General features: G+C 43.4%; 2 protein-coding genes and 1 long non-coding RNA gene across 3 annotated transcripts; 1 reads left to right on the forward strand and 2 right to left on the reverse strand.

The window, feature by feature from the left end:
* Window positions 1-12,037: 12,037 nt before the first annotated feature.
* Window positions 12,038-12,658, reverse strand: LOC118731734 (diphosphoinositol polyphosphate phosphohydrolase 3-alpha-like). The gene has a single exon (XM_036460510.2). It carries the CDS (start codon window positions 12,622-12,624, stop codon window positions 12,142-12,144), a length of 483 nt encoding a protein of 160 aa, XP_036316403.1. The 5' UTR covers window positions 12,625-12,658; the 3' UTR covers window positions 12,038-12,141.
* Window positions 12,659-19,054: 6,396 nt separating this feature from the next.
* On the forward strand, window positions 19,055-35,796 carry LOC123651059. The gene is made up of 3 exons (XR_006739522.1): window positions 19,055-19,441; window positions 20,484-20,568; window positions 35,584-35,796. It is a non-coding gene; the product is annotated as an uncharacterized LOC123651059 (long non-coding RNA).
* A 29,436-nt stretch (window positions 35,797-65,232) lies between these two features.
* On the reverse strand, window positions 65,233-69,383 carry BMP15 (bone morphogenetic protein 15). The gene is made up of 2 exons (XM_036460512.2): window positions 69,014-69,383; window positions 65,233-67,290 (listed from the first exon to the last, which is right to left on the reverse strand). Exons 1-2 carry the CDS (start codon window positions 69,336-69,338, stop codon window positions 66,431-66,433), a joined length of 1,185 nt encoding a protein of 394 aa, XP_036316405.1. The 5' UTR covers window positions 69,339-69,383; the 3' UTR covers window positions 65,233-66,430.
* Between the last annotated feature and the right edge of the window lie 2,706 nt (window positions 69,384-72,089).

Here is a 72,089-nt window from a genome sequence, read left to right on the forward strand (position 1 = left end):
GTCACCCACAAAAACCTGCACTGCCCCCCTCCCTAAGCCAGCTGCTTATATTGTGTAGGAGGACAAATATTATGTGGGGAAGTAGGCAAAAGGTATGCCAAATGGACACTTTACATTTCCGGAGCTTTGCAAAGGCTGGGGAGGGGGGCGTCTGCAAAGGGCTGGCGGCTCTGGTTTCTGCAACAAGGTTGTTAATCTTCCCCTGCGAACAGACAGCTCCCTGTTTGGGGAGGGTGGGCTGTGTTTCCAGGAGAACTCCCCGGTCTCACCAGGTTAGAATGTGCTTTCTTTAATCAGAACAAAACAAGCACAGTTAACAGAGCAGGATTAATACTTCTTACAATCATAGCTGGCCCCCAGCATCCTATGTCTGCCCCTACGTAGGACTTGGCAAGGAACGAACAGTTGTGGGTGCTATGGACCCCAGTGGCCTGAACTGACAAGTCACTATGGGTCACTCCCCCGCCCCCCAGAGCTGCAACAAGATCCCACACCTGGTGTCCTGTACCACTAGACCTGGGGTCACAGCACGTTCCAGCATACCCCCACCCAGGAAGGTCTTTCTTTACTGAAATCAGACCACAAAGTCCGGAAGAAGTGACAGTTTCTTCAAATGCACAGACACCTCTGCAAGACTGCGAGGATCACAAAGAATCAGGGATACATGACACCCCCAAAGGAACGCAGTACACCTCCAGGAACTGGCCATGACGAAATGGAGATGCAGGAAGTACCCCCACAGAAGTCTATAATAATAAAAGCATAATCTGCAAATGGACTGAACAACCGGACAGCAGAACAACCGTCCCGACGACCTTCCGGATGACCACACACTGGTGCCAGGCCAGCTAATGCAGGTATGATGCGATTGGTTGGGGGGGGGGGGGCTGCCACTGCCCCATGATTGCCCCGCAGAGGGAGGCATCCCTCTGCTGGGTGACCCATCTGGGGGCCCTGTGATCGCCCCACAGAGGGAGGCCCAGGCTGGCCAAGCAATTGCACCCCATGACTGTTGCCTGCAGTGGGAGACAACTGGTGGTGGGTGGTGGGCAACGCTGCACAGATGGCAAGCAGGGGCAGCAGCAGGGCCAGGCCAGGGCCAGGTGCCGGCAGCTGGGGGAGGAAAAGCCTGGATAGGCCCTGATTGCTGGCTAGCCCTAGGGGCCCTACCCAAGGGGTCCCGGATTGCAAGAGGGTGCAAGCCGGGCTGAGGGACACCCCCCACCTGTTCACGAATTTTGTGCACCAGGCCTTTAGTTCAAAATAATTGTTTTATAGATGCTTAGAGAGCTGCAAGAGAATACAGATAGGCAATTGTAAACATCAGGAAAACAATACAAGAACAAAATGAGTTCACCTGCATCTTAGGCTCATAGACGCTTTGTCCTTCTTCAAAGTCATCACTAACCCCTGCTTCTGATGTCCCATTTTTTTAGACTTTGACCCCCATCTCCATTTTGTAAGGACTCTCCAGTGACTTTTGAGTTTCAATTATTGTACTTTTGGGCTGCCAAGTTTTATTTGGTTCCTTTAAAAAATAATTTCTATTTATTGATATTTTCTATTAGATGAAACATTGTCATGATACCTTCCTAGAATTCATTAAACATGGTTTCCTTTAGTTCTCTGAATATATTCATAACAGACATTTTATAAGCTTTAGCCTCCTCAAAGGCAGCTTATATTATCTATTATCTGTTTTGGTCCTGTGTATAAGTCCCCTTTCCTGTTTCTTTGCATAGTCTATTTTTTTTCCTTGAAAAGTGTACATTTTAGGTAGTGGGGGCCACCAGAAATAAACATGCTTTAGGCTGGGCTCTCTTTGATGATCTCTTTCACTGAACTCTGTACACACACACACACACACACACACACACACACACACACAGAGAGAGAGAGGCTCAGTGCATGGATTCGTGAACTGGTGGGGTCCTTTGGCCTGGCCTGCGGAGATTGGGCTGAAACCTGCAGTCCAATATCCCCTGAGGGGTCCTGGATTGCGAGAGGGCACAGGCCAGGCCAAGGGGTCCCACTGGTGCACGAATCTGCATCGAGCCTCTAGTATGCATATAAGATAGTTGGTTAATCTCTTACCACCCTCCTCCCTCTCCTGTACCCTCCCCCTCCTACCCTCTGAGATTCATTAGTTTGTTCCATTTCCATGCCTGTGCATTGAGTCTGCCACCTGGTGGTCAGTGTGTGCCATAGCTACCATTTGAACAGTCGAATGGTTGGACACATAGCATATTAGCCTTTTATATATATATAAATATATATATATATATATATATATGTATTATTTTTTATTGAATTCAGAGAGGGAGCAGTGAGAGAGGTAGAAATATCAACAATGAGAGAGAACCATTGATCAGCTGCCTCCTGCACGCCCCACACTGGGGATTGAGCCTGCGACCCAGGCATGTACCCTGACTGGGAATCCAGCCATGACCTCCTGGTTCATAGGTTGACACTCAACCATTGAGCCACACCTGTGGGCTGAACTCCCTTTTATTTTATTTTTTATTTTATTTTATTTTATTTTCATTGAACTCCCTTTTAGATTCCAGGCTGATCAATCTCTATTGGTCTCACACTCTAATTGTTAACTGAGTGCTCTGTTTTAGAAAGTGCCCAGGGCCTTAAATTCTTCCATGCTCTCATCCAAATAATGTCAGTGCCCTCAGGCAGGGCCAGAGACACTGGCTTGCCCTCCTCACCCAGGGCAGAACCTCTTTTCCATGGAATGGGAGTTGGTGTTGAAATTGTGAGCTGGTGTCAGCTACTTGGCTTCCACTGCTTGCCCAGTATATTTTCCACAGCAGATGTAGGGATAAACACACATTAAATAAAAAATTAAAAAAAGGAAAAAGAAATTTCCCATGGCACACCCCTCCCGTTTCTTAAAGCATACACTTTTGAAAACATTTGATTGTGAATTCTCGCTATCAAACAGAGACTGCCCCCGTGGCTCTAGCAGAGCCTAACACTAAACACCAAGAATTGCAGGGAAGAAATATTGGTTATTTTATTGATGAAAGGTGGTCTTCAGGAGAACAGGAAGCTAATAAATGCTCAAAAGCCTGAACTCCTTGATGGTGTGCAGGTTACAGATTACATAGGGCAACATCACAAGACACCCTGGGTGAGGGGTTCTGGGTTGTGCTGGGAGCTGTTTGGTTGGAGGAAAGGTAGGGGCTATCAATCCTTCCTGTGTGTCTTGAGGACAGGTCCTCCTGGTGTCTGAGGACATTCCCAGGTCTGTTCCCGTGTCCCTCTGTGAGCCAAGGGAGTCATTCTGCCTCAGAGCTCAGGAGCTGGACCATAGCTCAGGTCGAGATGTTATCTTCAGCTGCCCCAGGTCCAGATCTTGTGATCATTAGTCAGCTCTGAGCTCTTGTCTTCTGCTGCCTTGTGGGCTGCTGATTATGGGGGGGAGGTAGGCTAGGTCTCTGAGGGATATTTATATGATTGCATGTAAATCTTTTAAAAATCTAAGTAAGCCTTTGGACAGTTTTACAACCTAGGAAAGTCTTTCTCAAGGATTTGGGAGCCATCTCTTTGAAATATAAATATCAAGGAAGATGAAGATAGCACCCCTATCTCTTCATCTCCTTGGGAATTGAACTTTGGTGTCTGGTTCCAAATTATAACCACCCACTTGCCATAAAAACACCAGTTTTATGATCCTTTTAGATAAAGGCAATTAGCAGGGACAAATGGCCACTTCAAGTACCAGGTGAATTAAAGATAAACTATATGTGATAAATGGTGCTATTAAGTGCTCTTACTTGAGGACTAGTCACTGTTTACCTTGAGAACATGCATGGAAGGGACTGTGTCTGCCTGGGTAAGATTTTTTTCTGTCTTGGCAATTTCTTTAGCAGATCGCCTGTATACATATCACAGTGTAATATCTATGCAATCATAAAACTGTTTTCTTTCTCTTTTAATGTTGTGGCGAGGCTTCGGGTTGTCAGTAGCTTTTGTTTGTTATTACTTTTTTCCCCGCCTGGCGGGATGGGAACTGCCACTGGACTGCAGATTCTGCAACCGGAAGCTAGAGCAGGCAGGAGCTGCCATTCGGCTGCTCTGATGTGAAATCTGCTGGGTTGGTCTTCTGCAGCATGGAGAGGCATTTAGTGAGACATGTGTACGGTCCAGCCTGTGGCCTATTCTGGAGAAGATGCCATGTGCTTGAGAGGAACGTATGTTTTGTTGTCTGGTGGAGTGGTCTTTACATGTATGGTAGTCTAATTGTTTTATAGTGTTGTTGCCTTGTTGCTACTAGTAACCTGGAACTACCAGACCCCTCTTAATTGCTCACTATTCAGATGCCAGTTGTTATCAACAATGCCCTTCCGCATGCATGCTACAGGTTATTTTCCAAATCAGTTCAGTCCCTTCAGGCAAAGCTGCTGAGTTTAGTTCGTTCTTATGGCCTGCCTCTTTAAGCAGGCAGAGTCTCCAGACAATTGTATCTGAACTGAGGGGTACAGTAGGTCACATGGCCCGCAATAACACCCCACCGGGCACTGGAGGGAGATGGTAGCCCCTGGTTGTTTCAGCTTGCTTGTCTCCATGTAGAAAGTTCACCCTACAAATGGACTGGGGCACCCCCTTATTGGCTCAGGGCCTCACTACTTTTGGCTTGAGAGAGAAACATCGATCATGCCCCAGGCTTGCCTGGAATAGTGCTTCTGCAACATGTGACTGAAGGAATAAGAGACAGGGCGGCCTTCTCCTCCTAGGGTGAAAGTATGGCCCTAGACTAGATACTGAGGGGACAGGGAACCCCTCATCTTCTCATGCACATCCATATCTGGAATAGAGCTTGTCACATGGAGCTGGGAGAGGCGCAACGGTTTATAACCCAAATGAACACAGATTCTCACTAGTTTTATTTTATTTTTATTTTTAAAATATATTTTATTGATTTTTTTTTACAGAGAGGGAGAGGGATAGAAAGTTAGAAACATCGATGCTTGAGAGAGAAACATCCATCAACTGCCTCTTGCACCCCCCGCCCCCACTAGGGATGTGCCCACAACCAAGGTACATGCCCTTGACCAGAATCAAACCCGGGACCCTTCAGTTCGCAGGCCGCTCTATCCACTGAGCCAAACCGGTTTCGGCAGATTCTCACTAGTTCTAGGTATTTAGTAGATTTTCTTGAACAAATGTTTGTGCATTTGCTATATGCCCTAATGATAATTTCTGCGGACTTTAAATGTGTGCACACGTGTGTGCATGTACATATAATTGTCACCAATTAAATGGTGTTTCACTGAGGAGTCAGCCTGTGTTAGGGAACTATTAGTCTAGCAATGGAATCTAGGGGAGATCTTACATGTGCAGTAGTTATAAACTGTGTTCTTTGGATTACATGTACCTCACATAATCTCGTATTCTTCAGTAAAACTCATGAAAAGTTGTGGCCTTAGCCTGACTTTGCCAGGTGGCTCAGCTGGTTGGAGTGTCATCTCCGTACAACAAAAGTTTGCAGGTTTGATTGCCCATCAGGACACATACCTAGGTTTTGGGTTCGATCCTGGGTGGGGGCACATGTAGGAGGCCACTGATCCATGTTTCTCTCTATCCCTTCCTTTCTCTACACAACAAACAAACAAAAAACAAAACAACAACCAATAGTCATATCCTTGGATGAGAATTTAAGAAAAAGACTCAAAAGTTATGGCCTGGTCTCTGGTGTGCAGTAGGAAATAAAAAAAGATAAGAGCTTGCCGAAACCAGTTTGGCTCAGTGGATAGAGAGTTGGCCTGCGGACTGCAAGGTCCTGGGTTCGATTCCGGTCAAGGGCACGTACCTTGGTTGTGGGCACATTCCCAGTAGGGGGTGTGCAGGAGGCGGCTGATCGATGTTTCTCTCTCAAGCATCGATGTTTCTAGCTCTCTATCCCTCTCCCTTCCTCTTTGTAAAAAATAAATAAAAGATTTAAAATAAAATAAAAGACGAGAGCCCATTTTGGGATTAAAAGGTAGGAGAAGGGAAACAGAATTCTATTCCCCAAGTCCAAAGTGGTGGCCTCCTTGTTTTCCATTTGAAAACCTCTGTGCGGGGAGAGCGGTGCCTTCAGGAGGTAGGAGGCTGCGGAAAGGAAGTAACAGGGTAGCTTGCCGAGGCTCCAGACAGAGTGAATTTGCCTTTCTGGTAAACAAGATCATAGGAGGCCTACTTTTTGCCAATATATTGCAATTATGTTATTTATTAAACAGCACCCCCTCCAAGATGATGCCACACCCCACCCCACCAGCATCAGTGCTTGGTGAATAGCAAGTTTGTATGGAAATTAGGGGGACAAAAAACAGGCCCTGACCGGTGTGGCTCAGTGGATAGAGCACATGTGTCAAACACAAGGCCCGCGGGCCAAATCCGTCCCTCCAGGCCTTGCAATGTGGCCCGCACCACGCTGTCATCACTGCACTCCGCTGCGTTTCCATCACAATGACAGTTTATGACTGTTCAGTAAACCATTCGGCCCGCGATTTAGGCTGGATTTTAGATTTTGGCCCCTTCTCTGATTGAGTTCGACACCCCTAGGATAGAGCATTGGCCTGCGGAATGAAGGGTCCCGGGTTCGATTTTGGTCAAGGGCATGTACCTTGGTTGCAGGCACATCCCCAGTAGGAGGTGTGCGGGAGGCAGCTGATCGATGATTCTCTCTCATCGATGTTTCTAACTCTGTATCCCTTTCCCTTCCTCTCTGTAAACAATCAATAAAATATATTTTTTAAGAAAACAGGCCAATTGTGCCCTGCATCAGGAATTGGTGAGCAGAGAGCTTGATCTGGATTTCAGACTGAACTCTTGTGCCATGCCTGCTGCCCCTGTGCAGAGTAGAAGTAGCACAAATTCTGTAATAAATCTGAGCATTACCCTAAAAAATTCTGAGTAACAGAAAGGTGCCTGCGTGGTATGGACTTAACAATAAAAGGGGCCATGGATTTTAGAAATAGTCTAGTGCTGTGGTCGGTAAACTGCGGCTCATGAGCCACATGAGGCTCTTTGGCCCCTTGAGTGTGGCTCTTCTACAAAATACTACAGCCTGGGCGAGTCTATTTTGAAGAAGTGGCGTTAGAAGAAGTTGAAGTTTAAAAAACGTGGCTCTCCAAAGAAATTTCAATCGTTGTACTGTTGATACTTGGCTCTGTTGACTAATGAGTTTGCCGACCACTGGCCTAGTGGAAGGGGCTCATTTGTGCTAGTCATGTTTGATTACACATATTTATACTTCAAAATGAAAAAAAGGCTGTAATACACACACATATATAGACTGTCTCAAAAACATATTCATATTCTACAGTTGATAGCTCAATTTTGAAAATGTATTTTTATTTTTTAAAATATATTTTATTGATTTTTTTAGAGAGAGGAAGAGAGAGGGATAGAGAGTTAGAAACATCGATGAGAGAGAGTCACCAATCAGCTGCCTCTCGCACACCCCCTATTGGGGATGTGCCTGCAATCAAGATACATGCCCTTGATCGGAATCGAACTTGGGACCTTTCAGTCCACAGGCCGACGCTCTATCCACTGAGCCAAACCGATCTCGGCTGAAATGTATTTTTTAAAACTGCTTTTATACTTATTCAAAGTATATACATTTTGGGGGACATCCAAAATATTTTAATTTTCAAACTTGGTTATTCTGTGTAGGGGGGATCATGTATTATTTATCTATTTTTATTTTTGTGGAAATTTTCTTTGAGATGAATTAATTTTATAATCAGGAAAAAACTGAATGTTATTTTACAATTGCAGAATGAGGAGTTATTGTCTCATCTGGAACCTAAGCTTATGTCTACCACTGGGGTTCCAAGTTTTCTGGTCATCCTTAGCATACTCATGGGGCTAAAGTCTTTTTGCATTTGGAACTAGACCTTCAAAGGGGGGGTGGGAATCACACTAAGCAAAGAGCAAGTCTGCCATTATGTTTAGCTCAGAAACAAAACTTAGGTTTTAGAAGGGGAGGTGTCTGACTAGATTGTGGATTTATCTTCTATTTTTCAAATATGTTTTTATTGATTTCAGAGAGAGGAAGGGAGAGGGTGAGGAAAAAAAAATCAATGATGAGAGAGAATCATTGATTGGCTGCCTCCTGCACGCCCCCTACGATGGATCAAGCCCCCAACCCTGGCATGTGCACTGATGGGGAATTGAATACACCATCCTGGTTCATGAATTGATGCTCAACCACTGAGCCACACTGGCCAGGCCTGTGGATTTATCTTCTGACCATCCTTTCCCACTTACATCTCAGGGATGGAGGGGGCCTGTAAGTAAACACTGAAGACTGAAGAAATTTTTTTCATGTTTTTATTATGGAAACTTTCAGACATCTACAAAAGTAGAGAGAATAGCATAATGAACTCTTAAATAGCCATCAAACAGCATCAACAATTATCAACTTATTGCCAATTCTGTTTCATCTATACACTCACCCCACCCTCAGGTTATTTGGAATCAAATACCAGTAGTGTCTTTTTATCTGTAAAATTTACAGAACACTTCTTTAAAGGGATTAAAAAAAACAAAACACACAACTGCAGTACCATTTACACCTACAACCCCCCCCCCCAATAATTTGGGGAGATGTGTTTAATTTTAAATTCTGCAAGAATTGGGGGGAATGATCAGTCTATTTCACTGGTACCATGAAGAAGGGTATAACACTAAAATCTTTCCCCCATGTAAATGCTCTCTAATGCCAAAAAATAAAAAGCCACTCTGGGGCCATTGCGAAGCTGGGGAAGACTGCTGACATGAACCCCATGGCAAAACTCCATAAAATTCCCTCTAGACATTTTTGTCCATTTCTTAAAGTTGCTTTCCTCAAAGCAGCTGACCCAAGTCCTCTCCTAAATCCCCTCTGTTCCCCACTCACAGAAGTTCCCCACCTTTTCCAAGTGACAAGGATTTAGCTGTCTCTGTCCTCTGCATTCTCCTATGCAAAAACCAGGTGGAATGGAGGGCTAGCAGTGTGTACTGGAAAAGGGGATAAAAACTATGGCCAACTGAATCAGTAAAATAAACCGAGGCAAACGAAGAGGCCTCATTCACTTGGGAACTGCCTACTGTATACTGCTCTGGCATCAAATAATACAGTTTAATGAATTTTTCAAATGAGAAAACCTCTTTTCTTCAAAGAGATGTTACGATGACATGAAAGAATTGGTCAGGACATTGCAAAAACATCCAATTTAGCACTTGTATATCATTGTAAAATTTATGTTTATAAAAGCTCACAATATTAGCTTGTGGTTGTTGCATTTACTTTTATAGTTTTTCGAGCAAGTGATGTTTTTTGGAATCAACTTTTCAGCAAATTAGCAACAGTACAAAAACAGTCTACAAATTGTTGTCCTAAGTGATGGGGGTCATCTTAAAACTGTGCTAGCCACTGTGTGGTGTGACATAGAAATATGAGAAATAATTCCCTGTCCTTCAACATCTTACAACTGCCTCAAAAAGTTTCCCAAACACCTGATTACAGAAAAGCCATATGCAAGGTGCCTGGCCAGCATATACACTCCACAAGCACCACAGTGGAAGGGAATGTTTTGCCCTATGACATATAAATTATATCCAAAAACCTTCAGTGTCATCAACCAGATTTCAAGTAATGTCTCAGATGCAAACTATGCGGAGAGAAAGGAACAGTGGTCGGTCCTTGCTCTCAAGGATATCATAGTCTAATCGAGAAGGCAGAAACATCAAGAAAGCACAACAAAAGGCTATTGGTGCTGAATTCAGAGCATGTTCACACACACAGTACAATAACCGAGGCAAGAGGAGTCGGTAGAATAGCCGGGGAAGGGCTGTCCCAAGATGGATCAGGAAACCCAGATGCGCTGTCTCCTTGGAAACGTGGAAGTGGTTAACTGCGCTTGACGATGCCGTAGAGCTATGCTTCACATTGATGATTCTTTGAAAGCAATCCCGAAGATCTTGCTGGTCACCTGGAAAAAGAAAACAACACACAATTAGCAGGCTTATGCTAATTGAACAATTCCTCCAAAGGACCCATTTATAAGGGACCTATCACTGCACCGCTCACTTCGCATTTGGAAAGTCCTCAGAGAGTTATCAATGCAGATGCAAGGTGGATCTGAATAAGCAACTAAGGGAATTTCAGGTCACTATGTATTTTAAAATATATATATATTTTACTGATTTTTTCCACAGAGAGGAAGGAAGAGGGACAGAGAGCCAGAAACGTCCATGAAAGAGAAACATAGATCAGCTGCGTCCTGTGCACCCCCTACTGGGTATGTGCCCTCAACCAATGTACATGCCCTTGACCGGAATCGAACCCAGGACCCTTCAGTCCACAGACTGACGCTCCACCCACCGAGCCAAACCAGTTTCGGCCAGTATGTATTAATGAAACAAAAAGAAGTCAAGAAAGAAGTGATATTAGTTTTGCAAAAGGGGGATGGTCCTCTAAGACAAACACTCCTAAATTCCATGTTCTAGGTTTATGAAAGTAATTCAGGCTGTTTCCCACCCAAGTTTGCCATATAGCCCTGACCAGACGGCTCATTGATTGGAGCACCGTTCTATATATCAAATCAAGTTTTTCATTATCCCCAATTTTACATTAAAAAACACACACAACTGAGCCCTAAACTGTAGCTCAGTGGATAGGCCTGTAGACAGAAGAATCCTGGGTTGGTTGTGGTCAAGGGCACATACCTCTGTTGCAGGCCCGTCCCATGTGCTCTCTAACACCCAAATTTCTCTGTCTTTCCTCCTCTCTTCAACTCTCTCTAAAAATCAATGGGAAAATATTCTCAGGTGGGGAATTAATAATAACAATAATCATAATCATAAAGCTGAGCATCAGATAGTTAAATAACTTGACTGAACTAACAGAGTGAGCAAGAACTGGAACCAGTTTTGAACCCCAGGTCTGTCTGCCTTCCAAGCCCCAGTGTAGTTTCTACACATCCAGCTCTCCCTCGTGTTTTACTTCATGTTCCCACTCCTCAGAGTGCTGTTTGCCCGCACACACAGGAGGCCTGCTAACCGCAGTACCAACAGCTTCCCGGGATGCATGCCCAGGGGAATAGGGTGGTTCAGGAGAGACCCAGGGATCTCAGCTGGGAGTCAGGAGGCCAAGCCAGCATCCAGGCCAATGGGAGGGTTTTTCATTCAGCGGCCACGGGGACTGCGTGTGACAGACACACGCTTGTTCTAAACGACTGAGCCAGATCGCTCAGGTGTCCCTCCACCCTGACAGTCTGGGACAGCTGACCTGCAGAGAGGGACCTCACTCAGCTGGGTGTCCTCCCCGCTCCCATGGCTGGTTACCCACAGCCGGACGTCTGCCTGGACCGCTGCCTGGATCCCGCTCCACTCAAACATGTGCAGCAGCTTTCTTTCCCGAGCTGCTTGTGAGAAAGCCAGGGCCATGCCCAGGGCGTGAGGCAGGGCTGGGGGCTGGAAGGGAGCTCGCTGCACACCCCTGTGACCAGTTTCCCCAGGAGGGCCCTGGGTGCGCTTGGCTGACCCTCCCCAGAAACACCTGCTCTCCGGGCTCAGGTGAGCCTGCACTGGGGCCGCTGGGGAACGGCCACCGCGAGCAAGCGGTCAGCACTGCAGCTGGGAGCGGTGTTTGCAGATCAGATGCTGTCCCTCCACATGGAGACGCTTCTGAAAGGGGCGAGGGGATCCCGTTATTCCCGGAGGGAAAGGCATTGTCGCGCGCGACAAGAGCACAAGCAGCCCAAGTTCTGAAACATCTTTTAATGCAAACTGCCCTGGACAGCGGGTCGGGCTGCCCGGGGCTGACACTGCGAAGGAGGACACGACGCGGGGAGGAGGCGCGCGAGACGCCGGACACCCGGGCGGACGGACCGAACGCCTTTGCCCGAACCCGGGCCGGGCCCAGGCCGGGCCCACGGCCCACACGCGCCCCCGGGCCCCGGGCCGGCGGGCGCTAAGGCACCTTCGGACGCCCCTGCGCGCCGGCCAGCGGCTCCGGCTCCTGCAAACGGCGGCGCGTCCGCCCGCGGCCGGCAAGCGGGACAGGGAAGCGGCGGGAGCGGCTGCGGAGACAAAGGGCCCCGGGCGCGGGGCGCGGGGCGCGGGGCGCGGGGCAGGGCGGGGGCGCGGTACATACTAGGGGCCGCTGCCGGGCGCCGGGCCCCCGTTGGCGGCGGGCGCGCCCAGCTTCAGAGTCTGCAGGTACTCGGCGTGCACCGGCTTGTGGCCCTGCAGGACCTTGATGGCATCGTCGACTTTGAACCACTCGCGCTTCCGGCCGATGCTCACCGCGTCCTCCCAGTCCTCCAGCACCTCGGTGACGGTGAGCACGAACACGTAGGTGCGGTGCTTGGGCGCCTGGCGCTGCTCGAAGACGCCCAGCAGCCGGCCCAGCTTGCCGCGCACGCCCGCCTCCTCATACACCTCGCGCACGGCCGCGCCGCTCGGCTCCTCCTCGGGCTCCATGCCCCCGCCCGGCACGATCCAGCGGTCCGGGTAGCGGCTGCTGCTCACCAGCAGCACCTCGTCCTCGCGCTCGCTGCGGAAGCACAGGCACGCCGCCCTCTTCTTGAAGCCTTCGGGGTCGTACGTGCGCGTCTGGTTCGGCTTGCACTTCATCCTCCAGGGTGCCGCCGCCGTGCTCCGCGGGCCGCCGCCGCTGCGCTCCGCTGCCGCTGCCGCTGCCGCTGCCGCTGCCGCTGCCGCTGCCGCTGCCGCTGAGGACGGGCTCCGGGCGAGGGCGGCGGGAAGGAGCGGAGGCGAGTGAGCGGGAGGCGGGCGACGCCGCAGCCCCGACCCGGAGCCTGGACCGGCGGGGGCGGGGCGGGGGCGGCGCGGACGTCAGCCGGGCGGCCCGCCCTCCGCGCCGGGTCCGAGCGCTCACGCTGCGTGGCCGGCGCCGCGCTCCGCTCCGCACGCAGCCCCGCGGCCCCCGCGCGCCCCTCCGCGCCGCCCGCCCGGTGCAGGGAGGCGAGCGGCTCCGCGTGCTCGTGCGCGTCCCTCCCGCGTGCGCGGCCCCGCGGGGCGGGGGGCGGGGGGCGGGGGGCGGGAGCGGGGGTCTCGGCTCCCGCAGCTGCGCCGGGCCCAGTGCGCAGGCGCCCGCCCCTCTGGCGGGACTCGCCTTCGCGCGGGTGAGGCCCCCAGTGGACCAGCGGGCGCCAGCCCTGCACGTGCACATGCCCACCCGCCCGGACACTCACGGGCCGTGGTGCTCCCGCAGCGGAGCCAAGTGCATCCTCCCCATCGCCCATGGGACCCGCACCTGCTCCCTGGTACCCAGCAGGCAGGGGTGTCAGAGCCATTGGCCTCCCCACCAGGTCTCACCTGAGCTCTGCTGAGTCATGGCGGGCAGTCCATTGCTCTGGCAGGTTCATCCCCTGCCAGCTTCTTGGCACAGCCTACAGCTGGACGGTTTCCTGTCCCCTCCGCTGGTCCTGGGGTCTCCATCAGTAAGCCCCTCGCCTCCTTGCATTTGGTCACGTGCCCCAACAGGGAGCACCGCCCCACGACACCCCCAGGAGCTCCAGACTCCACGCCCCCCACCCTCCTCTCTCTCCTGGGTAAGTGCAGGTGGAGGGTTGGCAAACGGGCCTGAGGGAACCCCTCACAGTCTACACTGTGATTTTTAGAGGCCTCCTGGCACTGGGCTGCAGCAAGGCCACTGGGTGCTCTGGCTGCTCTGGCTGCCCATCCCATCCTCTAGGCCCAGCACCCCCACACACACCCCCCAGCCAGAAATTCAACCACCAAAGCTTTCCCTCCCTGCTCAGTTTCTGTGTTGTTTTCCTGCTCTAGGAGCAGCAGGAGCCTCATGGAGGAGCCTCTGATGTCCCTCAGCCATGGCCATATTGCAACTTCGTGCCTCTGTGTCTCCCCCTCACCCAGAGACACTGCTGCCACCGGGCAGGTAAGATCCTCCACACCTCAGCCTCCAATGGGATAATTCCTTATTCCAGCGGAAACTGGCTGAGATGTAAATGGAAAGTACCTTGTTTCCCCGAAAATAAGACATCCTCCGAAAATAAGACCTAGGGCAACTTTGGGAGAAAAAATTAATATAAGACACTGTCTTATTTTCCGGGAAACAGGGTAGTTATGAAACATACAGTCCAATATTTAAACAAGTTAGTTCAGCTCCCCAGGGTCTGACCGCCCCATTGATACCCAGAATAGCTCATAAACTGATGCTGTTCATTGCAACACACATCGGCAATACCTGGAGCATACAGTGATACACAGGTATGGGTGTGTATGAGGAAAATGATTAAATGGAGACAAAGAGAATGACTTCCACCAACAAAGACACACCCGGTACTGACCATGTTTTTGTGATCAGGAACAGATGTAGGAATGAAACACCGTGATTAAAAACAAATGAGGAAAATAGGTTTTAGCAAGCTGTCTCCCTCAGTGTGCCCATGCTCACACGTACATACGTGATGTGAAACCCCTAGGAAAAATACCCTTTACAATCAGGATCTAGGCAAACATCTGTTATCACAAGATCATTAATGTTGTTTTAGTGTTCCTTCCAGTGTAATGAGATTGTAATAAAAGAGACTATCGTTTTGGTTAAGAAGGCAAAGTTGTCATTATTTACAGATGATATGGATATGTTCTTGGAAAACACCCAAGAAGTGGTGTCTATATAAATTCCTTTAAATAGTAGAATGAAATCGTAATATTTAAAATACAAGGTCTTCCATGTATGTCAGCAATGACCATGTAAATTTGGAATGGGGAACCCTGGCCGGTGTGGCTCATGTGGTTGGGCATCATCCCTGCAGTGAACGTTTGCCATTCAGTTCCCAGGCAGGGCATGCGCCAGGGTTGCAGGCTCAACCCCGGGTAGCATACAGGAGGCAGCTGACTGCATTGATGCACATCTCCCTCTCCCTCTCCCTCTTTCTCTATAAATCAATAAAAATATTTGTAACTTTAGAATGGGGAATGGCATTCACAGAAACAATATCAACCACCCAAAAATAGACTTTACCATAGGGTCCTAAAAATAGGGGTAGGACATTGTAGTAGAAAATGATAAATGTGTACTCAGCTTTGAGCGATGATTTGAATACATCTGAAGGACCTGTAGCTGAGGCGGGAGACAGGAAGGATGTCCAGGCTGAGGAGTGGTCCCACCAGGCCCCAGCCACATCACAAGATTACTTTGCAATACCAGGTCCCATATGTTGTCTCACCAGAGGGGCTTTTTTCTACTTTTTTTCTGTTACTTTCCCGTCAGATTATGCCCCTGCAATATGCCCCTGCCTGGGGGAACGCCTATTGGAAGGGAGAGGAACAGCAGCAGCATTATAATATGGAAAGAAGCGGGCTGGATTCCTACTGGCAAAGGCATGCAGAGCATGTTACTGGGTAAAGAGCCACAGCTTACAGGTTTAGCACAAGGCCCAGGAAAATTTGAAGTTAGTTTTTTGTCCTCAGAATTTCATACACCAAGTCTACCACCCGCCCATTAGAATGTCAGGGAAGATGGCTGTGACTTTTTCCAAAGAGGGGCTAACATCATTTCTGAGAGACTACCTTCCACCACTCCTGCGGGCTTGTCCAGCTTAGTGTTTCTCCAGTGACACTCAAGGCCATTAGAGGAACCGCTGTAATAGTAACATGTTACAGTAAGAACTGTGATTTGAGCCTGCGTCCCCTCCCACATCGTCCTTGGCCTGGGAGCTGGAACTCCCTTTGTCCCTGGGACAAAGGCAATTGTGAAGCTAGCTGAGAATTAACAGTGCTTGCCCTCCTCACTCCTCAAACAGGATGACAAAAATATGAAGAAGCTGGGCCTAGGTGGGTGACCAGAGGCCCATGGCCGAGCATGCCCTTCACCCAGCTGGCTGAACCAAAGGCCAGAATGTGAGGGAGGCCATCCTAGAGCCTGAGCCGTCCCCAGCAGAGCCAGTTAGCGGACAGGGCTCTGACCACAGGAGCATGAGGAGGCTCCTGAGAGAGAACTGCAGAAGGAGCACTCCGCTGAGCACAGCTACCATTGCTGAGCCGCAGAAATGTGAGGGCTAGCATCAGCTGTTGTTTCAAGTCGCTAAATGGGGGAGGGGGATGTTTGTTATGCATCCAAAGCTAGCTGATACAGCTGTTCACTGCCACCCACCTAGATCCAGCAGGAATAATGAGAGGGAACATCTTTAGAGTAGAAAGGTCACCTCTGCTCGAAGAGGTTGACATGGGACTCTCCCTGGAGTCCGAAGGAGAGGGATGAGGCTGACAGGAAATAGTTGTATGAATAGTCTATGTGCCGGCCCCGTGTTGAGCACTGTGTCCTTTCTAACTGACAGGCAATGGAATCTTAAGGAGGCCGTTTTATTTGCATCTCGTGGAAGAGATGCTTAGAGTTTGCAGTTCCGTGCGTCTTCATGGCTCTCCAGCTGTGCAGTCACAGTATCGCCAGTCTTGTCAAAAGGAGTATTTCCATCGGGAGCTATGTTTTGTGTGACATTCTTTGATGACAGTCAGAGTTGAGTACTTGGGTAAGGTGTTCATTTGTTCAGAGCCACTGAGTTCAAAGAAAGTTACTTTCCCATGTGGACGTTCTTCTCTTGCACAATATAGTGGAAGGAACGCCTGAATGCCTCTCTCTCTCTCAGCAATTATGTGTGTCATCTTGAGATGTTACTTAACAGCTCCAGGTTCAGTTCCCTGTGAGCAGGAAGTGGAAAGAGTGATACAAAAAAGAAGATGCTCCATTTTGCCCTGACTCGCAGCACTGATCGTAATTTATTGACGGTCTGCATCATTTTATGCACTAAATATGTCTTTACCCACAAACGTGGATAATGAGTATCAGGACCCCCCTGAAGCAGATTAAGAATCAGGCTGAGATGGTTAAGTCAGTAAGGCAGTAAGTGATGGAGCTGAGATGGTCACCGTGGTTTGCCTGACCCCAAAGCCATCCTCTCGCATCCACTGGGACATATGTCCCACCTGTTCGGAGCCGCTGAGGTGCACCTGCATGTCATGGCTTTGGTACAGCTCCTGCTCTCCCATTGTTCCTCCCAGGACATCGGGCTCCCAGGAGGGCATCGCTCCATGCCCTGGTCTAAAGGTAAGAGGATCTGCCCCGAGACCAACAAGGTTGGGATGCGTATTTCTGCATTTCTTTCTGAGGGGGAAGGAGCAGGCAGATCGGACAGTGTGTGTCACTGGAAGCATCGCCGTGGGAATGGACAGAGAGAGAGGGCGTGACAGAGGCACGTGGATCAGAGAGGACATTGTCATTGCAGCTCCTCCTTGTTCCTGAGCGATGGAAAGGGAAAGAAGAGGGACTGTGGGGAGCTCTGTGCTATCATTTCATGTGGGGAGGTGGGCAGGGAAGTCTTTCAAACCCCCTCCACATTCCCCAGACTCTTTGTTCTTTCTGTGCAGTGTTCCTCCTGAGCCACACAAGTGCCTTCGTACTGGGTCATACTGGGTAACCCAGGAGACACTTGTCAAAGACAGCAAATGGAACACAATATACCTCCCAGTTTTCTCCTGGATTAATCGATGAATCTCAGGGTGAATACCGGATATCTAATGTTGTGATTATATGAGTAAGTAGTGGCCCAGTTCATGAAATTTGTGCACATTAAAAGAGGTCTAATTAGAGGAAATATTTTAATATTACTATTTGCCCTTTCTCTAAAATAGAAGTGTCAGAGATGAAAGGAAATTAATTAATGCATATAAAATCTTCCTCCTGTCAGGGTCTGGGTCACACCATGTGATCCAGAGTCAAGTCCTCACCCACCGGAGGCGCCTCAAAGTTGCAGGAGAACCAGACCAAGCCAGCCCCACCCCCACTGGGCGAGATCCAGACACAGTGGGCCCCACCCCCGGCAGGCCCCTTGGGGGCGCAGCCTCAGGCCCCCAGTCCAGCCCCGCTGGGTCGGGGGCACAGCCTCAGGCCCTCTGGCCCTGTGCTGGGCGGGGGTCATGGCCTGAGGTCCATAGGCCTGGCATCCAGGGCGGGCGGAGTGGCCTGCAGTCCCCCAGCCTGGCACTGGGGCAGGGGGCACGCCTTGAGGTCCCCCATCAAGCCCCACTGGGCCGGGGGCATGGCCTGAGGTTTCCCTGGCTTGCACCAGGGTAGGGGGTACAGCCTGAGTTCCCCTCGACCGGTGCTGGGGTGGGGGGTCAGGGGCGAGCAGCCTGAGGTCCCGCAGCCTGGGCTGGGCCGGGGTGGGGGTGCGCCTTGAGGTCCCCTATCAAGCCCCGCTGGGTAGGGACACAGCCTGAGATCCCTTGTCAAGTCCCACTGTGCGGGAGGGGGGGTGCCCTAAAGGCCCCTGTCAAGCCCCACCGGGCTGGGGGGGTGCGGAGGCTCAGGCCCCTACCCCAGCCCAGTGCCTCACAGCCTCAGGTCCCTGCGGATGGCCCAGTAAGGCTCCTTATGGGACTCTGCCTCCGCTCTGGGCACAGCCATCTTGTGTTGTGGAAACCTCGCCTCTGCTGTGGGCACAGACATCTTTTTTTTGGTGTGATGCCAATTTGCATATTCCCTCTTCATTAGACAGGATGGCACCGGAGCCATTCCATGGTGTGGACACAAAGATGGAGGGGTGTCTGGTCCGGGGAGGGAGGATGTGTAGCCCTCTCTCTCAGAGGCAGCAGGCGCTGATTCCTCGTTCGCTCCCTCAGGGCCCTGACTGCGGGGGCCTCTTTTCCCTGACGCCGTGCCCTCGGGATTTCTAATTCAGCACCGAAACCCTGCCTGGTGCTGCTCGGGTCCTCATCAGGGTGAAGGGAAACCCTCACACAGCTCCTCAGCCTGGGCCCTGCTTCCTCTTTGCCTTTGTGGGCACGCTTGTCCCCTCACCACTCACCCCCACTCACCCGGCCCTGCAGTCCGGCTCTTGTCAGCCTGGCTGCCTCCTCAGCACCTTTGCTCCAGCTCATCCCTCTGTGGAAGGCTCCTCACTCCATTGGCCTGACTAATGTGCCCCCGCCATGAAGGCCTGGTCAGCCTTCCCCTGCTCTCAGAGGCTGCCCAGCCACCATATTTTATATTGCTCAGTGCGGGCATCCTCCACCTCCCCCCACCCCCATGTTCCCCATCCCCTTTACCTTGGCCTACATTGTCCGTTTGGCATGCCACTCGCCAGCGAGCTGACTGTGTTCTTTCCTCCTCTGTTCCGGCATTGCTTATCTCCCGCCTCCCCCGGAGCCCCGGCTTGAAGAGAAGCGCCCTGATCTTAGCCATCATTGTCCCTTGTCCGCTGCTATCTCCACAGCCCGGAACGTTGCTGAGCACACACGGAGGCGGCCCGACAGTATCTGTGGATGTGAGGAAGCGTCCGTCTCCCCCGCTGCATTGCGACAGCCTTGAGGACAGGTCAAGGCCCTTGTTCCTTGTCTCTGTCAACCCTCTTCCAGGACACTTTCTGATGCGCCTGGACAGGCCCCGCAGAGTGTTTGTGGGACGGTGAGTGACAGTAAGAGAGAAAACGGCCCTGCTTCCACACCAGTGTTTTCTCTGTCAGCACCAGGCGTGTGCCCGCTGCCCTGCACACTCTGCTGGTCAGCTGGGAGGCTTTTTTAAATGCTCACCTGAGGATATGTTTTTATTGATTTTAGAGAGAGGAGATGAGAGAGAGAGAGAAACATGTACGTGAGAGAGAACCATGGATCAGTTGCCTCCTGTCTGCGTTCTGATCAGGGATCACACCTGCCACCCGGGTATGTGCCCTGGCAGGGAGTTGAAGCTGCCGCCTTTCCGTGCACAGGACGCAGCTCCAGCCCAACGAGGACACCGGCCAGGGCAGCTGGGACATATTTCAGAGCCGGAATGTGAACCGCTGGCTGCAGATCCCTCCTCAGGACCTTGGCTCCAGCCAGTCCATCTGCCTGGAATGCTGTTCCCTCACCTCTCCCTCCACCTCAGAGGGCCTGTTCTGGCCTCCGGGATTGGGGCGAGCTCTTTGAGGGTGCAGGTCCCAGTGTGGTTGTAGAGCGATCCTGGAGTCAGCACTGCTCTTCCTACGCACGTGGCTTAGAGTGAGACATTCATCACTATTTTAATCTGTGCAGGACATGTGCCACTCTGGTGTTCACATCTGCTATGTATTGTATGTTGTGTACATGGCAGCATCACTGAGAATAAACTGCATTTATATACTTAAACACAATGAAAGCCAAACAATGGAGTGAAGTACTTGAAATAAAGGTTGATATTAATGTTAAGTAATAGTCCACGTAATGATGGGCACCTGCTCTGGGCACTTCATCATCTTCTTTCATTTAATCCTAATAAAAACCCTCACAGGAAAGAGTTCCCTTTTTATGAGGGAGAACGTTGGGATCCATGACATTATCTAAGCTTCCCAGGATCTGACAGCTGGTGGGCAGCCACCTGAGGTGGGAACTCTGGGCTCCTGGATGCCAGCACTCTGCCAGGACTGAGTGTGGCCACAGCCGATCGCTTGCCCCCAGCAGCCCTGTCTTACCATCCCTTTCTTTTCTCACAGACACAGCCGTCCGACATTGCCATCCCACCTCCCGGCGTTCTAGAAGCTCTTCATCCCAGCGATCTCCCAGCCCCTCTGGACAAAGGTTGGTGTACTGCCCTGATGTCCGTGCCATTGGAAGGTGGCTCCCCAGAGTCCTTGTGGACGCCTGCAGTCATTGCTGCTTCTGTCTCCTGGGCGCCTCGCCATGAGTGTGCATCTGAGGAGGGTCCTTGGCTGCAGAGCTGGTTTCTCGTTCTTGGCAGCGTGCCCTTCCTTCCCGGAGAGAGGAACGCAGCCCAGGGGGACATAGCTTACTTATCAGGACACGGTGCCCCCACAGGCCCAGGCACCATGGGACCTGCTCCCTCAGGGGCAGAACAGGTTTCCCAGGGTCACCAGCTGTCACACACATTCCACAGCCCCTCAGGGAGAGACAGCCAGGCACGTACTGGGGACGTTTGCTCTGAGAAGTGGGGGCAGGCAGTATTCTTGCCTTGTTGCTTGGGGCGAGCGTTCTAATGGTGCAGCTACTTACAAAGGAATCCTGTCTGTGTGGTTTTGTCTGATTCTTGAGCTGCAACATCAGAAGAGACGAGGATAAACATCTATGAGAGCCGACTGTGTTTTAGGGATTGACATATAATTTCCCCAAAATTCCTATGGCATACGTGCCCCTGTTCCAGGTTCCCAGGGGGAAACGAAGGCTCAGGGGGCAGGTAGCTTGGTCCTGGCCACACAGCCAGGAGGTCGCACAGATGGGACTCAGAAGAACTACTGTCACAATGATTTCATGTATTGGTCAACATACCCCACATTAAAAAATAGGAAAGATCATGCTTTTGACAATACCAATGCAAATATAAAAATTCCATTCCTTTACTATATCAGTATTCTATTTTTACAGCTTTAGTCACAATTCTTTCCCTGACATAAAGTACTCAGCTGATAATGACATTAGAGTTGGGGTGGCATGTACAGATAGGCAGGTGCATGGCTGAGTCCTGGGAGGAGCTGCTGTAAGCCACGGTGTGTGCTGAAAGCTGTGTGCTGTGGAAGCACGTGGACACATGGACCAGAGTGCTACCCTCCAGCACCTCGCGTCTAGAAGGGTTTCCATGGCCCCCGACACGGAGCAGCCACACAGGCAGTGCCTCCAGGAACACAGGCACTGTCCTGCCGCCAGGCTGGTTTGCTGTCCACGATTCCATATGACATACATGAACCCCACACACCTTCAGCAACAGCTCTGTGTGTTCTGCAGGGAACTTCACACAGGACGTGCAGACAGCACGCACAACATATTCTAGTCTCTAAGTGTCTCCGAGGGAAGCTAACACAAGACTGGACTGTAATTATGAATTACAAGTCTCCGCAGGGCACACTTGCCTGCAAGAGCGGGAACGAGGAGACACAGAAGTGGAGGGGAGAGAAGAGAGGCAACAGGGGCAGGGGCAGATCAGGGGAACCTTGTGTCTCCGAACATGCGTGGCTGTCCCTGGAAATTCCCTTGTTTGCGGCTCACAGACTTGATCTCATATTCCTGAGTAGTTATGATTTTCACCAAAACAGTTAATGGTGAAAATCATAGCTACAGAATTTCTGGTCTTGTATTCATCAGTTTTTAAATGATTTTTTTGGCACCATCACTGTATTTGCAAAGACCAGTGGAATTTCCACAGTTCTCCCAGGAGGAGAACAGTGCAGACAATGGAGAGATCGTTGAAAAGGCCTACACGGATCCTGAAGCCAGGAAGTCAGCCGTGCCTGGGCACTGGGAGCTGCTGAGTATAGCGGGCTGGGTGTAGCAAGAAATTCTCCCTGTCCAGGCACCGTAGCAGGCTCCAGGGTTAGAGGGTCCTTCAAGGTGACCCAGCTGTCTGCGTGCTGAAATTCAGCAGGTGGATCTTAACCCCAGTGGTATGTAAAGATTTCTCAAATTTGTGTATCAAGGGGGTGTCTTATTTTCTCCCTTTCTCTCTCCCTCCGACCCCCCCTCGAACCCCCCTCCAACAAACTCAGCTAGGATATAGGGTATAGGAGCCAGTCTGTCTGACTCTAAAGCCTCAAAGAATGTCTGTGCCATCAGCCCCTTTGCAGAATGATTTATTTCCATGTAACTCAGAGCCACTACCTGCAATCCCCTGACTGCTTGCCCGCTGCTCTCCACAGAGAACCTTGGAACGGAAGTCTCTCATCTAAAGGTCAGGGACAGCATGGGCAGCCCCAGCGTCCAGCCTGCGCACTGACTGAGCCGCCCCGCCTTCCCAGGAAATGGCCTGCTGCTGCTGTCCCACTTCCAGCCTTGGTCCTGCCCCGCTATGGCAGGTAGTCTTCCCTGCCCGCCATCCAGAGCTCTCTGCAAGGAGCCTCCCACAGTTCCTATTGTAACTGGCACCTCAGAGCCACATGTGGTTGTGCTGGGCCTGCAATGACCCCCCTCCTGTCCAGCAGGTTGTTGAACCACAGAGAATTGCCTTCCCACCACAGATCCAATACACCGATCGCGGAAAGGTCAGCTTTCTGTTGCTGCATAGCCAATGGCCACCCATTTGGCGGCTGAAACCACGCATTTCCTCTTTCACAGCCTCCGGGGGCCAGAGGTGGGGCGTGGATCCTGGGAGTTCTCTGTAGTGTCTCCTGAGGCTGAAATCCAGGCGTCAGTGTGGTGGGGTCTTACCTGGGGGCTCTGGGGAAGCTGTCTCCCCGCTCATTGAGGTGGTCAGCAGGTGCAGCTCCTGTGGTGGCAGGACAGACCCCACGTCCTTGTGGGTGTGGGGGCGTGGGGAGCTGCCCTCAGATTCCAGAGGCGGCCTGTGTTCCTGTGATGTGGTTCCTCCATTTGCACGGAAGCAGAGATCTCCTGTGCTCCCGACCTCCCTGCTTCTCCTGCTGCTGCTGCTGCTGCTGCTGCTGCTGCTGGACAGAGCGGACTGTCTGCTGTTAAATGGCCGCTTGTTAGGTTAGGCTCTTGGGGATAATCCAGGATAATCTCCCCGTTTAAGGCCTACAGTCTAGCAACCTTAATCACACCTACAGAATCCCTTTAGCCACGTAAGCTAACACACACATGCAGGTGACAGCTCATCCTGTCCAGTCCTGGGATTGTGCTGGGAAATATCCGGAGCCAGTGTTAGAATTCCACCTGCCACAGCCTTTGATAGCTGCCAGTTAATTATTTATGAAAACCCGGTGTTGTGACCCTGGTTGTCTGTCCTCCTGTGAACACACTGCCCCCTCTCTATTGACGCACATCCTGTCATCATAGAGTTTTACTTCAACAGGCTTGTTCCTTCTCAAGTGTATTAGTCCAGGTTCCCTCCCTCCCTCCCTGCTGTCTCTTAGGGCCATTTATCCTCCCCGTGGAAGCAAAGAAGCCTCCTGTAGAGCGTGGTGTGCACTCACTGTCCTCAGTTCCTCTCCTCACATGCTCTCTGATTCATACTTCAATCAAGCTTGTGCAGCTTCTATTGATTTGAAGCTGTTCTGCTCAAGGTAGCAATGACAATATTTCTACGTCAGATGCCTCTCTCACAACCCTCTCCCTAATGGCCCAATCATAATTTTTGCACAGAGCTGATCACTCCCTGCACCTAGAAGTACCTCTCTTGTGTATTACTCGGGGTCCTTTAGAGAAACAAAATTGATGGGATATATACACAGGAAGGGAGTTATTCTAGGAAGTGGCTCGTGCAGTTGTGGAGACTGAGAAGTCCCCGGAGCTGGTGATGTCTCCAAGCTGGAGTCCCAGGAAAGCCCGTGGTGTAAGCTCAAGTTCCAGAGAACCAGAGAAACCAATGATGTAGTTTCCATTTGGAGTCCGAATACCAGAGAATTGTAATGCAGAAGGCAGAATATCCATGCCTCAGCTCAGTACTTTATACAGGAAGGGCTACATTCTTCCACCTTTTCATTCTATTCAGACTCTCAAGGGATTGGTTGTTGACCACCCACCCTGGGGAGGGCAAACTGCTTCAGTGAGTCCATGGATTCCAATGTTAATTTCACCAAAGACACACCTTGAAATAAGGTTTAGGCTAACGTTTGGCAACCCCATGGTCCAGTCAAGTTGCCAGGCCATATACACGCCTGAGCTCCAGGACAAAACTTTTCTGGTTGTTCTCTGACCTTATCTCAATTTCTCAGTGTTTGCGGTAGGTTCACCTTTCCTTGTGACCTCTTGGAATCGTTGTGCCTTAGAACTCAATCCTTGGTCCTCTTTTCTACCTACACTCTTCCTCCTGGTAAGCTCATCCAATATTGTGGCCTTATATGCCATCTCTACCCTCTTCTCTCTCCAGATTAGTTTTGCAGTATAAATGCCAGAGTCTGTTGTAAGTCCACATGGATGTCTAATTGATATTTCAATTTTAACTATGAAAAGAAATTTCCTCATTTCATCCCCCTCACTTCATCCATTTATTTCTTCCTCATCTTAGTTAACATTGACATTGATATTGACATTACCATTAACATTATGCTTGTAAGTGCTCACTTAAAAACACTAGGGTCAATCTTTGCATGAATCCATCCAGAAATCCTGCTCTGTCCACATTCTAAATGTTTTGAGAATGTGAACAATTTTGCCATCTCTCCTGCTACCACTTGACTCTAATCCACTATAATTTCTTACCTGGATTGTTGCAATAACATCCTTACTGATTTACCTTCCTGTAACTTTATCTTAATGTTTAGCCTCATCACAGCAAGCAGGGGTGTACTTTGAAAGCCTAAGCCAAATGATGCCTCCTCTGAAATTGCTCTTCATCTCTTCAAATAACATCATTTTATTCAACATTGTTTTGTTAAAGTGTTGATGAGATGTCATAGGAACTTATATATTGTTTAAACCAATGGTAAACAGACTGTGGTAAGATTGGTTTCATAATAGGTCATTTCATTTAAAGTCACAGAAACAATTGGTGACATTAAGTGAGGGCTTACTGTAGATTAAAAGGTTGGATAGTAAATGTTAAGTATTAGGATTAAAGCACAAGTCTGTATAATTTCAAAGACCTTGCTCTTATGTCTAAGTTTATGGTTTCTAGAGTGGCACTCAGGCAATTGGTAACAACCAAGATGACTTTAGAGCTACACAAAGTTGAGAAGAGCAGTTATAAAGATTAAATGATATAACATTTACAGAGTGCTTAGTAAAAGGAAAATCAATGAAGTTTATTATTTATATTTCATTCTTAGCTTTTAAACTTTTAATTTTAACAATATTTTTGAATTAATTTTTAAAAACAGTGTTGCACATAATGCATTTTTGTATTTTCAGTAATTACAGAAAGTTTTAACTGATCTTCTTTGAGAAAAAGACGATACATGATGAATTAAATTGCCAAGAAATACTTTTGTATTATAAACCCCACAGTCATATTACAGGCATGATTGAAGTGATATTGGAAATGCTAAATGAGGTTTTGTAATAAGAATTTTGCTAGATACTAGGTGGAGCTTCCAAAACTTTTTGTTAATGAGACTCTCCCTGAAAGCCTCAAAGTTGCCTAGGAGTTTGCTTGGAATCTGACCTCTAAATTTATCAAATGGTGCCTACAAAATAGCATCCCCTATATCAGGTCCCTTTGGGAAGTGAGTATTTTTTCTGTCTGTGGTTTCTATAAATTTCTTTAGCAAAATACTCAGATATTCCCACCATATTTCCAGAAGAATTCCTCTGAATATGTACTAATAAATGCCAATGAAACATGTTCTGCCATAATCATGGATTTCACAATCTTGTGTTACAGGCAGATACATAATAAAAAAGGAACTGTACACTTTGAAGTATAAATCTGTACAGACTACCATGTGAGTCCAAAGGAGGGACACAGGTAATGTGGCCGAGAGAGATGGACAGAGGACTGTCCCCAAATGTCCGGTAAGTGTAAACAATGTGTTTTTGAAGTCCTTACTTGGGTTATATGACCTTTGGGCCAGTGAGTGCTCTCTGATGTGCTAATAGTAACTTTGAACACCACCACCCCTGGGGCATTTTGTTTTTCTGAGGTTAGGGTAGTTTGTGTGGTTCCTGTCCTTTGCCTCTCTACCTAACTTTTGGCGGGCCAACGTTTGTACTTACTGGTTGTGACTGACTGAGCACATCATTTTAAACTAAATGGCCTTGGCAGATCCCTTTGCCCCAGCTCTGCTGTTGTCTCTGGGTCTGCGTCATCTCTGTGATATATCACAACAAGAAAAGGAAGGTGCAAAGCCATATACAGTGTTTTCTACCACTTTTGTATTAAAAATGGGGGTAGGGGGTGGCGGTGTGGCTAAGTGGTGGAGCATTGACCTATGAACCAGGAGATTCCAGTTCAATTGCCGGTCAGGGCACATGCCCAGAGTTTCAGGGTCCATCCCCAGTGGTATGTGTGTCTGTCTCTCTGTGTGTGTGTGTGTGTGTGCCCCCGCGCGCGTGCAGGAGGCAGCAGATCAATAATTTTCTCTCATCATTGATGCTTCTCTCTCTCCTTTCCCTTCCTCTCTGAAATCAATAAAAAATACTTTTTTAAAATAGCGGGGGAAGGAAGTATATATGTCCATCCTTGTGTATATATAAAATACCTCTGGGATGATACATAAGTTATCCAATAACGGTTGTTACCTGCTTGTGGGGAAGGTAAATGGGAGATGGGAGATGAGAGTTTGGGAAATCATTTGGCATCTATCCTAGGTAACTTCTTGAATTCTAAACCATGATGTGGTATTGTTTGATCTTTTAAACTAAAGATCAAAATGAGATAATTTCCTGAGGGTTGAATTGTGAGGGCTTTGAACCCTGCCCCCAAACCTCAGATCCAGATTGAAGCACAAACAGACACATGACCTTGCCGCAATTTGACCACCATCTCCAGAAAAATCTTATCTTTGTGTTGGATTGCCCTGTGGAGGCAAAAACCAGAATTACAGGATCTTCTGAGAGTGAGAGAGGGAAGTTAGGAAAGGGCCTGATTTATCTGGAAGTGGAGTTAAGGGACCCCTAGTGGAGTGTTTAAAACAGGCCCTAGCTTCCTGATATTTCACATCCAAGTACTTCAAAATGCATCTTTAGAAATTAAAGGTATTTTCTTAGAAAAATCCATCATGATAGTCAACAAAATTCCATAATGCCATCCCAAACCTACACCTATATAAATGTGCACAATTGCCTCCAAAATGTCTTTTTACAGTTAATAGGCGCAAACATTTCTCAGTGTAGTGTTGGCAACAGATGAGACCTCCACCTTTTGTTTTTGCTTTTCATTGTATTTCTAGTGCCAGTCACAAGGTATGGCTTCATGTATTGTGACATGTTTCCCTTGGATGGTGTCATCATTATTATGTGACATCTGCCCAGGAAGTAGTGAAGATGTAATCCAACAGTTTTAAAAATAGGTTTTTATTGATTTTTTTTTTTTTTAGCATGAAAGGAAGGGAGAGGGACAGAGAGACAGAAATATCAATGAGAGAAATAGCATTAATCGGCTGCTTCCTGTACCCACCCCTCTGTGACTAAGCCCACAACCCACGTATGTGCTCTGACCAGGAATCAAGCCCATGATTTCCTGGTTCGTGGTTTGACGCTCAACTGCTAACCCACACCAGCTGAGCCAATATGTTTAATTATAGTTATTTTAAAGGGAATATAAAGGAATTAATGAAAACAAGAGGGGGAGTAAGTAAATGATTGTTGAAGGTAACTGATAGGTATAAGGGGTTTTGTTATATATTATTTTCCCTATTTTTTTGAAATGTTTAATAAAAAGTATAACAGCATACCCTATGAAGAATGGAGTACAGTTATAGAACACAGTTATAGGATAATTTTTCAATGATTTTATCTTTTCTGGATAGTAACTTTCATAAATATACTAGAACAAAATACATTGGCTTTTAATTCATAAGAACATAAAAGATCAACTGAAGGATTTGTATGCATGCATATAAGCACAACCAATAAATGCAAGACACTGGGATGGTGGGGGGGGGGGCGAGGGCAAGTGCTGGGGGGTAGGGTGGCGGGGGGGAGGTCAATAGGGAAAAAAGGAGACTAATGTACTATTATTTGTAATACCTTGAACAATAAATAAAAGAACAAACATATCACAGTCTAAAAATAAAGGGAAAACTGTATTTGTGATGTAGGTCATTCTTGATTAAGAAATCCTTTAAAGACTATGCAACATGTGACATTGGTTTGAAAATATCTCACTTTTAAAAACTATTGTAAGGACAAAGAAAGGAATCCATATAGGTACTGAGTGTGAGATTATAATATTGGGATATTGTTAATTTTTACACTTGTGATAATAGTATGATGATTTTTTGTTGAGGAAAAGTGTTCTTTTATTAAAGAGAAACATACTAAAACATAGGGTGTCCCAAAAACTTATACACACTTTGAATAATTATTAATTCCAGTGTTTCTTTTCAGATTTAACCCATTGGAATTAATAACTGAAGTGTGTATACATTTTTGGGACACTGTATTTCAGAGGAAATTGAAAGGTTAGCTATAATTATTTGCTTTTAAATACTTTAAAAAGATATACTAGTAAATATGGTAAAATTAACAGGACTGAAATCTAGGTGATAGAGTCAGAAATGATGGTGGTGGTAAAGCAGTTAGTCAGTCTCTCTGAATCTCCACTTAAAAACACACAGAACAATTTGATAGAAAAACCAAAAATTACTGTCAACAACATTTGCAATAAAGCATGATGACAAGATATTCTGACATTCCTTAAAATACACGTGGTGGAGACAAACCACCAACACCCACAGGACCTGTGGGCATCTGTGTGACAATAAAAGGAGGAAATAATGTTACAGCATCTGAATACCCTAGGACAGAAGAACAACAAATAACCAGCAGATATGCAGAGGAAAATATAGCAGGCCAATTTGAGAATAGCAGTTGACAATGATAATGGTTTTCCCCCTCTCCAAACTGCTAGAGTAGTTTAAACCCTAAGCCTGTGGTGTGTTTAGATATCCAAGCTAAAAAAGGCTTGACTATAGTTTTGGCCAATATTTCCTACTATGATTAATTTCAAGTTTCCAACATGATGACACTGCAATCAGACTTGAGAAAAAAAATGTGAAATATAACACTATAATATTTCTACCATACAAACACAACAAGAGCATAATGGTAAAATGTTTATTTTGTTCTTTAGATTTCACATGTAAGTGAAATCATATGGTATTTGTCTTTCTCTGACTAATTTTTCCTAGCGAAATACTCTCTAGGCATGCCCATGCTGCCACAAATGGTAAGATTTCATTCTTTTTATGAAAGAATCATATTCCATTATATATATATATACCAGAGCTTTATATCCACTCATCTGTTAATGGGTACTTGCGTTGCTTCCATATCTTGGCTATTCTAAAAAACACTGCTATGAACACAGGACTGCATATGTTCTTTTGAGTTAGTGTTTTAGATTTTTTGGATATATTCCCAGAAGTGGGAAGACTGGGTCATAAGGCAGTTCCATTTTTAACACTTTGAGGACTCTCCATACTGTTCTCCACAGTGGCTGCATCAGTCTGCATTCTCACCAGCAGTGCACGAGGGTTCCCTTTTCTCCATGTCCCCACCAACACTGGTTGTTGATTTATTGAACATAACCATTCTAATGGGTGTGAGGTGATATCTCATTGTGGTTTTAATTTGCATTTCTCTAATGATTAGTGATATTGGGCATCTTTTTATATGTCTATTGGTCATCTGTATGTCCTCTTTGGAGAAGTTTCTATTCAGGTCCAATTTTTTAATTGAATTATTTGGTTTTTGTTTTTGCATTGAGTAGTATACATTCTTTATAATTTTTAAATATATATTTTTATTGATTTCAGAGAGGAAAGGAGAGGGAGAGAGAGAAACATACACGCCCCACACTGGGGATTGAGCCCACAACCTGGGCATGTGCCCTTGACTATGAGATCCTTCAGTCCACAGGCTGATGCTCTATCCACTGAGCAAAACCAAAAAGGGCATTCTTTTTTGAAAAAAAAATATATATATTATTGATTGTTTACAGAGAGGAAGAGAAAGGGACAGAATCAGAATCATGGATGAGAGAGAAATATCAATCAGCTGCCTCCTGCACACGCCCTACTGGGGATGTGCCTGCAACCAAGATACATACCCTTGACTGGAATCAAACTTGGGACCCTTGAGTCTGCAGGCTGACACTCTATCCACTGAGCCAAACCGACCAGGGCCAAAAATGGCATTCTTTATAAATTTTTTATATTAACCCTTGATCACATGTACCATTGGTGAGTATCTTCTTCCATTCTGTGGATGGCCTTTTCATTTCATTGATGGTTTTCTTTGCTGTGCAAGAACTTTTTAGTTTGGTTTAGTCCCATTTGTTTATATTTTCTTTTCTTTCCCTTGCCCAAGGAGATATATCAGAACAAATATTGCAGAGAGAAATGTTAGAGATTTTACTGCTATGTTTTCTTTTAGATTTTTTAATGGTTTCCAGTCTTCAATTTAAGTCTTTAATCCATTTTGAGTTTATTCTTATTTATGGTGTAAGAAGGTGATCTAGTTTAATTTTTTGAATGTATCTGTCCAATTTTTCCAATACCATTTATTGAATTGATTGTCTTTACTCCATTGTATGTTCTTGCCTCCTTTGTCAAATATTGATGATGTAGGCATGCTTTATTCTGTTCCTTTGATCTATATGTTTTTACTCAGTACTATACTATTTTGATTATTATGTTCTTGTAGTATAGTTTGATATCAGATGTTGTGATACTTCCAACTTTGTCTTCTTTCTTTCAATATTACTGAGGCTATTCAGGTTTTTGTGTGGCTCCATGTAAATTTTTGGATGAGTTTTTTTTAGTTCTGTGAAATATGCCATTGGTATTTTGATAGGAATTGCACTGAATCTATAGATGGTAATGATGCTAATTATTCTTATCCATGAACAGAGTATATACTTCCCTGTAGTTGTATCTTCTTCCATTTCTTTCTTCAGTGCTTTATAATTTTCTGAGCACAGGTCTTTTACTTCCTTGTTAAATTTATTCCGAGGTATTTTTTGGATGCAATTGTAAATAGGATTGTTTTTTAGTTTTCCTTTCTGATAGTTCCTTATTGATGCATAAAAATAAAAATGATTTCTGAATATTCATTTTGTATCCTGCTACTTAACTGAATTCATAACTTTAAGAATTTGTTCAAGTACAATAGTACTAATAATCACTTTTCTTCCTGGTAATTGCTTGTGCTATATTTGGTTGATATATTCTGTCCTGATTCTTTTAAATATATATATATATATTGCAGAAAGGAAAGGAGGGAGGGATGGAGGAAGGGAGAGAAAGAGAAACAACAATGATGAGAATCATTGATTGGCTGCCTCCTGCATGTCCCCTACCAGGGATCAAGCCTGCAACCTGGGCATGTGCCCACAACTGGAATCAAACACAGGACCCTTCAGTCCACAGGCTGATGCTCTATCCACTGAGCCAAACCAGCTTGGGCTGTCCTGATTCTTATATGCTGCTCTATAGCCATTGCCACATTAAATGATCCTACATGCTAGCAACAAAAGAAGCAGGAAAAATTAATCCTCATCCAACTATAGACACCATTCTCCAAACAAATTCCTGCTGATCAAAATCTTGAGAGTGGTAAAATATGGACATAATGGATAAATATTCTGAGGCTTATGTTGTCTGTCCTTGGCTAAAGGGAAGTGGTATTGAGAAAGACCAAAGCAGCCCTGACATCCAGGAGTTGGGTCTAATAATACCAGCTAAGCCTTGTTGTTGCTAGGAGCTGCTTGGCACTCATTGCAAGGCCTTAGTGTTCTCTCATTGAATTATTTCTTAGAACATCAATAGCAGACAAGGCCACCTTGTTAGCATAATGGATCAAAACAAAAATAAGACCACTCAGTGGTCATGCCTGAATACAGACAAAAACACGAATATTGTCCACATTGCAAAAATGATCAAACATCCCTCTGTACTGGTTAATATGAGTAATGCTTCTTTACTAATTACAGTTTTAGCTTCATCTACTGTTCTTTCCTTCTATTTAAGGTTTACTGAGACACCCAATCATAGAAATCTCCCTGCTTCCCGACGACATCCAAACCAGAGCAAAATCTGCTTCCCTCCCTGAGTGCTTTCTGAAATCATCCAAACACCAAACCATTAATCCCTTTTATCATCATCCTCTTACTGAGATGTTCTCTGGTTCTATCATCTTATTTTCCCTCACTACAGTGAACAACAAACCCAATATTTTAACCATAGATGTGTTCTTGTTGGTCTTCGACTAACGAAAATTAATACTTTATGTATTTTCTAGCAGAAAAATCCAGGAACACAGTCTAAGAATGTCCCTCCACTTTGTTAATGCTCTCAAAACCTAAGTACTTCCCTCAGAATTAACAATTAGGTGTGCCTGATCGAGAAATTTTCATGTTTAACACATATGGGGCAATAACTATTGTCTTCTTAGTCTATCTTGATTTTTTCTTATAAAATTTTCTCAGAGATCATTCTATAATATTAGACCAAGTTTACCTCATTGTTAAAATTAGCAAGCATGATTGCTGCCTGATTTGAAAAATATCTGCTCCACAGATCTTCCATACTATGTTTGCATACACCTACATTTAGCTATTCCCTTATTATGCATTTTTCACAATCACCAATAATATTCTAGTAATTATTTATGCCTTGGTTTGCCCTGATTTGTTATCCTAAGATGATCATGAAGAAGAATAGCATTTTAAATTCTAAAAAACTTTCCCAATTGTTCTGTGTCAAGCTCTTTCTCAGAGTGTAATCAACACTACATACCATGCCCATCTCTGATGAAAAAAAAAAAAAAAGAATCTGAGTGGTGAAAAATTCCATTTCATTGTTCATCAAATTTTCTTCCACTTGAGATGAATATGCTCATATTTTTACTGGAACTTATTAAGTAATTTGAGGGTTTGAGAGAATAACGCTTGCAAGCATACTTTAGCACAGTGGTAGTCACAGTAAGTAACTGTACTTAAATAATGGGATCTATTTACAGCTATCTGGCTGAGAGCTGGCACTTAATGCCAGGCCCTGCTCTAAGTGATCTCTCTGTGCTCAAGATATTTCATTGTTCTTGCACTTATTTTTAAAAGCTACTGAACATTTACTGTGTGGCAGTCAGGCACCATTTTAGGTGATAGTCAAGTAGCAGAAAACAAGATTCTTCTTGTCATGCTGATAAAACTCTAGGATAGAAAATAAACAAGTTATCAAATAATCAACATCATGATCATCATTAGAATTGCTATATGTGCCAAGGTTAATATGGAAGGAAGCAGCCTGATATGTTCCTTTAAATCTGTGGTCTGCCAACTGCGGCTCTCGAGCCACATGCGGCTCTTTGGCCCCTTGAGTGTGGCTCTTCTACAAAATACCACGGCCTGGGTGAGTCTATTTTGAAGAAGTGGCGTTAGAAAAAGTTTAAGTTTAAAAAATGTGGCTCTCAAAAGAAATTTCAATCGTTGTACTGTTGATGTTTGGCTCTGTTGACTAATGAGTTTGCCAACCACTGCTCTAAATATATAGCAATGTAAAGGGTGTGCAATAGACAAATAAAACAAGAATGGCAGAAAGTGAATGGCTATTGAAGCTTAGTGATAGAGTTGTATTATAGTTCTCTTTAATTTTTATGTGATTGAACTGTCTATAATACAAATTTAAAATTCAAGCATAGGAGCATATCCTTAAGAGGTGGATTGCAGCCATAGGAGAGCTTTTCAATATTCTGGAGTGCAATTTTTAAACTTCTCTATGATGAAAATATGCTACCAAATTGTGTCTGTGAGGGATGATATTCTCCATTAAGAGAGATTAAAAAGACCTATATGACATGTAAACACTAGTTTAAAAACAAACAAACACACACCTCACATAAAAATTATTTTGGGGAAATCCAACAATTGTGGATATGGACTGTGTGAGAGATTGTTATTAGGGTATTTATTGCTAATTTATTTTATGTAGTAGTTGGTAATTTTTTGAGGAAAATTTCCCTTTATTAAAGAAATGAACACAAAATTATTAAGAGCAAAGTAGAAGAATGTAATTTAATTTAAAATACTTAAGCAATAAAGGATAGGTGAAGCAAATATGGTAAAACTAACAAGACTGAAATTTAGGTGATGGAGATTTTGGGAATATGATATTGGTAGGTTTTCCTTCAAGTAACTAGTTTATTTCTGGCGCAAAACAGGCACATTGTTAATATTGTTCTGATCTTCCTCCTCCTCCTCCTTCTGGCATGTTATAGATGAAGCTACTTTCCAATTAATGAATATTCCAGAAACTCAAGTTTAATGATAAACATAATTACGAAGGTGAATCTACAGCCAGAAAATTATGTAAACCACTTGCAATTTTTTTTTGCATTAGTTTCTGTATAGTATAATGTATGACAATGTTTTCTGCTATTAGTACAGATAATTGAGACAATCTTTCATTTTAACTGCCATGTGCTCAGAGCATTTTCCAGACACACAACTTCAAAGAAAAATGTCTTCTCTATTTTTCAGGTGAAGTATTTCTTTTTTTAGTTGAACTAAAGGGTAGCTTCAATTCTAGTCTCACGCTCACATATAAGCTCTGACTAACTGTTCTTTCTTAAAATTGTTTCAATTACAGTTGATGTTCAATATTATATAATACATTTATATAACTTATGAGGTGATCCTCCATAAGTCTAGTACTCATCTGATACCATAGATAGTTATTACAATACTAGATGCCCGATGCATGAAGATTTGTGCAGAATGGGCCTTCCTTACCCTGGCTGCCCAGAGGCCTGGAGTGGCTGGACATTGCGAAATGCCTGCATCATTGCCATGGTAATGATGCAAGCATCCCACCCCCCGCCACTGGGCACCTGTGTATGCAAATTAACCTGCCATTTTTGGTGGGTTAAATTGCATAGTCATTCCTGATTGGCTGGTGGGCGTTGAGAAGGTATGGTCAATTTGGACCTTTCTCTTTTATTAGTAGAGATTATTGACTATATTTTACATGCTGTATTTTATATCTCTGTAACTGTCAATTTGTACTTAATCTCTTTATTTTTTTCACCAAGCATCCCCATCCCAGCATTTTGATATTCTGAATTGCTACAAAAAACCATTGACAATATTTAAAGGAAAAAAACCAAAAAAACCCAAACACCTACATAACAAAGTATTCCTGTGGACTCTAAAAGACAAGCAGATGGACACCAAGAATCACACGATCTATCTGTATACGGGTCTTATCTGTACAAGAATAAAGCTTTGAGCTATTTTCCACTCTGTATTGGTCTGGTTCAATGCCTCATGCTCTTATCATTATGCTGAGCTGCTTTTTTAAAATAGTGTAATCTATTTTAGTTTGCTACTATCATCTTCAGGTACAATGGCCCTCTTGTCACTGTTTTCTTATAATCTAATAATTGTTGTGTGGTTAAAGATCAGGAGACCATATCTGAGGAAAAGATCATTAGAAGTCTGGTGCTTCCCCATAGAGGGAACATAGTATAAAACCTTTGCCCCCAGGTGTTAGTTGTATGGGTCTCTGTTATAGTCATTTTACCTCCTTATAAGTGAGGCAACAGCTGGTTCTGGATATCTGCTCTTTTTCAAGAGTAGACCTACATTAAAGGGAATGAGTGTAGGAGGAAGGACCAGCTTAAATGCCTTTCAAACTGGGGAGGGCACTCATCTATCCTCAAAGGGGCTTCAGATATTGCTGTCCTTTTCCAAGCTGCCTACTGAGGCTTTTGGTTAATAGTCATCTCCTATAACCAGAAGGTAAAAACTAGAGCACTCTAAATTTTTGCCAATAATTTCTCATTTGAAACCCCCAAATAAATTCGGCTAGGATAGTCCAGGAATTTTTTCTGGCTCTCCCCACCAGGTGGCATGATGCATGACCAAAATCATTTTGCACACAATAGAGTCAAACAAGTAGAGCTTCATTACTTGCAATAAACAGCGTTTGAATAATTGATGTAGATCCTTATAGGTCCAAATAATTGCTGGTATCTTTGTTGAATCGCATCATAAAGTTTTAGTTTTATGAACTATTTGTAATTTTGACTCATTTTTGTATAATTTATTTCTAAGTAATTTAAGATACAAGAGGTTGCAAAAACAATATGGAGAGTTCTCCTGCACCCATCACTCAGATCCCCCCTCAAAATAACATAACCAAGATACATTATCAAAGCCAGAAAATTTATAATGGTATCATACTGTCAACTCAATTACAGACCTTATTGGCTGTTGCAAATAACACTGTAATGGACATAGGGGTGCATATATTCTTTCAAAATAGTGTTTTGGGTTTCTTTAGATATATTCTGAGAAGAAAATGATAAATAGGACTAAAAGGTTTTTGCACAGCAAAGGAAACAACAAAATGAAAAGACAACCCATTGAATGGGAGAACAAATTCACCAATACATCTGACAAGGGCTTAATAGGCAACATTAATGAAGAAATGTATTAATAAAATTAATAATTTATAAGGAACTTATGAAATCCCACAGTACAAAAAAACAAATAATCCAATATGGTTTTGAGTGATCATGGCTGTTCACTATGCTCTAATCACACTAGAAGTATGGCTTTTTTATAATCGCTCCAATAACCCCATCTCCTTCCTGGCTCAAAGTCTTTCAAAGAGCTATGCTCTCAGCTTGAGGGGCATCTGTCAACTCCTCCCACTCTTCTTTGCCTGGCTAACTCGTAGTCACCCTGCCACTTTCAGTTTAATTGCCACTGATTCAAACAAGCTGCTTTCTCTGGCCCTCTTATACTAGGTCAAATCCTTATGATATCTCTCATAGCTCCCTGTACTTTTACTGTGTATGTTAATCTCAGTTTTAACCAGTCACTGTGGCTGGTTTAATGTCTGCTTTCTGAGACAGAGTAATAGCTCAATGCGGGCAGAGACTCTGCCTTACTTATTTCTGTGTCCACAAGCTTCCTCTTATCCTATATAATAAAAACTTAATATGCTAAGTGTCCAGTCATCTGGCCATCTGTTCAACCAATCAAAGCATAATGTGCTAATGATATGCTAAAGCCACTCAACCACTCACTATGATGTGTAATAGCCATCAGGGGGCAGACAGTCAACTGGTTGACCTGTCTCTATGATGTGTGGCAGATACTCTGGTAGGTTAGCTTGCTGCTGGGGTCCGGCTGACAGGGACTGAGATGGGCTGGACATGTCCTGAAGCCCTCCCATGTCCTTCCCTAGCCCCGATTGTGCACCGGTGGGGTCCATTGGCCTGGCCTGCACCTTCTTGCAATCTGGGACCTCTTGGGGGTGTTGGAGAGCTGGTTTCAGTCTGATCCCACAAGCCAGGCCTAGGGACCCCACTGGTACACGAATTCATGCCCTGGGCCTCTAGTGAAAACATATTTGCCTCATGGGGGGACAGTTGAGGGTGAGAATGCCAGCAGGGGGGCAGTTGGGGGCAAGCAGGCCAGCAGGGGGGCAGTTGAGAGCAAGCAGCCAGCAGTGGGTCAGGTGGTTTCGATCAGGCCTGCAGGGGGAGCAGTTGGGGGCCATGAGGTCGGCAGGAAGGCATTTGGGGGCCACAAGGCTTGCAGGGGAGGGCAGTTGAGGGCAAGCTGCCAGCAGGGGAGGAGAGTTGGGGGTAATTAGGCTGGCATCGGGGGCAGTTGGGGTGAGCAAGCCAGCAAAGGGGGCCAGTTGAGGGTGAGCTGGCTGACGGGGGGCAGTTGAGGGCGAGCAGGCCAGCAGAGGGCACAGTTGGTTGTCAGCAGGCCAGCAGTGGGGACAATTGGGGGCAATCAGGCCAGCTGGGGAGGGCAATTGGGCACCATGAGTCCAGCAGGGTTGGGCAGTTGGGGTCCATGAGGCTGGTAGGGGAGGGCAGTTGGGGGCCATAAAGCTGGTGGTGGGGTGGCATGAGGCTGGCAGGGGAGGGCAGTTGGAAGCCATGAATACTGCAGGGTGTGGGCATTTGGGGACTATGAGGCTTGCAGGGGAGGGCAGTTGAGGGCAAGCTGCCTGGCAGGGGAGGGCAGTTGCAAGTCATCAGTCTGGCATCGGCTCAGTTGGGGTGAGAAGGCCAGCAGGGGGGCAGTTGAGGGTGAGCTGGCTGGCAGGGGGGGGGAAGTTGAGGGTAAGCAGGCCAGCAGGGTGTCGGTTGGGGGTGAGCAGGCCAGCAGGCGGGCATTTAGGGGCGAACAGGCCAGCTGGGGGGGGGGACAGTTGGGGGAGAGCTGTCTGGCAGGTGACGGCACTTGGGGATGAGCAGGCTGGCAGGAGGGCAGTTGGGGTTGAACAGGCCGGCTGGGGGGGTAATAGTTGGGGGTGTGTTGGTTGGCAGGTGAGGGCAGTTGGAGGCCATGAAGCTGGCAGGGGGCCATTTGGGGACCATGAAGCTGGCAGGGGAGGGTAGATGATGGCAAGCTGCCTGGGACGGGAGGGCAGTTGGGGTAATCAGGCTGGCATTGGGGGCAGTTGGGGGTGAGCAGGCCAGCAAGGGGGCAGTTGGTAGCAAGCTGGCTGGCAGGGGGGGGCAATTGAGGGTGAGCAGGCCAGCAGGGGTGTCAATTGGGGGTGAGTAGGCTACAGGAAGGGTAATTGGGGGCGATCTGGGTGGCAGGGAGGGCTGGTGAGGGCGAGCAGGCTGGCAGGGGGTGGGCAGGTAGTAGTGATCAGGCCAGCAGGGGAGCAGTTGGGGTCGAACAGGCTGGCAAGGGAGGGCAGTTGGGGGCATGAGGTCAGCAGGGGAGGGCAGCTGGAGGCCATGGGGTGTGTAGGGGAGGGCCATTGGGGGTCCTGAGGCTGGCCCAGGAGGGCCGTTGGGGGCCATGAGGCCTTCAGGGGAGGCAGTTGGGGGCGAGCAGCCTGGCAGGGGAGTGCAATTGGGGGCAATCAGGCTGGCATAGGGGTAGTTGGGAGTGAGCAGGCCAACACGAGGGGATGTTGGTGGTGAGCAGGCCAGCAGGGTAACAGTTGGAAGCCATGAGGCCTGCAGGGGGGGGGCAGTTGGAGGCCATGAAGCTGGCAGGGGATTGCATTTGGGTGCCATGAGTCCAGCAGTGGAGGGCAGTTTGAGTCGAGCAGGCTGGCAGGGGTGCTGTTGGGGGAGAGCAGGCCAGCAGGCAGAGTAGTTAGGAGCAATCAGATAGGCAGGCAGGGCAGCAGTTAGGAGTCAGTAGTCCCGATTGCCAGAGAAATGTCTGACTGCCATAGGGATCGGGCCTATACTGGCCGTTGGACATCCCCTGAGGGGTCCCAGATTGGAGCAGGTGCAGGCTGGCCTGAGGGACACCACACCCTCTCATGCATGAATTTCGTGCCCCAGGCCACTAGTCTCTCTCTCTCTCTCTCTCTCTCTCTCTCTCTCTCTCTCTCTCTCTCTCTCTCTCATAATATATTATATATATATATATATATATATATATTATATTATATATATATAAAATCCTGAGTGACCATTCTACCATTCCATTGATAGCTATGACACAAACTGACCACCAGGGGGCAGATGCTCTGACTGGTAGGTTAGTTTGCTGCTGGGGTCCCACTGATAGAGGCTGGGTGAGACGGGCTAGACATGTCCTGAAGCCCTCCATAGGCCCTCCCTGGCCCTGATTGTGTACCGGTGGAGTCCCTTGGCTTGGCCTGTGCCCTGTTGCAATCTGGTACTTCTCGGGGGATGTCAGAGAGCTGGTTTCGGCCTGCTCTCTGCAGGCCTGGCCGAGGGACCCCACTGGTGCATGAATCTAGTGAATACATAAATTCCCAAGACAATGAGAAATGCATATAGGACACACTATGATTTATCTAAATGTCAATAATACTCATATAGACCAATTTTAAGCTCAGTGGTTTGTGGATGTTCTGGAGCACAGAACCTGGTCTTTGCATGACATCATGGTGTGCTTGTCCTCAATTATGAGAACTACAGAAAAATGTATGTCCTGCCTCTAGGTCACAGCTTTCTATCTCACTGCTGCCCCCTCGTGACATTCTTCAGCTGCTAATATTCACTGATCCTTATCCCACCAAGACAGAAAGAATTGGTGTGTGTGTGTGTGTGTGTGTGTGTGTGTGTGTGTGTGTGCACGTGTGCACATGTGTCTGTTTTAGCTGCCTAGGAAGGGGGTCTGAGTTTTCTTTGCATCAGAGGTTTTTGCACAGTGGCTGGGGCACTGCATAAGTGAATAGGGAGTGAATGGAGGATCTATTATATACCCAGTATTTAAGAAAGCAGCCATCATTTATAAGGTAATCATAGTGGGAAGAGAAGGAACATTTTGAACAGCAATCGTACATCATTCTTCTCTGGCCATTTCAGCAAAGCGCTGATAACTTTCATTTCAGCTTACATGTTGAAGGATAAATGAGCTGTACATCTTCAGATGGTCCTGCCACTAGGCTTTATCCTAATTTATTAGAAAATTTGCCAGGCCCTTCTGCCTCGTCTTCCACTAGGTTTAATACAAATTAAACAAAAGTGAAAACAACTCCTGGAGATTGCATATTAGATCAGGGAGGCAAAAATATGAAAGAGGCACTGAACTCCCTACCCAAGTAGATAGCCAGATTGCTGAAGAAATTAAATCCACCCATGAAAAAGATCCATAAGAAGAACTTTCAAAGAGAGGAAAGCACATATGTTGAGGTGGATTTGGAATTGGATACTAGAGTAAGATAGGCCCCTAATCAATATGACCAGTGTCCTTATATAAAGAAGGACTTTGTACATAGATATGCACAAGGGGGGATGTCATGAGAAGATTGGAGTTATGCTGTCACAAGTCAAGGAACTGTTAGGAAGAGGAAGCCGGGTGTTGCTAAATGACATCATTACTTGGTGCCCACAGTGACCATTTCCAGGCTGCCCTGGGCTGTGGGCCACCTTTTGCACCATGAGGTCTTGGCAGCATTGCCTGCAATTTGGTGGAATGCTGCTCCCGGGTGGTGGTGGAGCCTGTGTCCCACTTGGGGTAAGTCGAGTGTTGGTTTGTTGGTGCCAGATTGGTGGTGCCATTTAAATGGCCAGTACACATCATGGCAGCTCCTGCATTGAGCATCTGCCCCCTGGTGGTCAGTGCATGTCACAGCTACTGGTTAGACAGACAGACACTTAGCCTTTTATATATAGAGAGTAGTTTCAGGTGTACAGAATAGTGGTTAGTTGATTATATAGTTTACAAAGTGATCACTGATAATTCAATTACCCACATGGCACCATGCAGTTATTATATTTAATAATTTTTTAAATCACAGAGCACATATTGAAGGATATGTTTTAAGCTGAGAAGCAATAAATTGATAAGTGGCACAAATACCATGGAATAAATCTAACAAAGACCTACATAGAAAAATTAGAAAATCTATTCAACGATACTGTTATAGGTTCATCACTCAATTCATATGTTCAAATCTTAACCTCCAGCACCTCTGAATGTAAACTTATTTGGAAACTAGAGGTCCAGTGCACAAATTTGTATACAAATAGGGTCCCTCGGCCTGACTGGAGATAGTGGCCATCTTTCCCAGTCCCAATTGGGGCCGATGAGAGCCAACTGGTCCAGTAGGGACTGCAGGAGGATGGCCAGCCAGGGAAGAGCTACAGGAGGGTTCCAGGGAATGTCGAGCCCACCCGGGCCATTCCTGATTGGCTGGACCTCAGCAGCAAACTAACCTACTGGTTGGAGCATCTACCCCCTGGTGGTCAGTGTGCATCATAGCGACTGGTCAAGCAGTCAACTGAACAGTTGACCAATAGGTCAGACACTTAGCATATTAGGCTTTTGTATAGGTAGCATTATTGAAAATATAATAGAGATGGGGTCATTAGGGTGCAACCTACTGTAATATGACATAATGTAATATGGTGTCCTTATAGAATAGGGAAATTTGGACAGAGAAGCAGGCACATATGGAGGAAAGATTATGTGAAGACAAGCCAAGGGGACAGGCCAACAGAAAGAACCAACCCTGTTGACACTTTCATTTTGGACTTCTAGCTTCCAGAACTGAGTGACAATACACTTCTGCTGTCTAAGCCACTAAGTTTATGGTACTTTATTATGGCATCCTAGCAAACTAATATAGATTTTGGTACAGAGTAACATTTTATTATTATTTTACACTAAAATATAACATATCTTATTATTAGTTTTACAAATAAATCCTTGTTTTATTTTGAGAATAAATTATTTTCATTGGTTACATTTAGTTAGCTAGAATTTTAAATCAGTAATATTCAACTTTTTTGTTTCTGTGAATTAACAAATGCATACAATAGTATAACCACAATAGTTCTATCACCCCCCCAAAATGTTCTCATGCCCCTCTGTAGACAAATCCTTCTCCCATATCCCTAGTTCCTAGTAAACTGGCTGCTCAGAAGAGAAGTTTTTGGCAAAGAAGTTGTCCTGCTGAAACCAAAATTCACGTAGAAGGTGGTGATCATATTTGGGGCTGTAGGTTACTGTCAGCAGAAGGGATAACAAACAACCCTTTGGGTTTGGATCTGACAACATCTCACTTCTCATTTAGCTTTCCTAATAGTCTCTCATCATGCTTTCCCCCTACCTCTCTGGCTATTTCTTTTGAGGCTTCTTCACTGACTCTATTTCTTCCTCCTGCAAAATATTTTATTCTTGCCCCTTTCCTTCTTAACATCTACTTATCCCTTAATTCATAGCCTAGATACCTCTTTCTCAGGGAAGGCTTTTGCACCTGTCCCTTAGATTTGGTCTCTACTGTTACATGCTCTTACAACATTCTGTATTTTCCTTGCTAATACTTTTCCCAGTTAGAATTGCTTGTCAATGTTTCATTAAAATCAGAATTCGGAATCCAAAATTCACCAACAGGTAGGAAAGGGACAAGGCATAGAGCAGGTGGGAAATCTGCAATAATAGTCTAGGAAAAATTACCTGGAGAGACTTAGGGCATCTCTGACTCAGTACCCGCTGGCTGCTACAAGGTGAATGGGAGATCTATTGGATGAAAAGACCAGAGGAGGGCCAGACAATGAATGCTCCCTTAGAACCCCCTCAATTTGGAATCCAAGATCACCCAGTGACTGTCACTCTTGGATTTTGGCTGGAAGGACACATACATTTTCTAAGGGCAGCCTAGAGGAGGGAGGGGTTAACTGTTGGAGAAAGTTTATTAGAGAGGAGACATCTGATTGGGTCTTGGAAGATTGATAGAAGACTTCCCATGGAAGGAATAATTCGTTTAAATTATTCTAAACTGAAACTTTGACATTTTTTTCAATTTTTTATTTCCAAAGGTGAGGTGGAAAAAACCCCCACATTAAATATGTATTTTTCCTGGTATGTATTCCATGAATGCAGTCCCTGGGTTCTGTTTTGCACATCAGCCAAATGGCCACCAGAGGGCAGCAACACATTATAAAATTTTGTATCTCAGAGCGACTGCAATGCTTTACCTACAGCTCTCTTTAAGAGGGAACAGGATCAGATCTCTGGAATATTCATAAATTCCTGCTCTCCAAGATTAGAGAAGGAGTAGCTGCACCCAGATTAGGTCTGCAGAGGTCTATGATGGAACTCAAGACCCTGACATCTACTTGGAAGGTTCCTGGGCTGGGAGACCTCACAAAAACTATTGGATATAAGTGGAAGCTTAATGCAGGATGAGGGATTAGTTGGACCTTCAGTCAAAGTCTCAGGTATTTGGAATAGCAGGTAGCCATAAAGAATAGCATCCCTACTCAGCACGGTCACAGAGGCACTCACTAAAGATGCCTGTTGACAGAGCAGGCAGCAGTGACTTTATTAGTCCCCTGAAGTCATAGGATCACAGGATGTGACACCTAGCTAGGGCTTCATATATCAGAGATCAGTCCTTCTGTAGTGGATGCTATAATACATAATCCCTTCAGAACTAAAGAATTTATTCCCCTGGTTGCTGGAAGTACTGCCTATAGTGGTTGGGAATTGCCCTTCACTTAAAAGAGCTGCTTTGCCCAATGCATGTGTCCAAAGACTGCTTTATATAGGTGCAAACACATGGCTCCAGTTCAGGAGGGCAACCCTAAATCCAGTCACCTGGAGCTTCTAAGCCACAGTTCAGCAGCTCTCTCTGCCCAACCCTGCTTCTTTCCTGCCCCTCATAGGTGCCTGTTCTGGCATCATTCCCAATAAACTTCTTGTACACTAAGCTCTGGCTCAGAGTCAGCTTCCTTGGAAGGCACAATCTTACCTTTGTTTTACTTGTGGAAAACTAGGAAATTTTCAGTGTCTTCTTTTGAGGGAGAAGTGATCCCTTCCAATGACCAAAGACCTCAAAATTAAGGAGCATCGTACTCACAGACATGCTGAACATGAACAGAGCAAGTCCCCAAGAGCAAGGAGGATTTGTCTGTCTTCTCTTCCATATCCTTAGTGCCTCCAAGCAATAGACACCTGATAGATATATGTTCAATAATGAATGAATGAACACTGGTCCTTATATTGCAAATATAAGCAGAATTCTCTTAGACCCCTCCAAGAGGAAGCTATTGAGACTACATCATACTTCTCAATGTCCCAGACCGGCTGTTTTTTTTCCCTGAAATCCCACAGTTGTCCTAAAACAGGGGTTCTCAATCTTTCTAATGCCGTGATCTCTGTGGGTGACCCACAATCATAAAATTATTTTTGTTGCTACTTTATAACTGTAATTTTGCTACTGTTATGAATCATAATGTAAATATCTGTTTCCTGATGGTCTTAGGCGACCCTGCTAGCCAAGAACCACTGCCGTAGAGCCTAAGACCATTGGAAAACACAGATATTTACATCACGATTCATACAGTAGCAAAATTACATTTATGAAGTAGCATCGAAAATAATTTTATGGTTGGGGGTCACCACAACATGAGGAACTGTATTAAAGGGTCGTGGCATTAGAAAGGTTGAGAACCACTGTTATAAAAAGAAACATTCTTCTTAATTGCCATTGAGAATGGCAGGAAGCTTTAAAATGGCAGGACCCGTGTCCAAACCTTTGATTATCCTATATTGACTTCATAAGATTGTCAAACACAAAAGACACCCAAACCATATTCCTGCATCCTAGCTGGCAGAATGCAAATGTTAAGACAGACATGTCTGTATTGTTAAAGCCCTGAACCAAAATAAAGAGAAATTAGTTCTAATTATACCCTAGTCAGCATAGAGAACATTCCTCTGACATCAACTGAGGTCGACCTTGCTGGTCCACTCACACTATAATTTTTTCTTTCTGTACAGTTAGGAAAGAAAATGGCCTATGAAAAGCAAAGTGTTATGATACATATCAGGTAGATTAGGAGCATTTCCCCCCTTAATTAGAGATGCAAGGTGAGTAGGATTTTCTTGTGTTCAATTTTTCCATAGGTAATTAAATGAGACACTCAGTATTGTTCTCTGATGCAATATCTTAATTACTCAGTGACTTCTGACAGATGACCTAGAAATATTAAGCTAAGCAAGAGCGACAAAATAGACTTAACAAAAGTAAATCACAATCCATTTTTCTAAAGCAAATGGATAATAATAGAGGACAAATCATAGTCAAGACTCCATTCAAATGGAGCTGAGGGGGGAAAAAGCTTTCAGCTTGGATAAACATTGCAAAATTTTCTCCCTTCGTTATGCTGTTGAGTGACCTTGAATAGAAGATGACAGACAAAAATGAGAAGAGGTGCATGCTATCCTTCCAAGTTTGATCAGGGAGGGGTTTTTCAAGGAGTGGAGAGGGGCAATGTTGTCAGTACTATGCAGGCAGTGTCCTAGAAATCAAGTGTCAAAGGAGAAAAGAGGCAAAAATCAGATTCCACTGTCAAAGAGAATACATAAAATTGAAGAGATGATGCCTCTTTAGGTCATATACGTAGTAGGTATTCAGAAGGGCCTGTATGCATATCTGTAAAAGGAGGTAGTTAGAGTAAGATCCTTTTGACCTCAACACTTTTTGTTCCCAGGAGCATTTTCACCTATCTTAACATTCACCAAGCCCAAAGAATACTAAGCAATACACATGAACGCCTGCTATAGCAGTATTGCATAGTGGTTATATGTGTAAGGTTCAAGAGCAAAACTGTCAGCTACTTATTAGCTGTAGGCCTTAGGGCAAGTTATTTTATCTCTCTGTGCTCCAGTTTCCACATCTATAAATGAGGATAATTGTATCTACCACATGGAATTGTAGGAAATACTGACAATACACAAAATATGCTTTGGACAGGGTTCAAAATATAGTAAAAGGCTCAATGAATGTCAGCTATTATTAGAGAACGTGCAGGAGTTCCAACATTCATAGAGTATCATTTAAGTATTCCTCAAGCCCTGACATGTAGAATCTCCTTCCTTTCAGATATAGTACAGGTCTTTTACTATTGTACCTGTAAGAATCCTGAGGAGACCTGAATTGGACTGGCTTGGCCCTAACAGAGTTCTTATGATGGGAAGATAGCTACTGAATTGTAGTTTACAGTTGATAGCACCAAAAAGTCTAGTTGTATTCTTTTCACTACTCAATAAATAAGTCATGGAAATGACCACTGTGTTAGCATCTTTGCAAAAAATTTCAAGTTTCTTAGGATAACTCTCCCTCATGAAAATCCATCTGTAATTTCATAATGGGGGCCATGGAATTCATTTTAAATGCTGTTCAGTTTTAGTCTTACATGTGGACATTTGTGAGAATTAATCTATCCCATAAAGTATATGTGTTTTACACCATCAAGGTTTGGGGGAACAAATATAAATAATACTGATTCTCTGATCAGCCACCCTACTCCTACCAGTAGAGAAATCAAATTGCTACAGGTTTCCCTTTCACCAATTGGTGAAAATTATTTGAGTTAGACTAGCTTCCTGACAGATCTCTAAAGCATGTTTCTTATTTACTTCCAGTTTTATGCAAGACCAAATTCAAACTTGGGTAAAGTGCATATTTAGTCAATTTAACAATTTACTCATTATGTAAAGTTAATGATCTCCACAGCTATTTGCTTCTAAATGAAACCCACAGATTTGGATCACAATCAGACTTTGGGATTTTATTGGGAGAAAAATCATTTAAAAAATGCCCCGTGGTGTCTCCACAAGGTACAGATATCAGTAGTTTTAATCTCAAAAACTGACCCCAAATATGATGTCCTTCTTAGAAGTCCCAAGATCTTTATGGAAAGCAGGACAGCTCTGTGATCCTCTAGTCATGTCTGAGTCCTGATATTGTTTCTAGTATGCTGAAATTTGTGGGGGGCTGGGGGGGGGATAGTCAGAGCAGTACTAATTTTTCTAGGCTTGGTTATCAGATATTTGAACTCCAGGGCATCTTCAGAATAAGTAATAGTCTGACTGAGTCTCAAGGACCCTGCAAAAAGCAATTTGACAGGCCTCTTAAATGTTTACATTATTTGAGACTTCAGTGGTTTTATAACATCTTTTCTTCCACACACTTGCAAATTGATTAATGATTTGGCTCCAAGGGCTTTCCATCATTTTTATTGTGATTGTCTTTTACATTGGCTACACATAGAACTTTATTAAACATGTGCCCTGCAGCAGTAAAAATGACACAGTCCCGTCTTCTTAAAGTTTTAGATTCTTAAGAATTACATTTACCTGCTTAATTCCCTACTCCTCCAGAACTCTGTTCAGAGGGACTTTTGTTACATTAATTTAAAATTTTATTGGAACTTTCCTGTAACAGTTTTTTTATTGCAGTTTTGAGATATAATTCACATACCATACAAATCATCCATTTACAGTGTACATTTCAATGTTTTTCAGTTTATTCTCAGATTTGTACAACAATCAGCACAGTTTTAGGTCATTTTCATCAGCTCAGTAAAAAAATCCCAGACACATTTTCCCATTTTCTCTGCCTTTCAGTCACTGGCAGAGACTAATAAGCTATGTTCTGTCTTTGTAGATTAGCCTATTCTGGACACTTCATATAAATAGAATCATATATGCGGTCTTTTGTGATTGGCTTCTTTCACTTACAATAATGTTTTCAAAGATCATCCATCTTATAGCATGTATTAATTAGTACTTCTTATTATTGACCTGTGAGTACTTTATATATTCTGGGTGCTAGACCATTACCGGATATATTTGTAAATATGTTCTCTCATTGTGTGGGCTGTACTTTTCATTTTCTTAATAGTATCCTTCAAAAAACATAAGTTCATCATTTTGATAAAAATCCAATGTTTTTCTTTTATTGCCTTGCTTTTTGGTGTCATATCTAAGAAACTATTGACAAATTCAAGGTCACAATGATTTAGCCCTATGTTTCCCTCTAAAAGTTTTATAGTTTCATTCTTTCATTTAGATCTTTGATCTATTATGCATTAATTACTGCATATGGTGTGAGGTACAAGTTTACCTTCATTCTTTTACATATACCTATACAGTTATCTCAGCACCATTGTTGAAAAGATAACTTTCCACCATTGAATTGTTTTGGTGGCACCCTTAAATTAATTAATTGTAAAAAATTAATTGATGATAAATGTGAGGATTTATTTCTGGACTCTAAATTTTATTCCATTTATCTTTATATCTATTCTTATGCCAATACTACACTCTCTTGATTATTCTTGCTTTGCAGTAAGTTTTGAAATTGTTATGTGTTAGTCCTCCAACTTTATTCTTCCTTTTCAAAATTACTTTGGCTAGTCTGGATCTCTTGAGCTTCCATATGAACTTTAGGGCCACCTTGCCAATTTTGACAAAAAAATGAGTTGGTATTCTGATAGGGATAGCATTGAATCTGTAGATCACTTTGGGGAGTATTGCCATCTTAACAGTATTAAGTCTTCTGATCTATGAGTGTGGAATGTTTTCTATTTGCTTAAATCATCTTTTAAAAATTTTATTTTTAATTAAGGCAACATTGATTTATAACCTTATATAAGTTTCAGGTGTTCAACAATATAAATTGACATCTGCATGTACTACATCACACTCACCACCAAACGTCTAGTTTTTATCCATCATCATACAATTGATCCCCTTTACCCATTTCACCTTCCCTCCCTCCATGTCACTTCCTCTCTGGTAAAGTTAATCTGTTGACTGCCTCTATAAGCCTGTTTTTATTGTGTTTTGTTTGTTGTTTTTGTATCCCACATATGAGTGAACTATATTTGTCCTTTCCCATCAGACTTAGTTTTCAGCTTCTTTGGGTAAATACCAAGGAGCATGATTACTGAGTCGTATGGTAAAAGTATGTTTAGTTTTATAAGAAACCAACAAACTGTCTTCCAAAGCAGCTGTATCATTTTGTATTCCTATGAAAAATAGCAAAAGTTCCTGTTACTCCATATGCTCACCAGCATCTGGTGTTATTGTTCTGAGTTTTGGCATGTAGTGGTATATCATTATTGTTTTAATTTCCATATCCTTGATGACATATGATGTGGAGCATCCTTTTATATACTTACTTCCCATCTGAACTAGTATATCTTCCTCGGTGAGGTGTCTTTTAAGGGCTTTAACTCATTTTTAATTTGAGTTGTTGATTTTCATATTGTTGAGTTTTAAGTGTTCTTTGTATATTTTGAATAACAGTCCTTTGTCAGGTGTCTTTTGCAAATATTTTCTTTCAGTCTGTGGCTTGCTTGTCTTCTAATTCTCTTGACATTGTATTTCAAAGAGCAGAAGTTTATTTTTGTACTCTTAATGCAATTCAGCTTATCAATTATTTCTTTCATGGATCATGCCCCTGGTAATGTCATACTTGTTTATAGAGCTATAATCATGTATAAAAAATTTAGTTCCATGTTTTCTATTTAACATGATTTGACTAATCTATGTTGCTGCATTTATTGTTTTAATAAGGGCTCAATGCACAAATTCATGGAACTATGGGCCGCAAGGCTGCGGTAGGCACAGGGGCGGGTCTTTGCCAATCTTCCATGCCCCTGCCTGGCCCCTCCCATCCTGGCTCCCAGTCCCCTGTCTGCCTGCAGCCTGCTCCCACCACTGCTGCTCCCATGCACTGACAGTGCTGCCCCACTCACACCTGCTTACGGTGTGGAGTGATTGGGGCTGGCACCAGTAGTGGGTGCAAGTGGCGGCTGCTGCCCTGATTGTCCCTCAGGAGCAGGGGGAAGTGGAGAAGCCCTCAGGGGCGATTGGGGCCAGCAGCTGCCGCTCATATCCGCTGATGGCAGCTGCTGCTTATACTCGCTGACAGTACTGAGGCCAGCAGAGGGTGCGAGTGAGTGATGGCTCTGGTGCTGGCAGTGGGTGCAAGAGGTGGCTGCTGGCCCTGATTGACCTTCGGGGGGGGGGGGGTGAAGAAGTCCTGAGGAATGATCTGGGTCGGCAGCTACCACTTGCACCTCCTAATGGCGTAGGCGGGTGCTGGGTGCTGGCAGTGGGTGTGAGTGGCAGCTCTGGGACTGGCAATGGGTGCGAGCAGGGCTGGTGCTGGCAGCTGGTATGAGCACCGGGCAGGACCGTGGCATGCAGGAGCAAAGAATTTTCAGTAACCACCAGAGGCTCACCCCGATGAGAGCAATTGGTGCCCCACCTTGGTCTGGTGCTCCCACTCACCTGCTCCACCATCCTGCTGCAGCTGATGCCCACCATGTTCCATGCACACCCCCTAGTGGTCAGTGCATGTCATAGCAACCGGTTGTCGAGTTGTTTGGTTGTTCCACCATTCAGTCTGTTTGCATATTAGCCTTTTATTATATAGGATTGCTTTGCATTTATTGTTTTAGTGAATATATAACATTCCTTCTAGTTGATGCTCTATAATGCACTTGATCCTCTCATTCTCTGAATGCAAGACAATTAATGCAAATATACAACAGCTAAAACATGGAAATGCCTACATGCAAAAACTCTGCTTTACTCTTTTTTTTTAAAGTTCCTATCACCATATATGCATCCTATCTAATGTACTCAGTTATATTCATTGCTTATTATTGGTTCTTCCTATTTTGAAATTAATCTACAAGGGCAAGGTCCTTCGTTCTTGGCATTATTTCTGCATTTCCCAAGATTGCCTAATAATCATAATTCCTGGAGAACTTGTTAAAAAATACAGATTTCTATAAACCACTGAGAACTACTAATTTGAAATAAGAATATCAATTTTTAATAGGTATCACACACAGTGGATCTTCTCCATGAGCTACGGCTGATTTTTCAGTCAGTATGATTAACTAGTTCAATTCTGACAAGTGTACATTCTGATTGGTTAGGGTTCATGCCATAGCAGTTGTTAAAGATTCTGAATAGCAGTCAGCAAGGTAGGGATCAATATCTCCATTTGACAGAAGAGGAACTATAGTCCCAGGAGGCTCAATAGCTTATACAGACATTAATCAAGTAGCAGCGAGAGGGGAACATGCTCATTTTCCGGCAACTGCAATAAGTGGTCACTGTCAAAGAGATCAGGCCAGTTACCTTTATACTTACAATAAATAAATTTAGCTTTTGTTCTTGGTAATGTCATACAGGCATTAGGTTACAAAACTGGAATGTTTAAGCAGAGTGGAAAGAGAGATTTGAAGGCAGGAGGTCTTCCAGGAATGTTCCCAAAGCATACCATTATGTAAAAATATAGACCTAGACTGTAGACTTAAGGTGGTTATATTAATGAGAAACCAAGTCAGATGGAGGCAGAAGATAAAGGAAATCTTATATCCCTCAGCTTGGGAGACGAATGACAGCAGAGATTGTTGGATAGTCTAGTGTTAAGGTCAGATCCCTGTAATGTTCTTTCTAGGCACGCACTTAGCCAGGCTGCAGGGAACTTGAAAGTACTTTGAATTACTTTGGGACTTGCCATATATTAGCTAAGCTGTCAATGTGGAAAATCACAAAGTAATTACAAGTGCTTTCACTGTCCTTCCAAATTAGGCAATAAATAGGATGAATCACTGAATGAGACATCAGTACTTTTCAAGCTCTCTGCAGCATACTAAGAAAGGTAATTATTGAGTGAAAAGCAGAGTTATCCAAGCAGAGAAAACCTCAAGGAATATGTGTAAAGGGGAGGGGACTTAGAACACATACTATTTTTTAATTGCTGGCATTTAACATATCAAGAAACATAGCAAAATATTCTAATTTTGCAAACAAACACGTGTACAAAGAAGTTCTTCATGGCTACTCTTTTCCACACAAAGATTCTACCTATTCTTTCTACTTATCAGTCCAAAATCACCACAAAAAACAACATGGAACAGTTGGGCTCTCCCTTTGTATTGAAAAATACACTTACATGCAAACACCATTTTTACAACACTGCTCCCAGGCTCATTAGACATTAGGTGTTTCATAATCTATTTCACTTCTCTTTTTCATCAAATAAAATGCCACTAGGAGATTTATTGCCTTCCTACAGAATTGAAACTTGACACTTTTGGATTTCACATTTGCAGCCTTAGCTATATAAATGCAATGCCAATGTTCAACTTCAGGTTACAGTTTGCTGAAACACCTATTTGAATTAGCATTTCTATGGAAGCTGGTGTGTAGCACCCACACTCTTAGCTAGTCACAGCATCTCATATGCCCTCTAGCATCCACATCATAATACAGCTTTACTGTTCTCACCAAGATTCAATGGCATAGGTATTACCTTGCCTGTTTTACAAATGAGGCAATTGAAGAAATTAAATACATTGTATTCATCCAATAAAGATTTATAGAGTGCTTCTTCTGGGAATCAGGGATAATGCAGTGAATAAAATAGCAATTCTGAAGCTTATATTGTTGAGGGGACGAGATGAAAATAAGGAATCTGATAAGCACGATGATGGCAGTGAAGAAATGCTTTATAAAAAGACATCTAAAATCTTAAAAGAAAGGAAAGGATGATAAAATGACAAGATGTACAAAGACAAAGTCATATTTCTAGCACAAAGCAAATCACATAGCAGAGGAATGGCTGGATGCAAACTATTACACTATTCACACAGAAGCGCCTAGCGCAATGCAGCAGCTCTTGACGTGATGCTGTTGAAATATATTTAATGAGACAGAATACTGAGCCCTACTAAACATCTTTAAAAAATGTTTTATGGTTTTAAAATGTGTGCATGAAAATAAGATTGGAAAGATATTAGTTCACTGAACAAATACATTTTTGGATCTGCTGTTTGTAAAGTACTATTCTATAGCAGTGACTGAGATGCAGAGAACCTTCTGACCTCTGAGAAATAAAATTTCTATATTCATTTGGGATAATGATCTGTAGTTTTATTTTTTTTAATAGTGGCTTTGTCTGGTTTCATTTTCAGGGTAACACTGACCTTATAGCATGAGTTAGGAAGTATTTTATTTTTTCAGAAGAGTTTGAAAAGCATTGGTTTAATCTTTTAAACATATTTTACATGTATATTTTTTATTTACTTCAGAGAGGAAGGGAGAGGGAGAGAGATAGAAACATCCATGATGAGAGAGAGTCATTGATCGGCTGCCTTCTGCACACTCCCTACTGGAGATCGAGCCTGGAACCTGGGCATATGCCCTTGACCAGAATTGAACCCGGTACCCTTCAGTCCCCAGGCCACTGCTCTGAGCCAAACCAGCTAGGGCTATTGGTTTAATTTTATAAATGCTTGGTAGAATTCACCAGTGAAGTCAGTTGGTCCTGGGCATTTTTCTTGTTGGGAAGTTTTTAATTAGTGATTCAATCTCTTTACTTGTTATAGGTTTGTTCAGAGTTTCTGTTTATCAAGTCAGATTTGGTAATTTGTTTCTAGGAATACTTATATTTTGCCTAGATTGCCTGGTTGGTGTGCATTTCTTCGGAGTATTCTCTTATAATTCTTTTAATTTCTGTATGGTCAGTAGTAATGCCCTGCTTTCATTTCTGATTTTAGTTATTTGCATCTTCTTCCTTTAAAAAATTAGTCTAGTCTAGCTAAAAGTTTGTCAATGTTTTGTTCATTTCAAAGAACCAACTTTTAATTTCATTGATTCCCTTTATTGTTTTTCTATTCTTCGTTTCATCTCTCTCTGCCATAATCTTTATTATTTCCTCCCTACTATTAGCTATGGCTTCAGTTTGCTCTTATTTATTTGAGATATTTTTCTTTTTTAATATAGGCATTTACAGATATAAATCTCCTACTGAGAACTGCCTTTGTAGCATCCCATAGGTTTTCACATGCTGTCTTTTCCTTGTTATTTATCTCTAAGTATTATCTATTTCTCTTGTGACTCTTCTTTTGCCCATTAGTTGTTTGTATGCATTGATTAATTGCAACAAATTCATCAACTTTCCATTTTCTTTCTGTTAATGATTTCTACTTTCATTCCATTGTGGTTGGAGAAGATACTATCTGATTTTAATATTCTAAAATTTATTAATTTTTTTACTAAAATATTTTCTATTCTGGAGAATATGCCATGTGTACTTGAGAAGAATAATTTAGCTGTTGTTGGTTAAAGTATTTTGTATATATACACACATTCTGAACACTGGTAGGTCTACTTGGTCTATAGTGTTGTTCAAAATCTTCATTTCTTTATTGACCTTCTTTCTAGTAGTTCTATACATAATTAAAAGTGTGGTGTTGAAGTCTCCAGCTATTATTTTAGAACTATCTTTAAGTTATTATATAATTTTCACACCTTCTTGGTAGATTAGCCTTTTTATCAATATATAATGCCCTTCTTTGTCTCTTGTAACAAGTTTTGACTTTAAGCCCATTTTATCTGATATCATTATAGCCATCTCAGCTCTCTTTCAGTTACTATTTACATAGAATAGTGATTTCTACTTTTTCACTTTCATTCTGTTTTTTTTTTCTTTTGGATTTAAAGTATATCTCTTGTAAACAATATACAGTTGGATCATGTTTCTTTTATCCATTCTTCCAGTCTCTGCCTTTAATTGGAAAGTGTAATTCATTTATGCTTAAAGTATTTACATTTTGCTGTTTTCTATATACCTTATACTTTCTGTTTCTCATTTCCACCATTACTGCCTTCTTTTGTGTCTAAATGATTTTTTTTAATAGAGAACTGTTTTTATTTGCTTCTCACTTCCTTTCCTGCATATTTTAAAGTTATTTTCTTAGTTAGCCTAGGGATTACAATTAATATCTTAAATTTATAACAATCTAGTTTGAATTAATATAAATTTTGCTTCAATGTTACGTAAGATCTGTGTTTCTACACACCTCCATCCTTACCCCTTTATGCTGTTATTTTCATAAATTACTTCTTTATACATTGTGTTCCAATCAATGTAGATTTATAGTTTTCTCTATAATTATCTTTTGAATTATATAGAAGAATAGGTGTTTACAAACCAACGAAACAATAATGTTAACTTTTCTATTTACTTACTGTATTAGATTCTTAGGGTTGCCATAACAAATTACCACAAACTTTGTAGCTTAAAAAAACAGAAATGTATTTTCGCACAGTTCTGTAATCTGAAAACTAGGTGTCAGCAGTTTTGGTTCCTTCTGAGAACTCTGGTGGAGTAGGGGGAGTGGCAAAGGGCTATAAAGGCCCATGAGACTCTGCACCTGACAAATATCCTTAACTGGATTCCACAGAGAATTTTGGACTATGGGACTAGAAGGGCACAGTAAGGGCTAGGGAAGTCACACACAGGGCTCCTTCCTAATAATTTACTCACTCCTGGCTTACAAAGGAATGTGGAATGTGATAATATGGCAATTTGTGTGTACTCTGGGATAGGGAACAGTTATCTATCTCATTGGGAGTATGCATTGAAAGGCAGAGAGAGATGGACTATGATAGAAGGGCTCTGCATTTCTGTGGAATGGGAAAATTTGTGTGCTAATATTAAAGGTATAGGTCTCGGGAATTTCCATAGGAATACAGCCCCTCTTCCTCTCCTGGCTATTGATAGATACAGTGGACACTCAACTCTCCAAGGTCAGAGCCATCTTCTGTTCATTGCAATGCTGTCCTGATAGGGCCCTATTACTACTAGCAAATAAGCAGGATGGCTCTAGGGCACAGTGGACACAGACTAACATGGACTAGTGGTTTGATCTTTCCTCTTATTCCCATATCATTTCTAGCCTGATACAAAACATATGTCATTCCAGTAAGGTACAATAAAATACGAAGTAGCCAAAAAATCAGTAATGCCAGGAATTATTTAGGTCCGTTAATGTAGAAATCAAGTACAGCAAGTGAACTGCTTAGCAATGGCTTTATCTCCCTTCAGGTTTTTATGTCTATTTTCTCTATGGTGTCAGCCCCAAAGTTTGTAGTTACATAGAAACCATTCCTAAAAAGAAAAAGCAAGGGATCAATGGGATCCTAGGAACCCTGGCCTTAGCAATTTAGCTGTGAATAGGCCCAGGGTGAGGCATAACTCACCTGCATTACTTGGTCCAACTGTAGACAAAATTGCAGTGAAGGGTTCTCTAGAATGGAGTCATCCTAGCCACCTGGAGATGATTTGCAGACCCGTGCCATCTATGGTTTTGCCACAGCCTCACTTCTTTAAAATAATGATATCTTCAGTTTGGTAGATAAGGGTCTACAAAAAAGGAAAAAGGGGAAAGTAACAATCTAATGCTTAGTACTGTGAAATTCTATCAGACTTACCATCTGAGGTGCCAGCAGTGATAATAGCAGCAAAACATGGTATAGTTCCGTTAAAGTATAATATATAGGCAGTGCCAGAAAAGTATCCTAGTAGATATCAGCAGAACTAAAATGTACTACTGTTACTAAGCCTCCTTATACTCTTGGAGCCCATCCTTCCACACCCAGTCTTGGGATTGCTCCTCCTAGCTAACAGACATTGCTCAGGAATGTGATACATTTCTGGTGTGTAGAATTACCTTTGCCTCTGCCTCTCTGACCCAAACCCCCACCCATCTTGCTTTCCCTGTTATTTTTGTTGTTGTTGTTGGTGTGTGTGTGTGTGTGTGTGTGTGTGTGTGTGTGTGTGTACTCCCAGGGCCAGATAAAACACTAGGTTTAAGGTCAACTTTCTGCTCATCTACACTAATAAAAGAGAAAGGTGTAAATTGACCATACCTTCGCAATGCCCACCAGCTAATCAGAAGTGAGTATGCAAATTAACCCAACAAAGCTGGTGGTTAATTTGCATACACAGGTGCCCAATGGCTGGGAGTGGGATGCTTGTGTCATCGCCATGGCGACGACGACGCGGGTGTTTTGCACCACCCAAGCTGCTTTGGGCCTCTGGGCAGCGTGGGAAGGTGGAAAGGTGGCTCCGGGCTGGAGCAAAGGCTGTGCTGGCAGCCAGAGTAAGGAAGGCCCATTCTGCACAAATCTTCGTGCATCAGGTGCCTAATTGAACATAAAAGCAATCAAACACACAAAGATGAGAAAGTGAAATAAACATTTCATTAGGCAACAGCACACTGTGTAAGGACACCATTTTCTTCCTTCACATGAATTCTACTTGCAAATGAATTCTACCAAAGAACTCTACTTGTAAATGAAATTGCATATTGGATAGATGGGTGGATAGATGGATGGATAGATAGAGGTTGGGGGCATATGTGTATGTATGAAAGTGTATGTTGGGATATAAACATCTTGGTTTCTATGTCTGTTTAAAACTTTATAGGTTGATATGAAATAGTCTCTTATATGGGGCTCTCCACTTATATCTGTTGAACAAATGAATGAGCAGAGAAGACATGGGGCTATGGATCTCTGGGGAAAGTCATAGGGAAATGGGGCCAATAGAAGAGCACTTTAAGAATCATGGATGAGGGACCTCCAAAAACCTACTCCTCAGTAAAACCAATAAGAACACTTGCAAAACAATGATCAAAATAAACTTTTTCAGAACTCCAGAATTATTCAAAGGCTTTCAAGAATCCAAGAAGCATTTATTTTTAAAATGGCTGAACATGAGAATAGTGAGCTTTGTGGTATTTTAATCACCCTCTCCTTGGCTCCACAGTAGCCTTGAAAAATAACAGCTTGACAACTATATGAGTTCTAAAAATCAGTAGCCTAGCAGTCACTGGAAGGGGCAGACCAGGTTTGAGGTCTCTAAAAAACCCCATTACCAAATAATAGTCACAATATGACCTGACAGTTCTTGGAAACACCCACTCACATGAGTCATCTTTATTTGATCTACCTCAGAGTGTACCCTATGAAAAAGCTTTTTTCTTGCCTTGATAGTCTTATATTTTATCTTTATTGTTGAGAATATTACAAATGTCTCCCTCTTTTCCCCTTTGCCCCCACCACCTGGTTCCCACCCCACCCCAGGCCTTCACCATCCTACTGTCCATGTATATAAGTTCTTTGGCTAATTTATTCCCACCACTCCCCCCTTCCCTCTGAGATTCATCAGTCTATTCCATGGGATAGTCTTTTTTTTCATATAGCAGTTTTGAATTTAAAGAAAAATGAGTCAGAGAACATACAGAGTTCCCATAATATACCACTGTTCCTTCCTCTCCCTCCTCCACAGTTTTCACTATTATTAACATCTTGCATTAATATGGTACATTTGTTTTGATTGAGGGACCAATATTGATGCATTGTTATTAACTAAAGTCCATTGTTTACACAAGGGTTCAGTATTTTTTTTTGTTTTGTTTTGTATGTCACAATAAAGTTTATTATGAAAACAGGCTGGTGTGGGGAGAAGGGGATATACAAGTACATATAGGTTGGGTGGCTCAGGTGAAATAGTGCAGCTTCTTCACATGGATGCCATATTCACTGAGGGTAGAGGTCAAGTCCTCCATAGTTAGAGTGTACCTGTGGTCCTTGCTCTTGCTTTGGGAGCTGCCAAAGGCTCTTCATTTTGCATTGCTGTAGTGCATTGTTGACAATATCTGAGATGAATTTCTGAGCAGCTAGGGAGATGAGCCAAGTTATGCAAGGATCTGAGGCCTCAAAGCCAGTGGAGTTCAGGTAGTAACTAGTCACTGCACTAGGATTGTAGGCCAGTAATCCTCCAGCTGCACCAGAAAGTCCACCAGAGGCATACTGGACACCAGCAGCTTCACCTTTCCATTACCTGTACTTAGCAGCACATTAACCTCATTAGATTTGGCACAGGCCACTGGAGATGCCCAGTGCCACTCAATCGGCTCCACTGCCAGCACCCCCAGTTTCAATCCCAGGCCACCCTGCTGTCCCACGGGGCTGGCCTTGTTCTCCTAAATGGTGCTGGTGGGCAGCAGGGCCCAAGGTCAAGAGGCCCAGACCCAGGCCGCCTACTCAGTGTCTGTGCCTGGAGCCACTACAGCTCATCAGGCTGGTGGGAGAGCTGCACTCTTTCTATTGTACATTCTACTTGGGTTTTGATGAATGCATAACACATTCTAACACTACAGCATCATACAGAAGAGTTTTCCTGTCCTAAAAATCCGGTGTTCTGTATATTTATCCCTCCTTTCTTTCTTCTGATCCAGTGGCAACCACTGATCTTTTTATTGTCTCTATAGTTTTGCCTTTTCCTGAATGTCATATGAATAGAATTATATAGTATATAGCCTCCTCAGACTGGCTTTCTTCATTTAGCAAAATGCATTTAAAATTACTCCATCTTTTTGTGATGTGATAGCTCATTTCTTTTCATTGTTGAATAATATTCCATTGTATACATGTACCAGAGTTTGTTTATCCATTTACCTGTTAAAGGGCATTGTGGTTGCTTCTAAGTTTGGGCATTTCTGAATAAAATTGCTCTAAACATTCATGTGCAGGTTTTTGTGTGAGCATAACTTTTCCACACATTTAAATAAATGCAATGGCTGTATTGCATGGCAAGACTATGTGTAGGTTTGTAAGAAACTGTCAGATTGTCTTCCAAAGCAGCTGTACTGCTTTTGCATTCCTACCAGCAATTGGTACTGTATGTTTTAGTACCAATTGCTGGTAGGAAATGCATTTATCTAACATGCATTTTGAAACTATTTTCTTCCAATTTGTGGCTTATGTTTACATTCTCTTAACAGTGTCTTTTGAATAACAGAAATTTTTGTTAAAATGTATTTTATTGATTTTTTTACAGAGAGGAAGAGAGAGGGACAGAGAGTTAGAAACATCGATGAGATAGAATCATTGATCAGCTGCCTCCTGCACACCCCCCACTGGGGATGTGCCTGCAACCAAGGTACATGCCCTTGACGGGAATCAAACCTGGGACCTTTCAGTCCACAGACCTACACTCTATCTACTGAGCCAAACTGGTTTCGGCTGAATAACAGAAGTTTTAATTTTAATAAAGTCCAACATCATTTTTTCATTTTTAGATCATGCTTTTAATGTTATATATAAAAAATCATCATCAAGCTCTGGCCGGGTAACTCATTTGTTTAGAGTATCCTCCCAATATGCCAAGGTTGCAGGTCTGATCCCTGGTCAGAGCACATATAGGAATCAACTGTTGAATATATAAATAAGTGAACAACAAATTCATGTTTTTCTCTCTCAAAATCAGTAAGTTAATCCTCATCAGAAGGTATTTTTTTCGTTGATTTTTTAGAGTGGAAGGGAGGGAGGGTGGGGGGTGGGCATCAGACAGATTTGGGTTAGGATCTGACTACCCAACTCATTTGCTCTGCTTTGTGACCTCAGGCAAGCCTCCAGAAGCCTGTGTTTCCACAAATGTAAAATGAAATGATACCCATTCAAGCCCAGATGAAATAAAATGAAAAGCTCAAAATATAGGGGGAAAATCATCTCCAAACCAAAGGTTACCTAGATTTTTTATATTATCATCTAGAAGATTTATAGTTTGTGTTTGATGTTTATATCTATGATCCATTTTCAATTAATTTTTTTGGACAAGCACATGTGGTTTTCTAGTTATTCCAGCACCATTTGTTGAAAAGATTAGCCTTTATTTATTGAATTGCGTTTTCATCTTTGTCAAAGATCAGTTGACTATATTTGTGTGGGTCTATTTTGAGGCTTTCTATTCTATCCAATTAATCTATTTGTTTATTCTTTCACCAATACTACACTATGTTGATTACTGTAGCTTAAAAGTAAATGTTGTAGTCAGGCATTTATGAAAAACCACAGCTAATATCAAACTTATGTAAAGACTAAATGCTTTTCCCCTAAGACACAGGATGTCTGCTCTCACTACTTCTATTCAACATTATATTGGAGATTCTAGCCAGGATAATTAGCCAAAAAATACATTCAGGTGAAGAGAAAGAAGAAAATCTCAAGGAATCCATACAAACTATTACAGCTAATACATGAGTTCAGCAAACCTGCAGGATACAAGTTAAACATGTAAAAATTACTTGTATTTCTACACAATGGATCATAGATATAAACATCAAACACACTAGCAATTAATGATATTTAGAAAAAATCCTTTTATAACAGCATCAAAAAGAATAAAAAGGAATAAAATTAAAATGTAATATATATACTACAAAATGACAAAACATTGTTGAATAAATATGTCCTAAATAAATGGAAAGATATCTCATGTTACAGATCAGAAGACTTAATAATTTTAAGCTACAATACTACTTAAACTTATCTATAGATTGAATGCAGTCCCTAATAAAAAGAAAACTCAGATTTTTTTTTTCACAAATTGAAAAGGTGATTCTAAAATTCATATGAAAATTCAAATGGCCTATAATAGCCTAAAAAATCTTGGGAAAGAAGAAATATTTAGAGGAATCACATTTCCCAATGACACAAATGACACAAAGCTACAGGTACCAAGCAGTGTTATCCTGGTATAAAAACGGAGTTATGAATTAATGAAACAAAATTGACAGTCTAGAAATAAAACCTTATAATAATATTTTGGGTCAATTTTTGACAATTGTGTCAGAACAATTAAATGAGGAAAGATTAGCCTTTTCAACAAATGGTGCTGTGACAAATGAGTATCAATGTAAAAATGAATGAAGTTAGATCTTTTCCTGATAGCATATGCATAACTTAACTAAAACAAATTAAACACCTAAATGTTTCAGATAGAACTCTAAACTCTTAGAAAAAGATCTAGCTGTAAATCCTTATGCCCTTGGATTATTCATTGTTTTTTAGATAACACCAGTGCTCGCAACAAAAGATGAAAATAAATTGCATTTCTTCCAAATTAAAAACATTTGTGCTTCAAAGGACACCGTCCAGAAAGTTAAAAGGTAACCCACAGAATCAGGGCAAATGTTTTCAAATTATATATCTGATAAAGGGACTAGCATCCAGAATCTATAAAAAACTGTAACAAATCAACATTAAGAGACAACCCAATTAAGAACTGGTGAGTGATATGAATAGCTATTTATCTAAAGAAGATGTGTGAGGTGCAAATCAGCACATGAAAAGGTGTTCCACATCATTAGTTGTTAGTCTTTAGTTATTTAGGGAATGCAACCAAAACCACAATGAAATATCACCTTACCTCCACTAATATGATTAAAATAAAAGAGAGACAACAAAAAGTGTTGGCGAGGATGTGGAAAAATTGGAATCCTCACACACATTCTTGGATTGTAATATGGTACAGCCGCTTTGCAAAACCATTTAGCAGCTTCTCAATATGATTTAGCACCATTACTCCTAGGTATAGAAATAAGATGAAAAAAAAAGAAAAGAAAATATAGTTCACATAAAAACTTTTACATGAACATTCATGACAACATTATTCCTAATAGCCAAAAAGTAGAAACAACTCGAAGGCCCATCAAGTGATGAATGGATAAAATGTGGCATATTCTACAAATGAATTTTATTTAGCAATAAAAGGAATGAACAACAAAGATGAACCTTGAAAGCATTATGTTGGATATTCTAACAGGAATGGTGAAGACAGCCACAAAAAGCCAAATATCATATGATTCAGCTTATAGAAATAAATATTCATAACCATAAAAAAAGTAGATTTGAGGTTGCCAGGGACTGGGGCTGCAATGAGGAAATGGAAATTAAATGCTAATGAGCATAGGATTTCTTTTATGGTAAAATTGAGCGTAGTGATTTTTGCACAACTATGTGAATACACTAAAAATCACTGAATTGAACACCTAAAATTGTGGCTCTTATGGTATGCAAATTAGATGTCAATAAATCAATTATTTTTAAAAATGGGGGTAATACCTTCTGCTTCATAGTGCTATTGGGAAAATTAACTGAAGAGTTGTGAAACCTTTTGTTACAAAACTAGGCATCCAAGTATTTGGTGAAACTGAAAATAAATTTTACCTGCTTTCAATTTTGCTCAGAATTGGATGTAATATACTAGCACAGTAAATGTGACAAACAGATCTCCAGGGTCAGAAGCAACTTTAAATGCCTGCTCCTTTTGTGCCCATACATTGAATAAAATTCTGGCTCATTCACAAAAAGAGCTAGGACAAGATAGACTTTGCTCTCTGCTTTTCCTTTCTAGACCAAATAATCATTTCTCCTCACAGATTCTTCAACTTCTATGCTGGCAAACAAGATTCTTATCCACACAATCTCCTTCACTAGCAAGCATAGCTCCTTCCTCCCAGAAGATTTGAGGTATAGATCTCTTACATCAGACTTGAGAAAAAGTGCTGAGCTGAAAGCAACATTTCAAAAGAAAAGAAAATTTATAACATCATCCATAACTGACCCTATTCTGCCAGTGTTTTTGTTGGATATTCTGACAACTCAAGGCTTACTGGATAATGGAGCCAATTAACTTTGAGCTCTACATAAAGTTTCAGATGTTTTTAGGACTCACAAGCTTTGGAGACCATGACTTTCTGAAAATCCATAAGAACACCGAGATGAACTCAGAATCTGGTCCTGTGACAAAAGTCTGTCTTCAGGCCTGTTATGTAGTTGTGCCTACCACAGGTAGGCTGGCTGGGGAAATGGCAAGACTAGAAGCTCACATTTACTCTCCCATGTCAACTTGCCACATATATGATTGCACAAACTGCCCTACTTAAGAACACAGTTGTCACATTCTACTATAATTTGAATCATGGCAAAAATTAATGTTACTTTATATATAAAATATATCTTATATTACATTTATTCCAATAGAAAACTAATTGAAATATTCCATGTCAGGAAGAGTACATCCCTCATACATCCAAAAAACTGTCACTGTTCTATGTTTGAACCTATGTTTATATCCATCAAAGACATACTATGTGCCAGGCTCCACTAATATAGAAATGGGTAAAACACAGATGAAATTCTCAAAAGGAGCTCCATCTTTTGGCAAAAAAAGTTATACCGTAGTATGTTAAAGGAAAGAAAATAGTGCTTTGTGAACACAGGGTACAGGACACCTGCCTGAATCTGGGATGTCATGGCGGGGGGAGGGGGAAGGTGTAGAGAAATGTCTGCACTGATTCCCAAAGATACTATATGAAAGGTAGATGGACAAAGGATGTTATGGAACAGCTCCTCAGGTAAAAGAGTAAAATGTGTGTATTTATAAACATTCAGTCTAGCTGGAACCAATTATTGAGATTGGAGCCATGAGATGAGTTAATTTACAATGGATAGGTAAGAAGGATTTATATTTGGCAAATACATGCACCCATCCTAAATCAGTCCCATCCCACCGAGACTGGTCATAAGACTAAGCAGGAAACAGTTGGACAGGGAAAAGGCCTTATTAGGCTTCTTCAAAGGGGCCCCTTGGGGAACCAGGGTTGCCTTAAGAGAGCATAACTTCAGAGGAGCCTCCAGCCCCACCCTTGGGGATTAGAGTTCAGCTTCTGGTCATAGTTAAAGGAAATAAAGGAAATAAATTCCTTCTGCCCACTCTCCCCCACCCCCCAAAACATTCAAGAGTCTCTTTAACAAAATGATTTATTTGTAACAGCCCAGTTCCCATCACTTCAATACAGCACAGGAGTTGAAAAAGAGTTATTCTGCAAGCATCCTGCAGTCCAAGGTAGAGCTCCATGCCCCCCAAGGCAGCAAGCCCATCTCCTCCAGAGTCCCATGCCCAGAGCCAAACTGAACTTGCACAAACAGGCAAGCGTAGAATGAAGTCAGACTTCAACATGATGCATCCTTCCCCACAGATCTTTAATCTTCCTCACTGCAATCTCTACCCGCACAACGAGGCCAACTCCTAGCCTCTGAGACACCAGAGAGCTTTCTATATGAAGTATTTAACAGGGGTTTAAGTGTTACATAAAGACAATAACCTGTGAAATCTAGTCTTCCATGGGAAGGTTAAAATGACTCCCCTATACATAATCCTAATGAGAAATGACAGCTCTTTCTTTCTCTTCCCCATAGATGTGGGTGGTTTTGAAATGATTTTGTCTCAGACAGCTCCATATTTCCCTAGTGGTCTTATTGAAGGCTGTTCTCCTCACCCAAGGACAGGAAGGAAACTCAGATACTTTTCCCAGGTCCAGAGGCTGAGAGGAAAAGCTCCAATAATGTAGGAAAAGCCATTCCTCTGTTTCCCTTAAAGGATTTTTGTGGAGGTTATTGCTACAAGTTTTCTAATATATCTGGGAAAAGTTAGTTTAGATTTAGATGGTAATCCAAGCATAGAGGCAGGCAGGATTGGTTACCAGTTTCTAGAATTTAGGAGGCAAGAAAGAGGAGCATAAAAAATCTGTTTGCTTTCTTCACCCCAAATATTCTAGAGAATCTCAGAAGATGTACCACTAGAATGATTCCACCTTTACCAGGTCTTGGTGGGACAATGCCTAAAACTGTATCCATAATGGACTCGTGACCTTTTTAACAGAGTCACCATGAAAAGACAAGAAAATAGAGGGCATATCCAAAGGCACATCTTAAGCGTTAAGGGCTCTGATTAGTGGTCAAAACATACTGTTTGGTATCAGACTGTTTTTATAAAGTGAGATCATAAGCAGGGAAGGAGACTTAAGTAACAACACTTAAGGCAAGAAATAGAACCCATGGTTTAGCTAGAGGATCACTGCAGCTTTAACGTTGACATTTGTATCTTTATTCTAAACCCTACTCCAATTTCTTGAGAAACCCGAGCTACCTGTGTCTGTGCTATCACCTGCATGTGCAGGCCTGGGCAATCATATCCTCATACTCCTTGTACAAGATACTCCCATTAGCCTCAACCATAAGGATGCTAATGGGAACATACTTATAAGGGACACACGAGGGCCGAGGGACACTCTGGTTCACCAGCTCATTGACAAGGTTCTGGATGATGGCGTGATTAGGAGAGTTGAGACCATAGTGTAGTACCCGAGGACAGGCACCCTTACAGTAGTTTGGGGTATAGAGATTGGGAGCAATGATCCAGTGATCCCAGCCCAGCTGGTGGAAACTGACTTGGAAATGGTGGAGGGAACACTGGTTACTTTCAGGCCTATCATGTTCCTGGGAGGGGCCAGGAATCTTAGATGCAATACTGCCTGCTTGCCGTGCCCTACGCAAGAGAAGAGAAGAGTCCCTTTCCATAAATTCCTCCAGGCCTCCGGGTAGAAGTTTGGCCTTCTGAACACTTTTATGAGTGTCATTGAAATAGAGTAACAAGAAGGTAGTGTCCAAGGATGAAGTGCCATGCCACAGGAGCTCCTGACCCGCACTACCTTTTTGATGCTGACACATGAAGCACAGTCGTAGGATCCGGTGCCTCTTGTGATTCCGGAGTCTTTTCTGAACGTGTTGAGTGACATCCATTTCTGTCCAAGCTTCAGATAGTAGGGAAGGTTTTGAGGAACCTCTTCCCAAGGAAGGAGAACAGTTGGTTGGGCTTTTCTGGACCCAGGGTTCCACATGGCAGGAGAGCTGGAAGCCAGCTAGTTGGAGTTGATGGTGGTAAATCACAGTGGCTCTGACTAGTTGGTAGGCTACCTGGTTTGGCCTCAAAGGAAAGTCCAGGGTCTGTATGTGCCGAGGGCCTGCATAAGTAAGAGGAAACAAGAACGGAGGATTAACTTCTTACCCCTGAGCCTGAAACTCCTTTACAAACCTCAGCACACACAGACAGCTGTAAGCAGCCCTAAAATTAACCCATGATCACAATAATAGCTATTGTTTATTGAGGATTAGCTCTTTAACCTACAATAGACTTATGAGCTAGTTATTATCCCCATTTTACAAAGAAATTGACTCAGAGAAGTCTATGCCAGAGGTCATACAGCCAGTGTGTGGTACAATAAAAATTTGAGCCCAAGTCACACCCAGCTCTATCAATTACTAGCTGGGTTACATTGAGTAAGTTACCCTAAGTCTCAGTTTCTTCACCTATAAAATGGGTATGTTAATAGTACTTACCTCATAGGATAGTGCTATTAAGGAAGATCATGTTTGTATTTTACCCAATGCCTGGCACCTGGTAAGCTAACAGTAAAGGTTAGCTAGGGGGTGTTGGCTGTTTTGCTTGGAGGAGGGAGTGTAAATCCTGTCTGTTGTCATCTTTGAGACTAGCAAAGGCCTAGGTTTGATATAACAATGTTCCAAAGGTTTCCTTGAAGTTGATGAGTATCAGCTTTCCCTAGGGAGCCCTGCACTTTAGGAACCCACTACTGACCTGAACGGTATCTAATGAAGATGTTTAAAACAGAATTAAGCATAATGAGAACAAAGACAATTCCAAAATATATGTTACCAAAATCCCAATGTGGCAACGTGATCTAAACACACACATACACACACACACACACACACACACAGACACACTCACCCCTGCTTGGTAAACAAGGATATTGGGGTATAGCATTTAAACACTTGCGAAGTTATGAACATGCTTTAGAATCAAAAAGACTTGAGCTCGCCAGGACCGGTTTGGCTAAGTGGATAGAGCGTCGGCCTGCGGACTGAAAGGTCCCGGGTTCGATTCCGGCAAAGGGCATGTACCTTGGTTGCGGGCACATCCCCAGTAGGGGGTGTGCAAGAGGCAGCTGATCGATGATTCTCTCTCATCGATGTTTCTAACTCTCTCTCTTCCTCTCTGTGAAAAATCAATAAAATATATTTTAAAAAAAGACTTGAGCTCAAATCCTGCCCCTGCCACCCACTGTCCTTGTGACCTTTGCAAGTTAACCTCTCGGTGCTTTAGTTTTCCTTATCTTTAACAATTAGGCGAATTGCTCTATGACAGCTAGTGATAGTAGCTGTCATTAAGGATTAAGTACAATTGATATTCACTCAGCCAGAGTACAGCTTGTTTCTGTCCTGAGGTTTTGTAAATGCCCCCAAGTCAGCATTCTATTCTCTTTGCCTTATTTTAAGGATAAAACATATAAACGGCCCTCCACAAGATTGTATATGGGTATTTCTCAATTACGTTTTCAGTGACATAACAATAACTGAAATAAGAGGTGTGTTTTTTTTTTTGTTTGTTTGTTTTTTTTGTGGTAAGATAGAAGTTGACACATCATTCAATTGCCCTGGGGCCTTGGAGATATTCCTTAGGTAGGCCCAAGGCAATTCATTCTTAAATTGGGTCTCTAAATGATAGCAGGATTGGAGCCAGCTTTCCCCAAGTTTGCCATTCTTTGAAAACCAATCCTGAGAAAACAACCTCCCAATCAGGCAATGAAACCTGACAGTAAACTCTGATCCTTGACACTCTTCCCCAAGACTTCTCTCCCTCCAGGATAGTATGGAAAGATAACTCACCTTTGAGGGGCTTTGCTACATTGGCCAAGGGCCTCACCAGCCTCACCATGGTTGCCCCAATGGTGCGGTTCTCCCTCGGGTGGCCATGCGCATCAGCTGAGCGCTGGTACAACTCCAGCATGTACCGCATGGGGCGCTCTAGGACCTGTGGCTTCCTCTGCTGCTTGTCAGGGGCTTCTTTGAGCAGCTCCTGAATCAGGGGCAAGGTAGGGGCTTCAGCCAGGGGTCCAGTAGAGCGCTCCCCTACCGTTCCCATGTGGACTCTGTGTTCTGTGAAAAGCACCAGTCCCCAGAGAAGAATTCTAATGCTGCTGAGGAGGACCATCTTGAAAAGCTTGGTGTTCAACAACGTATTCCAGCCCAAGCCCAAAGGATATCACTCTGTCTCTTTCCTGTCACAGAGGTAATTGCATCCTGGCTCCACAACCACAAAGGAGAGGGCAAGAAAAAAATGAAAGGCAGGTAAGCCCTATGTTGCTTCTTCTGGGAGGATCTTCTGGACCAAATGAGGTCTCCTTACTTGGCCTCTTTGCATAAAAACAAATGAAAATAGCAGGTGGGACAGGGCAGCATGCCCCTCCTGCTCTCCAGAGCTGGTAACAAGATAGCACTTATTTGGAGGCTGAGGTAATTTAAAAGGAAAAGTCCATTCCAGGACCTGCTCCCTTACCTTATCCACTAGGATGGAAAAAAAAGCAGTACTAGCTAGTTCTGCTACACAGCTTTAAAGGAAGTCTCTTAATCAGTCCTTAAAGGGCCAGAGGACTCCTGCTACCGCCCTACTTCCACGCAGTACTGTCTCTAGTGCAGCATTTCCCAAAATGCGGTCTGCTGATGACTTGCAGTGAAACTATCCTCTGTGGCTGGTAAGAGTGCAGACTTCTGGGTCCCCAGAAATCTGAATCTTAGCAAATATTCCAAGAAGTTCCTGGAGACAGTAAACATGGAAACCACTGTGTGAGTGTGGCTGGTAGAGCTTGAAGAAGATGCCTTAACAGCGGTTCTCAATCTTGGCTGTATATTAGAATCACCTGGGAAGCTTTAACTATTAATATCAGGGATGTCTGGGTACCATCTCCAGATATTCTGATGTAGTGGATCTGGGTGTTACCAGAGCATCACAATGTTTTAAAGTTCTGCAGGTGATTTTAATGTGCAGCCCTGTTTGAATGCCCTGACTTAGAATTTTCTGGTTTACCATGGAAGGCGTTGAGATCCTGAATGTGCTTCATCAGAAAAGGCTGTAGTGATAGAAGATAAATCTGTGGAAGTTGGCTGGGAGCTACCTAGCTTGGATGGTTAATGGGAAGCAGCGGGACTGGGTCAGTTTAGTTAAGGCTGCCCTAACCAGGATTCTGCAGAAAAATGATAGGTGGAGTTCTGGTTCTGTCTAAAGAGAAGCAGTTTGTTGGGGTTCTAAGGAGAAGGTGGGGGAGGAGGTCAAGCCATGGCTCTAGGAGATGATGCGGCAGGCCTGATTGGTAAGAGGCCTTTACCTCATACCCAAAATATCTATGGATGGGCATCATTATGGTGAAACAGGCATGGACGTTGTAGTCACACTATACTCCCCACCATGTGCTAGTTCTGGCCTCATGAGCTGTGGAGTGGCAGCCAAGAAGCTTCTTTGTCCTTTACCTTATCCACTAGTGCAGTGGTCGGCAAACTCATTAGTCAACAGAGCCAAATATCAACAATACAACGATTGACATTTCTTTTGAAAGCCGAAAACCAACTTCTGTGCATGGGCCACAAAGTTTCTATCGCAATGTACGTGTGCGCCCGCATGTGATATTTTGTGGAGGAGCCACACTCAAGGGGCCAAAGAGCCGCATGTGGCTCACGAGTCACAGTTTGCCCACCATTAGGATGAAAAAAAAGCAGCACTAGCTAGTTCTGCTTCACACCTCTCCTCCCTCTTCTCTACCTCCTCCTTGAATTGTGATGTTCTTATTAACTGTAATTTAACTTCTCCAAAGCAAATCTGTTCATTTCTCTGAGCCTCACTCTCCTCACCTGCAAAATGGAGATAATATGTTTTTTTCTCACAGGTTGTTAGGAGGATACAAAGAAATAATCTATGCTCATTGCACAAATCTAATTAGACACAGGATTATGTCACTCAACATGTTGGCTACATGCTCAAAGTGATTTGTTCCCTTTCCTTAGTTTTTCTAACATGGTCTTGGTCCCTGGCATGTACACATGCTTTGCGAAACAAAAAGCCTGGGCTTATGGGTCTTTTAGGTCTAGACTCAAATCCCAATTGAAAAACCCATTAGCTGGGTAACTTTAAGCAAAGTTTCTCCCAGTGTGAGTTTTTTCTTTTCTTTCTTCCATCTGAACTGTTAGTTCCTTTAGAAAGTTGTGAGAATATTGCATGCATTTGGATTGTGTACAATAATATACAAGTAAGGGATCCAAACAGATGATTCACAGTAGGCAAAACCTGATTGGCAAGAACATACAAAACGATGTAATGGAAATCAGGAAAACGCAATTTAAAATCACACAAGATGCAATTCCACACCCATTGAATTGGCAGCATATTAAAAGGGTGATGCTATTAAGTTCAGGTGAAGATATAGAATACACGTAACTCTCTTACATTGCAGTTGGGGAAGTGACTTGATACAATCACTTCAAAGAGCAACCTGCATTATCTCTAGTAAGGCTGAAGATGTACAATTCAGCCCTACCAATGCTAGAGCGGTAGCTTTTAGAAATGTTTGTCTGTGGCTCACAGCAATAAATACATTTTACATTGCAACCCAATACAAGCATAAGCACACACACTCACACATATGTACTTGAAGTAAACATTTTCTGAAGCAATATTTATCCTTACGACATATTGGGAGGGGTAATCTATCATGATGGGGTAAGAACACGGCTCTGAAGCCAGAATCCTGTTTAAATTCAGATCCACCGTTTATTAGGTTGATCTTGGGGCAAGTTGTTCACCTTCTCTGTGCCTCAGTTTTCTCTTTTGTAAAATGGAAACCATAGCTTCTCTCCGCTTCAATTTTCTAACATGTAAATGGGATTAATCAAAAGATTTTCCTCAGTATTTTTG

The sequence above is a fragment of the Pipistrellus kuhlii genome, unplaced genomic scaffold (assembly GCF_014108245.1).
Source record: "Pipistrellus kuhlii isolate mPipKuh1 unplaced genomic scaffold, mPipKuh1.p scaffold_m20_p_32, whole genome shotgun sequence".
Taxonomy (NCBI): domain Eukaryota; kingdom Metazoa; phylum Chordata; class Mammalia; order Chiroptera; family Vespertilionidae; genus Pipistrellus; species Pipistrellus kuhlii.

Coding starts and splice junctions, on each gene's coding strand:
- LOC118731734 (XM_036460510.2), bottom strand. CDS start 12,624: ATGAAGTGCAAGCCGAACCAGACGCGCACGTACGACCCCGAAGGCTTC.
- BMP15 (XM_036460512.2), bottom strand. CDS start 69,338: ATGGTCCTCCTCAGCAGCATTAGAATTCTTCTCTGGGGACTGGTGCTT. Junction 67,291..69,013: donor TGTAGCAAAGCCCCTCAAAG/GTGAGTTATCTT, acceptor TTACTTATGCAG/GCCCTCGGCACATACAGACC.